This window comes from Struthio camelus, chromosome 16 (assembly GCF_040807025.1).
Source record: "Struthio camelus isolate bStrCam1 chromosome 16, bStrCam1.hap1, whole genome shotgun sequence".
Taxonomy (NCBI): domain Eukaryota; kingdom Metazoa; phylum Chordata; class Aves; order Struthioniformes; family Struthionidae; genus Struthio; species Struthio camelus.
The window spans coordinates 727501-780971 of record NC_090957.1 but is presented as its reverse complement, the minus strand read 5'-3'; the positions used below and the strand labels follow the sequence as shown (position 1 = coordinate 780971).

The window sequence follows — 53471 nt, the reverse complement described above, 5'->3', positions numbered from 1 at the left end:
GCCGCCCCGGGGCTCTCTCGCCATCCCTCGCCTGGTGGCGCCGCAGCCCGCGATCCTGCCGCCCGAAAGGCCGGATAATTTATTTATTTCCTTACTTCTTTATTTATTTATTTGATTTTTTTTCATGGCTGGCTCCCAAGTTCGGCTGCCTCGTCTCGGCCCCCCCCGTCCCGCCGCCCCCCCCCGGCTCGGTCTCTCCCCCCGCTGCTAATTTATGTTAATGTATTCTCCGCGGGCCGGAGTCTCGGCCCTTTTCTGCCCGGCCGCCTCCCGGCCCCACCTCAGATGTTCTGCGGGATCTTCTGCGAGTCCAGGGCAGGATTTTTCCTCCATTAAAAAAAAAAAAAAAGAAAAGAAAAGAAAGAAAGAAAGAAAAGGAAAACAAAAGTTGCCTTGGCCGGGGAAAGTGTTTTTCTTCGGGAAGCGGCGTCGGCAGCTCCGTCCCCCCGGGACCGCGCAGCCAGCGCCTGCTTCCACCGCTCTGACAGTTCCCCGCTTGCTTTTTTTTTTTTTTTTTTTAAATCTTTTTTCTCGCGGGGGGAGGAAGAAAACACAGTCACCTCCCCACGGGCAAGAGGAGAAATCGCCGCCGGGGATTATTCTTGCTCTCGCCGTCCGGAGGCCGAAGCCGACGCGGAGCCTCGTCCGAGCGGCGGCGCCGGCGCGGGAACTGCGCCAGCGGAATTCCCACGCTCCGCGGCGCCCCCCCGGAGAGACCCCGGCCCGCGCCCCCCGCGCCCCCCGCGGCCCCCGCGCCCCCGCCGCCGGCCCAGCATGTTCAGCTGGATGAAGAAGCAGGAGAAGAAGAACCCCGAGGTGATCCGCACCGTCACCGAGGGGCTCAAGGAGCTCTACAAGAAGAAGCTGCTGCCGGTGGAGGAGTTTTACCGCTTCCACGACTTCCACTCGCCGGCCCTGGAGGACGCCGACTTCGACAGCAAGCCCATGGTGCTGGTGGTGGGGCAGTACTCCACGGGGAAGACCACCTTCATCAAGTACCTGCTGGAGCAGGACATCCCCGGCAGCCGCATCGGGCCCGAGCCCACCACCGACTCCTTCGTGGCCGTCATGCACGGCGAGACCGAGGGCATCACGCCGGGCAACGCCCTCATCGTCGACCCCAAGAAGCCTTTCCGCAAGCTCAACCCCTTCGGCAACACCTTCCTCAACCGGTGAGTGCAGCCCCGGGGGGGCCCCGGCGCCCGAGGCCGCCTCCCCGGCCCCCCTCTCCCCTGCAATAGCCCCAAAGCCCCGGCGCTTCGCCCTGCTGCCCCTTCTCCTCCCCGTGCCGCTAACACCCCTCTTTTGCAGCGGGGCAGCATCTGCCAAGCCGACAGCGGATGCTCTCGCTTGCCTTTTTTTTCTATTTTTTTTGTTGTTCCTTCTATTTGTTGACGTTCCCTCTAAAGTGGAGCCTTTCGGCCAGAAACGTTTGGAAACTTCTTTTGGCCGGGGAAACGCTTCGCCTGCTCGCGCCCAGCTCGGGGAATCGCCCACTGGCCCCTTCCCCGCATGGAAAAAACCCCGCCGGGCCTCCCCCCGGCCGGCGCGCGGGGGGGTTCCCGAGCTGCGGGCGCAGCAAAGCAGAAAGCCGCCCTGGCTGCTCCCCCCCAGCCGGGGGGCGGCGGGGGTCCCCGGCTGGCGGAGGCGCGGGGCATCGCTCCCAGCCCGCTGCGCGGCGGAGGGGAAGCCAGCGGCGTCTCCCTGCGGGCCCCGGCATGAGCCAGGCTTCAGGAATGCAGCGGCGCTGCCTGCCAAGGCCCCTGTGCCCCAGTGCCGGCCCTCCCCGGGCCGCCTCGGAAAGAAAGCGTCAGGGCTGCAGATGCGCTGGCAGCCGTGCGAGCAGCTAGGGCAATACCGCACGTAGTCGGGCCTGCGATAGAGCTTGCAGCTAGGGCTGCAACAGGGCGCATAGTGAGGGTTGCAGCAGAGCTGCAGTAGCGCGCACCGGGCTGCAGCAGTGCCTGCAAGTGGGGTCACGATAGCGCTTAGTTTGGGGTTGCAGTGGTGCGCGCAGTTAGGGCTGCAATGCTGCGTGCGATTGGGGTTGCAGTGGTGCGTTTGGTTAGCGGTGCAATCGTGCACGCTGCTAAGGTTGCAACAGGGCGCATAGCCAGGGCTGCAGTGGTGCGTGCAGTTAGGGCTGCAATGCTGCGTGCGATTGGGGTTGCGGTGGTGCACTTGGGTCGCAACGGTGCGCGCAGTTAGGGCTGCAGTGGTGTGCGCAGTTAGGGTTGCAGTAGCGTGCGGCCAGGGTTGCAACGGTGAATGCAATTAGGGTTGCAATAGCGCACGTAGGTGTGCAGGGCTGCACGCAGGGCTGCACGCAGGGCTGCAACGGTGCACATAGGGCTGCAGAGGTGCATGCAGTTAGGGTTGCAGTGGAACACGCAGTTAGGGCTGCAGTGGTGCACGCAGTTAGGGCTGCAACGGTGCACGCAGTTAGGGTTGCAACGGTGCACGCAGGGCTGCAATGGTGCATGCAAGGCTGCAACGGTGCAGTCAGGGCTGCAGGGCTGCACGCAGTTAGGGCTGCAGTGGTGCACGCAAGGCTGCAATGGTGCACGCAAGGCTGCAGTGGTGCAGTCAGGGCTGCAGGGGTGCACGCAGGGCTGCAGGGGTGCACGCAGGGCTGCAGGGGTGCACGCAGTTAGGATTGCAGTGGTGCACGCAGTTAGGGTTGCAACGGTGCACGCAGGGCTGCAATGGTGCATGCAAGGCTGCAACGGTGCATGCAGGGCTGCAGGGTGCACGCAGTTAGGATTGCAGTGGTGCACGCAGTTAGGGCTGCAACGGTGCATGCAGTTAGGGTTGCAAACGGTGCACACAGGGCTGCAATGGTGCACACAAGGCTGCAATGGTGCACGCAGGGCTGCAATGGTGCACGCAGGGCTGCAATGGTGCACTCAGGGCTGCAGGGGTGCACGCAGGGCTGCAGGGGTGCACGCAGTTAGGGTTGCGGTGGTGCACATCATTAGGATCGCTAATTGCTGCCGAGGCTCAGGCCCGCGACCGCCTCGCCGCGCGGGGGGCTGCGCCGGGGCCGTCCGTTCCCAGAGCAGCGGCGCGGCGCTGCTGGCGGCTCTCCCGCCCTGCCGCTGGCACGCAGGGCGTGGAGCCGTGAGTCACGTCGCCGCTGGGCTCCCGAGCAGCCTCTTGCCCGCTCGCTCGGCGCCCGGCGCGCGCCGGGGCTCGGAGCAGGCCGCCGAGCCAGCCCGCCCCTCTTCTGCAGCGGCCGCATCCGGCGCCCCCGAGCAACCGCGGGCATTTGGGAGCCGGCCGCGGCGCGGGGGGACGGCCGAGGCCCCGCTGCAGCGCTGCACCGGGGACCCCCGCGCCGCCCGCCCGCCCGGCCTGGGAAGGGATCCCACGGGGAGTGGTTTTTGCAGTATTTTTAGCGCTGTTTACCTTGGCCCGGCCCCGCTTCCTCCGGAGCCAAGGCGCTTGCACGCCTGAGCCCTCCCCGCCGCTTTCGGGGGGCAGCTGGTGCAATCGCCCCCGGGGGGCACCCTGCACTTGGGGACCGGCCCCTCGTGCCCCCAAACCCGGGCGAGGGACCCAGGCGTCCGGGCTGGTGCAATCGCCCCCGGGGGGCACCCTGCACTTGGGGACCGGCCCCTCGTGCCCCCAAACCCAGGCAAGGGACCCAGGCGTCCGGGCTGGTGCAATCGCCCCCGGGGGGCACCCTGTACTTGGGGACCGGCCCCTCGTGCCCCCAAACCCAGGCAAGGGACCCAGGCGTCCGGGCTGGTGCAAGCGCCCCCAGGGGGCACCCTGCATTTGGGGACCGGCCCCTCGTGCCCCCAAACCCGGGCGAGGGACCCAGGCGTCCGGGCTGGTGCAAGCGCCCCCGGGGGGCACCCTGCACTTGGGGACCGGCCCCTCGTGCCCCCAAACCCGGGCGAGGGACCCAGGCGTCCGGGCTGGTGCAATCGCCCCCGGGGGGCACCCTGCACTTGGGGACCGGCCCCTCGTGCCCCCAAACCCGGGCGAGGGACCCAGGCGTCCGGGCTGGTGCAATCGCCCCTGGGGGGCACCCTGCATTTGGGGACCGGCCCCCTCACCCTCCCCGCCAAGCCCGGGCGAGGGGCCCAGGCGTCCGGGCGCTAACACGGCGTCTCCCGCCCCCAGGTTCATGTGCGCCCACCTGCCCAACCAGGTGCTGGAGAGCATCAGCCTCATCGACACGCCGGGCATCCTCTCCGGGGCCAAGCAGCGCGTCAGCCGGGGTAAGGCCGGGCCGGGCCGCCGAGGCCCCCCGCGCTCGGTGCACCCGCCGAGCAGCGCCGGCTGGGGGGCCAGATGTGCCCCCAGAGCCCGCAGCTTCGCGTACGGCCCAGATGTGCCACCTCCCCCCCACCCATGGGACCCACCCCCAGCTGTGCGTCCCAGATGTGCCCCCATGGAACAGCCCCGATTCCAGCTGTCGGCCCCAGATGTGCCCAGAGGGGCCCCCGGGGCTCCTGCTGTGGGTCCAGATGGGCCCCCAGGCCCCTCTGATCAGCTCTGGGTCCAGACATGTGCCCCCCCAGACCCACATCTCCAGGTGTGGGTCCAGATGTGCCCCACAGCCACCCCCATTACTGTTTGGGGGTCCAGATGTGCCCCCCTCAATTTCCCTTTCTCTGAGGTCTGGCCCAGATGTGCCCCCCAAAGCCCCCCAGTCTCCGAGTGTGGGGCACGGATGTGCCCCAACCCCCCGATCTCTGAGCATGGGCCCAGCTGTGCCCCCCACCCACCCCGTCTCTGGGCACGGCTCCAGATGTGCAGCAGGGCCCCGCCGCACTCTCCAGCTGTGCACGGGCAGCCGCCCGCCCCCGCGCAGCCCCCTCCCAGCCGTCCAGCTGCGGCTCCAGCGGTGCCCCCGATCCCGTCCCAGCCGCCGCTCCGGCCGCGGCGCCGATTCCTTTTTTGGTGCTGCGCAGCGGCCGGCCGAGGGGCACCGGGGAGGCCGCCGCCGCCGCGCACGGGGGCTCGGGGTCAGGGCCGTGCGTGGGGGGTTCGGGGCCGTGCACGGGGTCAGGGCTGTGCAAGGGCTGGATTGGGGCCGTGCACGGGGTCAGGGCTGTGCAAGGGCTGGATCGGGGCTGTGCACGGGGTCAGGGCTCTGCAAGGGCTGGATTGGGGCCGTGCACGGGGTCAGGGCTGTGCAAGGGCTGGATCAGGGCCATGCACGGGTCTGGACTGCGTACGTGCGGGAATTCGGGTCATGCAGAGGGGGAGCAGGGCCGTGCACGGGTCTGGGCCACACGTGGGGGGTTCGGGGTCAGGGCTGTGCAAGGGCTGGATTGGGGTTGCACACGGGTTTGGACCTGGCACGTGCAGGGATTGGGACCGCGTGTGGGCCAGGCCTGGGCACACAGGGGTCTTGGGGTTGGGCACGAGCGTGGACTGTGCACGTGCAAGGATTGGGGTTGTGCAGGGGTCTGGGGTGCGCACACGCCAGGATCAGGGCCGTGCACTGCTCGGGACGGTGCAGGGGGGATCGGGGCAGTGCAGGCAATGTGCCAGGGCCGTGCGTGTTTCGGGACAGTGCACAGGGCATTGGGGCCGTGCACGGTTTGGGATGGTGCAGAGGGGATCAGGGCAGTGCAGGGTGACGTGCCAGGGCTGTGCACAGCTCGGGACGGTGCAGGGGGGATTGGGGCGGTGCAAGGCAGCGTGCCAGGGCTATGCATGGTTTGGGATGGTGCAGGGGGGATCGGGGCAGTGCAGGGCAATGTGCTGGGGCCGTGCACGGTTCGGGACGGTGCACAGGGCATCGGGATGGTGCAAGGTGACGTGCTGGGGCCATGCACAGCTCAGGATGGTGCACGGGGGGATCGGGGCGGTGCAGGGCGACGTGCCGGGGCCGTGCACGGTTCGGACGGTGCAGAGGGATCGGGGTGGTGCAGGGCGATGTGCTGGGGCCGTGCACGATTTGGGGCGGCACAGAGGGATCGGGGTGATGCAGGGCGATGCGCCGGGGCCGTGCACGGTTCGGGACGGTGCAGGGGGATCGGGGTGATGCAGGGCGATGCGCCGGGGCCGTGCACGGTTCGGGACGGTGCAGGGGGATCGGGGTGATGCAGGGCGATGCGCCGGGGCCGTGCACGGTTCAGACGGCACAGAGGGATCGGGGTGGTGCAAGGCAATGCGCCGGGGCCGTGCAAAGCAGCCCCCCGTGCAACGTGCCGGGGGCTTCGCCCCGCGCCGGCCCCTTGCCGCCGCTTCCCCTCCGCTCCCCGCAGGCTACGACTTCGCGGCCGTGCTGCAGTGGTTCGCCGAGCGCGTCGACCTCATCATCCTCCTCTTCGACGCCCACAAGCTGGAGATCTCGGACGAGTTCTCGGAGGCCATCCGAGCCCTCAAGGGCAACGAGGACAAGATCCGGGTGGTCCTGAACAAGGCCGACATGGTGGAGACGCAGCAGCTGATGCGGGTCTACGGGGCGCTGATGTGGTCCCTGGGGAAGGTGTTCAACACCCCCGAGGTGCTGCGCGTCTTCATCGGCTCCTTCTGGGCCGAGCCGCTGCTCGTCTCCGACAACCGGCGGCTCTTCGAGCTGGAGGAGCAGGACTTGTTCCAGGACATCCAGAACCTGCCCCGCAACTCGGCCCTGAGGAAGCTCAACGACCTCGTCAAGCGGGCTCGCCTCGTCCGGGTGAGTGCGCCGCCCGGACGCCGGGGCCCCGCGGACCGGAGCCAGGCCAGGACGCCGGGGTCCTCTCCTGGCTCTGGTTCCCGCAGACCAGAGCTGGGACCAGGACACCTGGGTCCTCTCCTGGCTCTGGTTCCCGCAGACCAGAGCTGGGACCAGGACACCTGGGTCCTCTCCTGGCTCTGGTTCCCGTGGACCAGGACACCTGGGTCCTCTCCTGGCTCTGGTTCCCGCAGACCAGAGCTGGGACCAGGACACCTGGGTCCTCTCCTGGCTCTGGTTCCCATGGACCAGGACACCTGGGTCCTCTCCTGGCTCCGGTTCCCACAGACCAGAGCTGGGACCAGGACGCCTGGGTCCTCTCCTGGCTCCGGTTCCCGCAGACCGGGGCAGGGACCAGGACACCTGGGTCCTCTCCTGGCTCTGGTTCCCATGGACCAGGACACCTGGGTCCTCTCCTGGCTCCGGTTCCCACAGACCAGAGCTGGGACCAGGACGCCTGGGTCCTCTCCTGGCTCTGGTTCCCGTGGACCAGGACACCTGGGTCCTCTCCTGGCTCCGGTTCCCGCGGACCAGAGCTGGGACCAGGACACCTGGGTCCTCTCCTGGCTCTGGTTCCTGTGGACCAGGACACCTGGGTCCTCTCCTGGCTCCGGTTCCCACAGACCGGAGCTGGGACCAGGACACCTGGGTCCTCTCCTGGCTCCGGTTCCCGTGGACCAGGACACCTGGGTCCTCTCCTGGCTCCGGTTCCCGTGGACCAGAGCTGGGACCAGGACACCTGGGTCCTCTCCTGGCTCTGGTTCCCGCAGACCAGAGCTGGGACCAGGACACCTGAGTCCTCTCCTGGCTCTGGTTCCTGCAGACCAGAGCTGGGACCAGGACACCTGGGTCCTCTCCTGGCTCCGGTTCCTGTGGACCAGGACACCTGAGTCCTCTCCTGGCTCCGGTTCCCGTGGACCAGAGCTGGGACCAGGACACCTAGGTCCTCTCCTGGCTCTGGTTCCCGTGGACCAGGACACCTGGGTCCTCTCCTGGCTCCGGTTCCCACAGACCGGAGCTGGGACCAGGACACCTGGGTCCTCTCCTGGCTCTGGTTCCCGTGGACCAGAGCTGGGACCAGGACACCTGGGTCCTCTCCTGGCTCTGGTTCCCACAGACCAGAGCTGGGACCAGGACACCTGGGTCCTCTCCTGGCTCCGGTTCCCGCGGACCAGAGCTGGGACCAGGACACCTGAGTCCTCTCCTGGCTCTGGTTCCCGTGGACCAGGACACCTGGGTCCTCTCCTGGCTCTGGTTCCCGCAGACCAGAGCTGGGACCAGGACACCTGGGTCCTCTCCTGGCTCTGGTTCCCATGGACCGGGGCTGGGACCAGGACGCCTGGGTCCTCTCCTGGCTCTGGTTCCTGCAGACCAGAGCTGGGACCAGGACACCTGGGTTCCTCCCGGCTCTGGAGGACACAGAGGCCCCGCAGTCGGGGGGGCAGGACGCCTGGGTCCCCCCCAGCAGGGGGGTCCTGGCATGGGTCCCCCCACGTCCCCAGCTCCGGCTGCCTCCAACAATAGCCCCGGGGGGGCGGTGGCCCCCGGCCCGGCCGCATCCTGCACCCGGTTTCCTCGTTAGCAGTTTCCGACGAGGCAGAGCCTTCCGCAGCCCTCATTAAGGAGTAATTAACATCCAATCCCCCCTCCTTCCCCCCCCCACGTGGTCCCGCTCTGGGTCCTCCCGCCACCGGGACCCCCCCTCGCCGGGGCGTTGGGTCCAGCCCGAGCCCCTCACCCTGGCGTCGGGCCGCGGCCGGGCGGAAGCCGGGGGTCGGGGGCTGGCGGCGATTTTCCAGCTCCGCTTTCCCTCCCGCTCGGCCTTATCTCTTCCGGCCACCTGCGGCCGCGGCCCTTTGTGCGCCCAGGGCTTCCTCCCGCCCGGAGCGGCCCCGCGGCCCCGCCAGCGGCGCCGGGATTTTCCAGGACGGGGGCCAAGGCGGCTCCCGCACGCAGCCCCGGGCGGGACGGGGACGGGGATGGGAACGGGGTGGGGATGGGACGGGGATGGGAACGGGGTGGGAACAGGGTGGGGATGGGACAGGGACAGGGATGGGGACGGGATGGAGATGGAGATGGGGTGGGGATGGAGATGCAGATGGGGATGGGTAGGAGGGGGAACAGGGACAGGGATGGGGATGGGAACAGAGATGGGAACGTCGTGGGGATCGGGATGGGATGGAGATGGGAGGGGGACAGGGATGGGGATGGGAACGGGATGGGGATGGAGATGGGGATGGGATGGAGATGGGGATGGGGTGGGAATGGAGATGGAGATGCAGATGGGGATGGGTAGGAGGGGGGACAGGGACTGGGATGGGGATGGGAACGGGATGGGGATGGAGATGGGGATGGGGATGGGTAGGAGGGGGAACAGGGACAGGGATGGGGATGGGAACAGAGATGGGAACGGTGTGGGGATCGGAATGGGATGGAGATGGGGATGGAGATGGGAGGGGGACAGGGACAGGGATGGGGATGGGATGGGAACAGAGATGGGAATAGGGATGGAGATGGGATAGGGATGAGGATGGGAATGGGATGGAATGGAAATGGGATAGTGGCGGGGACAGGATGAGATGGGGACGGGGATGGGAGCAGGGATGAGGATGAGAGTAGGGATGGGGATGGAGACAGGGATGGAGATGGGGATGGGGATGGGGATGGAGACGGGGATGGGGATGGGAACGGGAACGGGGATGGAGATGGGGATGGGGACGGGGACACCAACCAGGACCCCCCCGCACTGCAATCCCGCAGGACCCCCCCCCCCCGGCAGTGACCAATCTTTGGGCATCCCAACCCCTCTCCCCTTCCCCCCCCCAAAAAAAAAAACCCTCCAAACCTCCCCCAAACCCCCATCAGCAGGAGCAGGGCGGGGGACCCAGGCGTCCGGGCGGCGCTGGGGCCAGGGCCGGGGGCAGCCCGGACGCCTGGGCCCCGCGGCGACGCCCCGGCCCGCGCCGCAGGTGCACGCTCACATCATCAGCCACCTGAAGAAGGAGATGCCCTCGGTCTTCGGCAAGGACAACAAGAAGAAGCAGCTCATCGCCAAGCTGCCCCTGGTCTTCGCCAAGATCCAGCTGGAGCATCACATCCCGCCCGGAGACTTCCCCGACTGCGCCCGCATGCAGGTGAGCGGCCCCGGGCGGGGGGCTGCCCAGCGCCTCTGCGCACCCCCATAGCCGCCTGCCGCCGGCCTTGGGTTGTGCACCGCGGCGCCCGAGAACCGGCTCTGCGGCACCCGGATAACCGGCTCTGGTCCGCGCGCGGGGGGGGTCCAAGAAGTGGCTTTTTTTGCAATGTTTGTTGCACCCCTGTAACTATCGTTTTTGCACCCGCATAACTGACCTTAACTGGGTTTTTTGCCCCCCCCCGGGGGGGAGGGTCCGATAACTGGCTTTTTGTAGCCTTTATTGCACCCGGATAACCTGCTCTTTTGCACCTGGATAACCAGCTTTAATGCACCTGTTTTGCACCCGGGGGCCTTTTGTAGTCTTTATTGCACCTGGGTAACCGGCTCATTTGCACCCGGCTCACTGGCTTTAGCCTGCTTTTTTTGCCCCGGGGGGGGAGGGGGGTTCCAATAACTGGATTTTTGCAGCCTTTGTTGCACCCAGTTAACCTGCTCTTTTGCCTCTGGCTAACCGAATTTAATGCACTTTTTGGCACTGTGGAATCCACTAACTGGCTTTTTGCAGTCTTTATTGCACCCGGATAACCTGCTCTTTTGCACCCGGGTAACCGGCTTTAATGCACTTTTTTGCCCGGGGCGGGGGGGTCTGATAACCTGCCTTTTGCAGCCTTTAGTGCACCTGGATAACCTGCTCTTTTGCACCTGGGTAACTGTCTCTTTTGCACCCGGATAACCAGCTTTAATGCACTTTTTTGCCCGGGGCGGGGGGGTCTGATAACCTGCCTTTTGCAGCCTTTATTGCACCTGGATAACCTGCTCTTTTGCACCTGGGTAACTGTCTCTTTTGCACCCGGATAACCAGCTTTAATGCACTTTTTTGCCCGGGGCGGGGGGTCCAATAACTGTCCTGTTGCAGCCTTTATTGCACCCGGATAACCTGCTCTTTGGCACCTGGATAACCAGCTTTAATGCACTTTTTTGCCCGGGGCGGGGGGGTCTGATAACCTGCCTTTTGCAGCCTTTATTGCACCCGGATAACCTGCTCTTTGGCACCCGGATCACCGGCTTTAAGGCACTTTTTTGCCCCCCGGGGTGGGGGGGGTCCGGTAACCGGCCTTTGGCAGCCTGGATTGCAGCCTGCTAAGCGGCTGGCGTGGGCCCGCGCGGCGCGCCGGCCGCCCCGATAACCGAGTCCGTCCCCCCCAACCCCCCCGGGGGCGGCGGGTGCAGGAGCTGCTGCTGGCGCAGGACTTCGGGAAGCTGCGGGGGCTGAAGGGCCGGATGCTGGAGGCGCTGGAGGAGCTGCTGGGCCGCGACGTGGCGGCGCTGGTGCCGCTGCTGCGGCGCGAGGAGCTGGCGGGGCCCGAGGCCGGGGTGCAGGGCGGCGCTTTCGAGGGCGCCCGCCGCGGCCCCTTCGTGGAGGGAGCGGGCGAGGAGGAGGAGGAGGAGGAAGCCGGGGCCGGGCCGGACGACGAGTGGGTGGTCACCAAGGACAAGCCCAAGTACGACGAGATCTTCTACACGCTGTCGCCGCTGGACGGCAAGCTGAGCGGCTCCAAGGCGCGCAGCTGGATGGTGAGCACCAAGCTGCCCAACTCGGTGCTGGGCCGCATCTGGCAGCTGAGCGACGTGGACCGCGACGGCATGCTGGACCACGAGGAGTTCGCCCTGGCCAGCCACCTCATCGGCGCCAAGCTGGAGGGCCGCGGGCTGCCCGCCGACCTGCCCCGCCACCTCGTGCCCCCCTCCAAGCGGCGCCCCAAGGGCTCGGCCGAGTGAGGCGGCCCCGCTCTTCCTCCTCCTCCTCCTCCTCCTCGCTGTCTCCCCCCCACCCCCCAGCACCACCCGGAATAAAGGTGGCAGCGGTGGGCGCCCGGCTGGTGGCAGCCGCCCTGCGAATGCACTCGCTGCGCCTGGGCTCTGCGGTGCGCCGGGGGGGGGACGGGGTGGGTTTGGGGGGTGCAGGAGGACGGGGTGGGTTTGGGGGTGCAATGCATGGGGTGGGTTTGGGGGGGTGCAAGGGGACGGGGTGGGTTTGGGGGGGTGCAAGGGGGACGGGGTGGGTTTGGGGGTGCAATGCATGGGGCAGGTTTGGGGGGGTGCAAGGGGACGGGGTGGGTTTGGGGGGTGCAGAGGGATGGGGCAGGTTTGGGGGATGCAGAGGGATGGGGCGGGTTTGGGGGGGTGCAAGGGGACGGGGTGGGTTTGGGGGGTGCAGGGGGACGGGGTGGGTTTGGGGGGTGCAATGCATGGGGTGGGGTTGGGGGGGTGCAAGGGGACGGGGTGGGTTTGGGGGGGTGCAAGGGGGACGGGGTGGGTTTGGGGGTGCAATGCATGGGGTGGGGTTGGGGGGTGCAGGGGGATGGGGTGGGTTTGGGGGTGCAATGCATGGGGTGGGTTTGGGGGGGTGCAAGGGGACGGGGTGGGTTTGGGGGTGCAGGGGGATGGGGCAGGTTTGGGGGATGCAATGCATGGGGCGGGTTTGGGGGGGTGCAAGGGGACGGGGTGGGTTTGGGGGGGTGCAAGGGGGACGGGGTGGGTTTGGGGGTGCAATGCATGGGGTGGGGTTGGGGGGTGCAGGGGGATGGGGTGGGTTTGGGGGGGTGCAAGGGGGATGGGGCAGGTTTGGGGGATGCAATGCATGGGGCGGGTTTGGGGGGGTGCAAGGGGACGGGGTGGGTTTGGGGGGGTGCAAGGGGGATGGGGCAGGTTTGGGGGATGCAATGCATGGGGCGGGTTTGGGGGGGTGCAAGGGGACGGGGTGGGTTTGGGGGGTGCAGGGGGATGGGGCGGGTTTGGGGGGGTGCAATGCATGGGGCGGGTTTGGGGGGTGCGGGGGACGGGGTGGGTTTGGGGGTGCAGGGGGATGGGGCAGGTTTGGGGGATGCAATGCATGGGGCGGGTTTGGGGGGTGCAGGAGGACGGGGTGGGTTTGGGGGTGCAATGCATGGGGTGGGTTTGGGGGGTGCAGGGGGATGAGGCGGGTTTGGGGGGTGCAGGGGGACGGGGTGGGTTTGGGGGTGCAGGGTATGAGGTGGGTTTGGGGGGTGCAATGCATGGGGTGGGGGGCTGCAGGGGGATGAGGCGGGTTTGGAGGGTGCAGGGGGATGGAGTGGGTTTGGGGTGCAGGGGATGGGGCGGGTTTGGGGGGTGCAGGGGGATGGAGTGGGTTTGGGGTGCAGGGGATGGGGCGGGTTTGGGGGGTGCAGGGGGATGGAGTGGGTTTGGGGTGCAGGGGATGGGGCGGGTTTGGGGGGTGCAGGGGGATGGAGTGGGTTTGGGGTGCAGGGGATGGGGCGGGTTTGGGGGGTGCAGGGGGATGGAGTGGGTTTGGGGTGCAGGGGATGGGGCGGGTTTGGGGGGGTGCAGGGGGATGGGGTGGGTTTGGGGGGGTGTAATGCACAGGGCGGGTTTGAGAGGTACAGGGGGACGGGGCTGATTTCAGGAGTGCAATGCACCAGGCAGAGCTGGGGGGTGGGTTTGGGGGTGCAGGAGGATGGGGCAGGTTTGAGGGGTGCGGGGGGACGGGGCGGGTTTGAGGGGGTGCAGGGGGATGGGGTGAGTTGGGTGCAATGCATGGGGCGGGTTTTGGGGGTGCAATGCACGGTGTGGGTTGGGGGGGTGCAGGGGGATGGGGGCAGGTTGGGGGGGGTCAGGGGGACAGTGCGTGGGGGTGGCACACGTGTGCCTGCGTGTGGGGGCGTGTGCATGGGGGGGTGCACACATGTGGGTGGGGGGGTCTGCAAGCATGTGGGGGGGAAGGGGGAGGCATGTTCAGGCGTGTGCGTGTGTGTGTGGGGCCGTGCACAGGCACAGGCGTGTGCATGCGTGTGGGGGGCGTGTTGGGGAGCGTGTGCACACGTGTGTGCACGTGCCAGGCGGGTGGGGGTGTGCGAGCGCGGCTGCACAGCGGAGCTCACAGCTGGAGCCGGGGCGGGCACAGCTGGGCCCAGCCGGGGGTGGCACATCTGGACGGGGCTCGGGCACATCTGGGTTCACACCTGGATGGGGGGGTCCTGGCACATCCGGATCACATCTGGGCGAGGAGTTCGGGGTCACCGGGGCACCTAGAAGAGGAGGCGACGTCGGGGCTGCTGGGGAAGGGGGGCACAGCTGGATGCACATCTGGATACAAGCATATCCGGTACCAAATCGGGAGTGAGGATAAGGGTCGTAGGTGACAAGGGCGCTGCACAGCTGGAGCCACATCTGGAGGGGGTATCGGGGCACACATCTGGATTCATGGGGGGTTATCTCCTCACCTCTGGGGAGCATGACAGAGCCATGTTGCACATCTGGATGTGCAGCAGGAGAGGGACAATTTGGGACATTTGTTTCCACATCTGGATGTGGGAGAACATCTGGGCCACATCTGGGGGGGTCATTGGGGTCCATCGGGAAGGCAGCGCCCCAGGGCCACAGCTGGACCCACAGCTGGGAACGGCCGGGTTCCCCTCCCCTCCCCCCTTCCCGGCCAGATGTTCCCACATCTGGGCGTCGGCCCCGCCCGCCCCGGTCCCCGTGACGTCACCCAGTGACGCTAGCCCGCCGCGCCGCCAATCCGCGCCTGCCTCCCTCCCGCCGCGCCCTCCTCAAGATGGCGCCGCACGGCCGCCGCCGCCGCCTCTCCGTCCCGCCCTCCCCAAGATGGCGGCCGGAAGCGGGCCGGGGGCACTTCCGGCGCGCGGCGAGCCCCACCCCTCCTTTCCCCCTCCTCGGCCGCGCGGCCAAGATGGCGGCGCCCATGGCGGCGGCGCCGTTCCTGGGCCTCGGCCCCGCGTCGCGGCCCCCCGCGGCCGCCCGGCCCCGGGCCCGCGGCCGCCGCCACCGCAAGAAGGGCTGGAAGCGCTGGGCCGGCCCCGAGGCGCGGCTCGGCCGCGAGATCGGCGACTTCCTCGAGGACGTGGCGCTGCAGCAGCGCGCGGCCGGGTGGGGCCGGGCCCGGGGGGGGGGTCTGGGGTCCCGAGGGGGCCGTGGGGAGGCCTGGGGGTGTCTGGGGTATGAGGGGGCTGTGGGGAGGCCGGGGGGGGCCTGGAGCATGGGGGGCTGTGGGAAGGCCTGGGGGGGGCCTGGAGCATGGGGGGCTGTGGGAAGGTCTGGGGGGGGCCTGGGGCATGAGGAGATGTGGGGAGGTCTGGAGGGGGGTCTGGGGCATGAGGGGATGTGGGGAGGTCTGGAAGGGGGTCTGGGGCATGAGGGGATGTGGGAAGGTCTGGGGGGGGGCCTGGGGCATGAGGGGATGTGGGGAGGCCTGGGGGGGGTCTGGGGTATGGGGGGGCTGTGGGGAGGCCGGGGGGGGCCTGGAGCATGGGGGGCTGTGGGAAGGTCTGGGGGGGGTCTGGGGCATGAGGGGATGTGGGGAGGCTTGGGGGGGGTCTGGGGTATGAGTGGGCCATGGGGAGGACTGGGGGGGTCTAGGGTATTGAGGGGACTGTGGGGAGGCCTGGGGGGGGAGTCTGGAGTATGGAGGGGATGTGGGGAGGCCTGGGGGGGCCTGGGGTATGAGAGGGATGGGAACTGACAGGCGAAGGGCCTGTGGGGGCTTCTTAGGCCCTGAGGGGGCCCCGAGGGGGCTGTGGGGAGGCTTGGGGAGGGGTCCTGGGGTATTGGGGGGGCTGTGGGGAGGCCTAGGGGGATCCTGGGGCTTGGAGGAGGTGGGAGCCAGGCCTGGGGGGCGGGTCTGGGGCTTTAAAGGAGCTTTAGAGAGGCTTGAGAGGGGTCCTGGGGTTTGGGGGGGGTCTTGGTCCCTGAGGGGGTTGGGGGGGGGCAGGGGCTCAGGGGGGCCATGGGGAGGTCTGAGGGGGGTCCTGGGACCCTCAAGGCGGTCGCTGGGGCTCAGGGGGGCTGAGAGTGGCTTGGAAAGGGCTTGGGGGGGGATCCATGGTCCTGGGGGGCCTGAGGGGGCTCATAGGGATGAGAGGGGCTTTGAGGGGCATGAGAAGGGCTGGGGGTGGCCTGCAGGGGGCTCCAGGTGGTTTTGAAGGATCCTGGTGCTGTGGGAGGGGGGCTTGGGGGCATGAGAGAGGGGCTGGGGGAGGCCTGAGGGCTTTGGGGGAGCTGGGAGCAGGCTGGAGAGGGGCCTTGGGGGGGTTCTAAGGGAGTCCTGGGGTTTGGGGACCCAGAAGTGGCCTGGAGGGGAACTTGGAGGGGGGCTGGGGGGGGTTGGGGTGTGAAGGAGCTTGGGGGACGTGAGAGGGGCTAGAGGCAGCCTGGAAGGAGATAAGAGGGTCTGGGGGGGCTGCGAGGCACCCCGAGAGGGGCTTGGGGGTGTGAGAGGCTTTGGGGATCCTGAAGGAAGGGTCAGGAGCAGCCTGGGAAGAGATGAGAGGATCCCAGGGGGCTGGGGAGACCTGGGGGGGTCCTGGGGGAGCGAGAGGCCCTGGGGGGGGCCTTGTGGAGCTCCAGGGGTGTGAGGGACCTTGGGGGGGGGAGTCTGAGGGGACCCGGGGGGGGCTCTGGGGTAGCGAAGGGCCTTGAGGGGACATTGGGGGTTGCGAGGGGCTTGGGAGAGGCCTTGGGGGGATCCTGGGGTTTGGGAGGGGTTTCCTAGGGGCAGGGGGGGCTGGGATAGGCCTTTTGGGGGTTCCTGGGGTTTGAGGGGGCTCAAGGGGCTGGTGGGTGGTTAGGGGGTAGATGGGGGGGCTGGGGAGGGGGTGCTGGGTGTTTGGAGGAGCTGTTTGGGCTGGGGGGGAAGAGGAGCTGCGGGGTGACGCGGCCCTCGCAGGGTGAGCGGTGCGGGGCTGAGGGGCCCGGCTGCCCCCCCGGGAGGTGACTCGGGCTCCTCCTCTTCCTCGCCTCAGGGGGCTCATCGCGGAGAAGCCGGACGAGAGCCTCTTCTTCGTGGACACGGGCAACGCGGAGAAAGGTGAGCGCCGGGGGCCAGCCGGGGTCCCCCCGGGTGCGGGGGGCTCGGCGCAGGCGGGAGCCTCTCCCCCTCTCGCCGCCCGGCCGCCGGTTCCCCCTCGGCGTCACGGTTCCCCCTCGGCACCGCAGATCGGAAGCTGAACAAAGGGAAGGAGAAGCCGCTGCACATCGACCTCATCCTGCAGCCCGACTCCAAGGTGCCGGCGCCCAAAGAGTGAGTTTCCCGGCCGGAGGGAGCCAGGACTCGTGTTCAGGGTCCGCTTCCCGCTCCGGGCTCTTCGTGCCGGCCGCAGCGGTGCCGGGGGGGGGACTCTGGGGTGACCCCCTGCTCTTGCACAGCATCCTGGCGCACCAGATTCCCAACGGGAAGAAGCAAAAGCGGAAGCAGCAGCTGTGGGAGAGGCTGGCGGAGAAGGGGGTGCTGCCCCGCAAGGAGCGCCTCCTGCGGGCCCGGCTGCGCAGGGGGCCCCCGGCCAAGGGGGGGAGCAAGGCCCCGGAGCCGGGGCGCGTCGATCCGGCCAGGAGCTTCTACGACATCTGGGCTGAGAACAGTAAGGAGAAGCGGGGACGGGGCTGCGGGGAGGGCGGTGTTGTGGGTGGAGCGGCCGTATCGGGATTTCCCGGCAGGTGTCAGCACTGGCCCTAACGGTTTTGGGGACGCTTCACCCTATTCAGCTGCAAACGAGCTCAGATTTGCTCCCGGTTCAAGCTGGCAGCACGCGCGCCGGAGTTCTCCCTGAATCCTGGGGGATGGAAGAGACTCGCAGGCGCGGCGCGGCCAGGACGCCTGGTTCTCTCCCCGTTTCTCGCCTCTGCGCTGCCTCCTCCCCGGCCGCGGAGCCAGGAGCGTGGGCGGATGGTCACGTTCCAGCGGCCGGCTGAGCCGGGCTGGGCCGGGCGCAGGGCGCCGCGGAGCCGGGATTAACCTTGAGCCGTGCCCTGGTTGCGCTCGGCGCCGCGTGGAGGGGGCGAAGCACGTGTGAAACCGGGGCCGCCGCCCGCCATGGCGGGGGGAGCCGGAAAGGGACGGAGCCCCAAGAAACGCACGGAGTGAAACACAGCCCGGCTCCGGAGCCCGAGGGGTGCTCCCGACGGGAAGGGACTGTTTTGGGGCAGATCGGGGTCGACGTCTCCCGCTTCCTGCCCCAGCCGGTCCGTCGCTGGCCCCGTCCCGCCGCCAGGCGAGAGCAGCGCCGCTCTGCCCCTCGTGAGCCTTCGCGGTGGGGGCTGACGGCCGTCTCCCCGCAGACCCACTGGACCGGGCGCTGGCGGGGCAGGACAGCTGGTTCCTGGAGCAGACCAAGAAGCAGAGGGTCAAGGTGAGCCCTGGGCCGGGGCGGGGGAGAGCGAAGAGGGGGCTTTCGGCCGGGCTGCGACCTCTCACGCCGTCTGCCTTCCCCCCGCAGCGCCCCGCCAGGCTGCAGAAGAAACCCTCGGAGGCGCCCGCCGTGGAAGTCATCGCTGCCGGGGGCTCCTACAACCCCACCTTCGAGGACCACCAGGTTGGGGGGCGGCTCGGCCGCTCGCAGGGGCCCGGCCCGCCGCCGCGGCCGCCCCGCTCCGTAGCCGTGCCCCACCGCCGGCCTCGGGGGTGACTTGTGCCGCCGGCTCCCCGCAGGCGCTGCTGCTCCAGGCCCACGAGGTCGAGCTGAAGAAGCAGAAGGCCGAGGAGAAGGTGGAGAGGCAGCTGAGCTTCCCTCCGGCCGCCGAGGCGCCCACGGCGGTGAGACCCCAGCCCGAGGCGCGCGGGGAAGGGCTGCCGCTAGCTCCCCTGCGGCCAGCGCGGTGTGTGGCAGGGTGCGTCCCACGACCCCGGAGCTCCCTCCCCTCGGAGCCGGCAGCGTCCCTCTGCTCCAGGCGCGATCGCCCGCTCTCAGCCCCTCGTTCGGGGTCCCACCTACCCGCTGGGACAGGGCACGTCCGGGCCTCTAATCAGGCTCCACGCCGGAGCCGCTGATCGCTTTAAGGGGATGCAGCAGCCTCCGAGGCTCTGCGATAATCCCACTTGGCTCTGGCTTCTCCGGGAAACCCCCTTCCCTGCCAACACCTCGGTGGGGCCGCGGAGCTGCCGGCCGGCAGGGCAGGACAGGGGGCAGCGCCCCGGCTCCTTCCTGCCCGAGGAATCGAGGCCTCGGCCCACGGCAAGCTCGAATCCCCCCCAGCTCCTAGCTTGGTGGCAGAGGGGGGACGGCGGAGGCAGACGCGGGAGGTGGCAGCGTCCTGGCCTCCTGCCCGGAGCCGGGTGCTGACGGTGCCCCGTCCGCAGGAGACGCTGTTCCAGGAGGAGTGCGAGGGGCTGCTGGAGGAGTCGGACGAGGAAGGCGGGGGGCCGTCGCCGGAGGAGCCTGGGGAGCCCCTGAAAACAGGCCCTGCCGCCCCCCAGAAGGAGAAGAAGACGGAGCAGCAGCGCCGGAGGGAGAAGGAAGCCCGAGCCCTGGTGCGCTGGGGGCAGCGTTTGGGGGTGTCGAGCCGCGTTCGGGGCTCCCTCTCTGCCCCCCACCCGTCCCTCATCTCGAACCGCCGCCGAGAAGCAGGGGGTTAACGCGCCGCGGCGCGTCGGGCCCCCGGCCAGCGTCGGCAGCCGGAGCCATCTGCGCGCGCCGGCCCGGCCACCTGCCGCCGGGGGTCGTCCCCGCCGCGGGGACGCCGGGAGCGGGTGACGGCCGGCGGACGGGGACGCGCCGCGCGTGGTCGGGCCGGCCTCTCACCGCGGTCTCCCCGCAGGCGGCCCAGCGGCGCCGGGAGAAGGCGGCGCGGTGTCGGCGCCAGGAGCTCTTCCGGCTCCGCTCCATCCGGCTGCAGGTGAAGCGCTGGGAAGCGGAGCTCGTCCGGCGGCGCCAGGCGCGCCTGGCCAAGCGCCGGGCGCTGGACGCGCAGCCGCGGCGCCTGGGGCGCCTCAAGTGAGTGGGGAGAGCGGCGGCGGGTCTGAGGGGAGGGCGGCCGCGGGGCTGCTGCCCCATCTCCCCCCGCCCCGTCCCCTGCCGTCCCCGCAGGTACGAAGCCCCCAGCCTGGAGGTGCAGCTGAGCGACGAGCTGGCCGAGTCCCTGCGCACGCTGAAGGTGGGTCTGTCCGTCCGTCCGTCCGCCGGCTGCCCGGCCTTGGGGGAGCCGCCGCCGGGGGGGGGCGGCCTGGCCGCTGGTGCCCCGTGATGAGCCCCATCCTTGCGCTACGAGGATTCGCAGCCCGGCGGGCTGGGAATGTGAAGGTCTCCCGGGGCTCCCGGGGCCTTGCTGCGTGGGCGAGGGCCTGGGAGCTGAGGGCGCCGAGCGGCGGCTGCTTTGTCCTGTCCCCCCTCCTCCTCCTCCTCCTCCTCCTCCTCCTCCTCGGGAAGGAGTGCGGGAGCCCCCCCCGTCCTGGGGGGGGGCGCTTCCCAGCGCTGTTCTCGCCGGTCGGCCGCCCCCCGGCGTCCCGTCTCCGACCGGCTCTGCTCCCGCCGCAGCCCGAGGGCAGCGTCCTGCACGACCGCTTCAAAAGCCTGCAGCGGAGGAACCTGATCGAGCCGCGGCAGAGAGCCAAGTGAGCGGGGGCCGCGCGCGCGCAGGGGGGGCCCGGCCTCGGCACGGCGTCGGGCTGCGGGCGGGGGGGGGGTCTCCCACCACTGCGGGCTCGGCATCCAGCCCGGAGGCGGGGAGGAAACGCGGGCGGATCGTGATCCCCCTCTCTCCTCGCCAGGTTCAAGAGGAAATACCGGCTGAAATACGTGGAGAAGAGAGCTTTCCGGGAAGTGACGTGAGTGAGGCTGGGACGGGCCGGCCCCGGCGGCCCCCGCCGACCCCCCGCTCGCTCTCTGTGTTGCAGGTTGTAGCCACGGACCCCGCCGGCTCGGCCGCTTGCCGGGCCGCGTGCCTTTCGCCTAATAAAACCTTTGTTCCCAGCGCGCTCTCCCCGCTGCGCCGAAGCCGGCGTCACGGCTCCGCGCTGCCCGCCGGGCGCCCACGGGTTTGTCTCCGGCCCCGAGCGGCGACAGCGCCACGCGCCGCCGTTTATTCCCCGTTTCCCCTCCTCGCCGGCCCCGGGGCGGGGGGACGCACGGAGCCGGGCTGGCGCGCCGGAGCTCTCGGAGGCGGCGGCGCTGCGGCGGATGAGCCCGGCGCCTCTCCCCGGGGAGGCTGCCCGGCAGATGGTGCGCGGCTCGACCCCTTTCCCCGCTCGAGAGCAGATTAGAGGCCGCAAATCCTCAGCGGGAGGGAGCCGCTGCGGGGCGGCCTCCCCGGCCCCGCTCTGCCCCGCGCCGGGGGGGCATCGGCCAGCGCCGCCCCCGCCCTCAAGCTCGCCGTTCGATCCCAGCGTTTATTCACATCTCGAGGTCTTGGGTGCGGAGAGGGGAGCTTTTTCCTCCCCCCCCCTTTTCCAAATAAATAACCCCAGCGCTTCCTCGCCACCAGCGCCCCGTGCCGTTGCCCCCCAGGTTCCCCCCCTCCATCTCCCCGCTTGCACCATAAACGTGGAAAAAGTCCGATAAGCGCCACGGTGGGCTCCGGCCCCCGTCCGCCCTGGCCGCCGCCGCGGTGGGCTCCGGCCCCTGGCCGCCGCCGCCGCCGGGGGCTCAGACGTAGGCGGACTCGCTGGACTGCGTCCGGCCGAGGGCGGGCGCCGGCGCCAGCGAGGACAGGTCCTTCTTGCGCACCTCGCCCAGCGACTTGCGCCGCGCCTGCACGCCCCGGATGGCCGTCTTCACCTTGCGCCAGCCCAGGTGGTTGAGCTCGGCCAGGTTGAGGAGGACGCAGATGCCGCTGACGGCGAACATGAACACCAGGAAGACGGTCTTCTCGGTGGGCCGCGAGACGTAGCACTCCACCTCCTTGACGCAGGGGTAGCGGTCGCACTCGAAGATGGCCGGCACGTTGAAGCCGTAGAGGAAGTACTGGCCCGCCAGGAAGCCGATCTCCAGGGCGTTGCGGAAGACCACCTGGATGACGTAGAAGCGGGAGATGCCCTCCTGCCGCTTGGCCTTGGCGCTGCGCGCCGGGCGCAGCGGCGTGCTGGGGATCTCCTTCACCTCCAGGCAGTCGGGCTCCTCCTTGGCGGCGCCCTCGGGGTTTTGCACCAGGATCCCGTTGAGCGTCTTGGCCTTCTTGGCCTCGCGGGGGCCGTCCTTCTCCAGCAGCGGGTAGAGGAAGGAGTAGCGGCGGTCCCGCTGCTTGGCCGACTGGTGCACGGAGTAGGTGATGAAGCAGAGGCTGGGGGTGCACACCAGGATGATCTGGAAGACCCAGTAGCGGATGTGGGAGATGGGGAAGGCCTTGTCGTAGCAGGCCTGGTTGCAGCCGGGCTGCAGCGTGTTGCACATGAACATGGTCTGCTCGTCCTCGTACACCGTCTCCCCCACGATGGCCACGATGAGGATGCGGAAGATCACCACCACCGTCAGCAGGATCCTGCCGGACACGGGGAGGAGATGCACGGCCCCGGCCCGCGCGCCTGCCTCCCACCTCGCCCCCACCCCGTCTGCGGCGGCGGGGGGCTTCCCGGCGCGCGCGGCTGCCGGCGGCACCGTCCCCGTGCCGCGGCGCGGGAACCCCTGAGCCCTTGATTAGATCCTCCTAAGCGGATTCTCCGGGGCAGGAGGCGCCGCGTGGCCGGGAAAAGGGGGAGGAAGGAGCATGGGGCGCTGCGGACGCCCTGGGCCCCCCGCGGCGGCTGCGTCCGGACCCCTTGGCCCCGCTCTGGCCGGGGGGACGTGGGAAAGGACCCCCCCCCCCGCAACAGGGCCGGCAGGATGCGGGAACCGGCCACACGGGACCGGATGGGAGGAGACGGGGGCCGATCCTGGCCGGGGGGCTGGGGGCGCCGGGGGGCTGGGGTAGCAGACACGTGGGGTCCGTGGGGCCGTGAGCACTGTGGGGCCGGGGCAGTAGGGTCGGTGGGGGCCATGGGGCTGCAGGCAACTCCTCCCTGTCCTCCCCCCACACACACCAGGGGAGCAGCAGGTCCTGGATCCAGGTGTACGGGGAGCCCAGGCGTCCGGGGGGGCCCCGGCGTCCGGGGGGAGCCAGGTGTCTGGGGGACCCAGGCGTCCAGGGGAGTCCCAGCGTCCAGAGGGACCCAGGCGTCCGGGGGAGCCCCGGCATCCAGAGGGACCCAGGCATCCGGGGGGACCCAGGCGTCCGGGGGAGCCCCGGCATCCAGAGGGACCCAGGCGTCCGGGGGGACCCAGGCGTCCGGGGGAGCCCCGGCATCCGGAGGGACCCAGGCGTCCGGGGGGACCCAGGCGTCCGGGGGAGCCCCGGCATCCGGAGGGACCCAGGCGTCCGGGGGGACCCAGGCGTCCGGGGGAGCCCCGGCATCCGGGAGGACCCAGGCGTCCGGGGGAACCCAGGCGTCTGGGGGGACCCAGGCGTCCGGGGGAGCCCCGGCATCCGGGAGGACCCAGGCATCCGGAGGGACCCAGGCGTCCGGGGGGACCCAGGCGTCCGGGGGGACCCAGGCGTCCGGGGGGCCCCGGCGGCGCGCTCACCTGCCGATCATGGTGGAGTGCTGCTGCACCGCCGCCTCCAGCAGCCGCTCCAGGATGGTCCATTCGCCCATGGCGCCGGCAGCGGGACCCCCCCGCCCCGCCGGGCCCCCGCGCTCAGCGCCGCGGCCCCATCGCCGCCGCCGCCGCCGCCCGGTAGCGGCAGCGGCAGCGGGAGCGCGCGCGCGCCGGCAGCGGGAGCGCGCGGGGCCGCCCGGGAGCGCGCGGCGGGCGAGGAGCACCGGGCACGGGCGGCAGCGGGCGCGGGGGGGGCGCGGGAGCGGGGGCGACCGGCGGTACCGGACACGGGCTGCTCCGGTGCGGTGCACGGGCTGCCCCGGTGCGGCGGGCGGCTCACGGGCCGCCCCGGTGCGGTGCACGGGCTGCTCCGGTGCGGCGGGCGGCTCACGGGCTGCCCCGGTGCGGTGCACGGGCTGCCCCGGTGCGGCGGGCGGCTCACGGGCCGCTCCGGTGCGGTGCACGGGCTGCTCCGGTGCGGCGGGCGGCTCACGGGCCGCTCCGGTGCGGTGCACGGGCTGCTCCGGTGCGGCGGGCGGCTCACGGGCTGCCCCGGTGCGGTGCACGGGCTGCCCCGGTGCGGCGGGCGGCTCACGGGCCGCTCCGGTGCGGTGCACGGGCTGCCCCGGTGCAATACGCAGCACATGGTGTGCTCTGTGCAATGCACGGGCTGCCCCGGTGCAGCAGGCAGCCCACGGGCCGCTCCGGCACGCTAGCCCCTTCCCACGTGTGCGCCCGGTGGGCGCATGCACTTGGGGCTGCAGCGTTTGCCGACGTCCACGTGCTCTGGCGCAGCGCTCGCCGCAGCCGTGCCGATCCGCGCCGGTGAAGCGCCGTAGGCAGCATGCGACGCCCGGCGCCATCAGCCCTGCAAAATCCCCCCCTCGGCCCCGCTGGAGGCCCGGAGCAAAGGGCCGGGAAGTGCCTGGGGGGGGGGGGGGGGCTGCAGTTTTACCAGCAGGCTCCTGCCTTTGCACCCAGGTTCAGGGCGAGCATTCGGGGTTTGCACCCAGGTTCGGGTCGAGCATTGGGGATTTGCACCCAGGTTCGGGGTGAGCATTCAGGGTTTGCACCCAGATTCGGGTCGAGCATTGGGGATTTGCACCCAGGTTCGGGGTGAGCATTCGGGGTTTGCACCCAGATTCGGGTCGAGCATTGGGGATTTGCACCCAGGTTCGGGGTGAGCATTCGGGGTTTGCACCCAGATTCGGGTCGAGCATTGGGGATTTGCACCCAGGTTTGGGGTGAGCGTTTGGGCTTTGCACCCCGCTCCGCGCAGTCGCTTGCCACCGGCTGCGTGCCCCTGCGTGGCCCAGGGCCCCGAGCGCGCGGCACGCCGGATGGACCAGCGCCAGCTGCAAACAGCTGGAAAACCCCTGGGAAGGGCTGGGGGGGCTTTGCCCAGGGCCCGGAGGCGGCCGTGCCGGGAAGGGCCGGATCCGGAGGGTGCTGAGCACCGGCTGGGCGTTTTGGGGCCAAGCAGCGGCTTTGAACCCAGGAGAAGGCCCCAAACGCGGCTCGTGGGGGCGCGAAAGCACCACGCGCAGCGGGGAAGCAGGCCTGAGGCGGCGGGAGCAGCGACGCCGGCTCAGCAGGGACGAGGAGCCGGAGCGGCTGGCTCTCTGTGCACGTTCACGCCAACGGCGAGAGCGTGCAAAGCGCTTTTTTGGCCCAAAACCTCCAAAGCTGAGCTCTCTGCCGGAAGCAAGCCTAAAAGGGCGGGGATGGTTGGTTTTTGGGGGGTATGGGGTGTTTTTGTTACAAACAGCGGGAAGAGGCTCTTTACCGCGTTTGTACGCGTCCTAAAGCGGGCGCGGGGGCTCGAACCGGCGGCGCCCGGGGGACGCGCCGGCCGCGGGGCTCGAACCGGCGGCCTCGCCGCTCCTCCGCCCCCGACCTTGAGCAGGGCCGCGCTCGCCCCGCCCCCCCCGCCGGAGGCAGCGTTCTGATTGGCGGCGGCGGCGCGGCCCCTGCGCTCCGATTGGCTGCGGCGGCGCTGCGGACGCTCCGCCGCGGTGCGGGTTGGGGGGGGAAGGGGGGGCAGCGCCGCCGCCGCCGCCGCCGCCGCCGCCGCCGCCGCCGCCGCCGCCGCCGCCGCCGCCATCATGGCGCTGCGCGTCGCCGTGCTGTACTGGTGAGGCGGGGGGGGCCGGGGGGGGCTCGGGGGGGTCCGGGGGGGCCCGGGCGCTGACCGAGCCGCTCTGTGTCTCTCCGCAGCGGGGCCTGAGGTTACGCGCCCAAGGTGAGCCGGCTCTTCCTGCGGTGCCCCCCCCCCAAAAGCCTCGGCCTCCCCCTCAATAGCCCCGGTCCCCCCCCCTCGGCGCCCCCCCATCGATCCCCGGCGCCCCCCCACCCTCATCAGCCTCGGTGCCTCCCCCGGTGCCCCCCCAATAGCCCCAGTGCCCCCCATCGGTCCTGGTGGCCCCCCCTCATAGCCCCACTGTCCCCCCAAAAGCCTCGGTGCCCCCCCAATAGCCCCAGTGCCCCCCCCATAGCCCCAGTATCCCCCCGAAAGCCTCGGTGCCCCCCCGGTGCCCCCCCAATAGCCCCAGTGCCCCCTCATCGGTCCTGGTGGCCCCCCCTCATAGCCCCACTGTCCCCCCGAAAGCCTCAGTGCCCCCCCGGTGCCCCCCCAATAGCCCCAGTGCCCCCCCATCGGTCCTGGTGGCCCCCCCTCATAGCCCCAGTGCCCCCCCAATAGCCCCAGTGCCCCCTCATCGGTCCTGGTGGCCCCCCCTCATAGCCCCACTGTCCCCCCGAAAGCCTCGGTGCCCCCCCGGTGCCCCCCCAATAGCCCCAGTGCCCCCCATCGGTCCTGGTGGCCCCCCCTCATAGCCCCACTGTCCCCCCAAAAGCCTCGGTGCCCCCCAATAGCCCCAGTGTCCCCCCCATAGCCCCAGTATCCCCCCGAAAGCCTCGGTGCCCCCCCGGTGCCCCCCCAATAGCCCCAGTGCCCCCCCATCGGTCCTGGTGGCCCCCCCTCATAGCCCCACTGTCCCCCCGAAAGCCTCGGTGCCCCCCCGGTGCCCCCCCAATAGCCCCAGTGCCCCCCATCGGTCCTGGTGGCCCCCCCTCATAGCCCCACTGTCCCCCCAAAAGCCTCGGTGCCCCCCAATAGCCCCAGTGTCCCCCCCATAGCCTCAGTGCCCCCCCCCGGTGCCCCCCCAATGGCCCATGTCCCCCTAAAAGCCCCAGTGCCTCTCCCGGCATCCTCCCCCATCAGCCCCGTTCCCCCCCCCAATAGCCCTAGTGTCCCCCCCCCCCAAAGGCTCAGTGCCTCTCCCAGTGTCCCCCCCCCAGTAGCCCCAGTGTCCCCTTGGTATCTCCCCCCAGTTGCCCCAGTGTCCCCCCAAAAGCCTCAGTGGCCCCCCAGCGTCCCCCCTATCAGTCCCAGTGTCCCCCCAAAAGCCCCGGTGCCCCCCTGGTGTCTCCCCCCCCCAAAAGCCCCGGTGCCCCCCCCAGGTAGCCCCGGTGCCCCCCCCTCCGGCGTCCCTACCCCCCAATCGCCCCGGTGCCCCCCCGGTGTCCCCCCCCAATCGCCCCAGTGCCCCCCCTGGCGTCCCTGCCCCCCCAATAGCCCGGTGCCCCCCTGGCATTCCTGCCCCCCCAATCGCCCCGGTGCCCCCCTGGTGTCCCCCCCCCCAATCGCCCCGGTGCCCCCTCTGGCGTCCCTGCCCCCCCAATAGCTCCGGTGCCCCCCTGGCATTCCTGCCCCCCCAATCGCCCCGGTGCCCCCCCTGGTGTCCCCCCCCAATCGCCCCGGTGCCCCCCCTGGCATTCCTGCCCCCCCAATCGCCATGGTGCCCCCCTGGTGTCCCCCCCCAATCGCTCCGGTGCCCCCCCCGGCATTCCTGCCCCCCCAATAGCTCCGGTGCCCCCCCGGCGTCCCCCCCCAATCGCCCCGGTGCCCCCCCTTGGCCTCGGCTCCCCCCCCAGCGCCCGGCAGAGCCCGAGAGGCGGCGGGGGGGGGGGGGGGGGGCTGACGGGGGGGTGTCGTCTCTCCCCCTCCCAGTACCAGCAGCTCCGGCAGGAACTGGAGCGGCGCTTCCCGGGCCAGCTGGAGATGGTGCGTACGGAGCGGGAGCCCCCTCCCCTCGTCCCGTCCCGTGTCCCCCCCCCCCCGGGGGGGGCCGGGGCTCCCCCTTCGTCCCGCTTGTCCGGGCGGAGGGAAGCGGCGGTCGAACCTCGCCGGCGCCCCTCGCTCTCGCCGCGTCTGCCCCCCGCCCGGGTGGCTCGAGGGGGCGCTGCCCGAAACTCGCGCGGTTCCCCCCCCCCCCCCCGCCGAAATCGGTGGCGGAGAGGAAAGGGAGAGCTCGGCGTTCCCCAGGTGACTTCTCCCTCCCTCCCTCCCCGCTCAGACCGGCCAAGGGACGCGCGAGGCGACGGGCTGCTTCGAGGTGACGGTCGGGGGCCGGCTGGTGCACTCCAAGAAGGTGAGCGCTCCCCTCGCCGCCGGCCCCCTCCTCGGCTTCGGGAAGGGGCTGGCGGCGCCGCGTTTCCGCTGTCGGCAGCGTCGCCTGCAGCGCGGCGGTGCCCCGGGTGACGGGCGACCTTCCGGCTCGCTTTAGCCGCGGCGCTGACTTCTGGCCTGGCAGCTCTTCCTGCGGGGACAACCGCTTCCCTGCTTGTCCTGCCCCGAGATCCGGCCGCCCTGAGGCGCCAGGAGCGGAGCGGGCTTTAGGGGCCCGGAGTCTCTCCGAGAGAGCGCGCTTCCGGGGCTCCCCGGGGTGCACACGCAGAAACTGCTCTTGCTCCTTTTCCGAACGTTCCTGGTTCCCTGGCCTGCGAGCCGGGGGCAGGAGGGGAGGCCGGGAAGCGCCCTCTGACTTGCTCCCCTCCGCCAGAACGGAGACGGGTTTGTCGACACCGATGCCAAGCTGCAGAAGATCGTGGCAGCCATCAAAGCGTCCTTGGCCTAGGAGCCGGAAGATGCCTTGAGGGACCGAGGCGCTGCAGAGGTGAGGCGGCCGCGGGCCGCGTCGCGCCGAGCTGGCTGAAGAGAGGGCCGAAGCGCGCGGCGGGGCCGGGCCGCCGCCGGCCCGGCTCTCCGCCGGCCGCTCCGAGGCTGCAGCCTTTGACGTGAAAGGCGTCGGGCCTCGGCGCGCCGGAAGCGTAAGGCCGCTCTGACTTCCCGCTCTGCTCTCCTCCCCGCAGCTTAACGAGCAGGCGCCTCGCTCAGGTCGGCCGAGCGCTCCATGACGGGAACGGCTGAAACGTCTCGGGACACGGGGCCGTCCCCAGAAGCCCTGGCGCGGCACGCCGCCCCGAGCGGGGCAGGCGGCGGTTGAGCTTTGCCCTCCGGCATGCTTTTCTCGTTGCTGCTGGGCCCTCCGGTTTGCGGGCGCCCTGCCTTGTCGCGCTGATCCCCCCCCTTCCCGCGGAAGGCGTGCTGATCCGCCCCGACGAAAGCTTTCCTTGAGGCCTGCCGGGTTAAAAGCTGGGAAAGGGGCTGAAAATGGAGAAAAAACGGCTTTGGCGGGCAACGCTCCTGGCTCTGCTTTGAGGCGGAGATGGGCAGCGCCGAGCGCGAAGGGGCGGCCGGCAGCCACTCGCAGCGGGCTCAGGCGAAGGAAGCGGCACCGGAAAGGAGAGCCGCCTCGGCGCGACGCACGCTTCTCGGGACTTTGGGCAAATAAACAGCCGCTTGATCCTTTTCCTCCTCTGCCTGTCAACAGCCTGACGCAAAACTTCTGTCTCGCCGGTTCAGTCGTCCTCAAGGAGTCTTTGTCGCTAATGAAGTTTCACAAATAAAATTGTGAAAACTTTCAAGTGGTTTTGTGGTGGTTGCTTTTGTTTTTCCTGAGAAGTAGCTGTGCGCGCGCGCGAAGGTTTTGCCGTGAACTCTCCATTCCTCGAGTTTTGAGGCAGCGTTGCTTCCTAAGAGTGACTCTGCTCTCTGCAGCCGTTGGGGTGACAAAAACGGTTTCTACCGACGGTTGGGACAAAAACCCTCGGCATGTTCCAACCCTGAAAACGTTTCTAAACCTAAAAAATACTAGTAAATCTGCAACCAGCGCCTGACTGCTGCCTTTGGGCCCCTTTAGGAAGGGAAGCGACAGCCAGCGGATCCCTCCGCGCGCGCTGACCCAGCGGCTGGTCTCCTTAGGAAGCGCTCGCGCCTATTTCTCGCTCCTCCTCGAGTCCCCGGGTTGCGTTGTCTCGTCCCCTCCGCAGCTGCCGGTAATAAATCCTGGTGTAGCCTGTGGAACGGGGTCCGGGCCGGCCGCAGCAAACGCTTCTGCTGGACCTGCTTCCTGTCAGCCTGGCAGGTAGGAAGCGGCGCGGAGCGGGGCGAGATTTCGCCGAGACCTTGAACTCCTTGCAGCTCCGTTCTCCTGCCGAGCTGCGGACCGCAAGGGAAGAGCCACCCGGATCCCGCGGGGAATTCGGGTCGCGCTCGCAGCGCCGCCGACGAGCGAGCCGTAACGGCGACCCAGCTTTACGCGCTCGGGGGGGGGCAGGCAAGGCGCAAGGAGCCTGCTGCTAAAATAGGTACCAACGCCCCTAAGGTGCTGGGGAGGGGTCAAACGCCCACCCCGTAAGGCAGGCGCTCGGTCCCCCAGTAAACGCTGAATTAAGCCTCAGTGCGGCGGGGGAAGCTGAGCAACTCGGGCCGACTGATGACCGATTACTGTGAAACGTTCCCCAGTAAGTAACCGCTAAAAGAGGGACTCCGCCGTCGGCCGCAGCTCGGCCAGTTAGGGGCGCGCGTCGCCTCCAGGGAGGCTGGTTTGAAGCCGGGAGGCTTCGGCGGTCCCGTCCCGTCCCGGCTGCGGCGTCCCTGTTAAGTCTCGCCCAGCAAAACAAGTTGGCCGCCGTGGGCCGAAGCTCCTGCCCGACCGCGGTTGGCGACGGCGAGCTGAACGTCGCTGGCCTCCGTTCGGAGCAGGGCGAAAGCGGCACGCGTGCTGCAAAAGAAAGAAAAGTCAAGTGTTACCTGCGGGGGGGGTGGCGGATGGGACGGGGAAGCCGGGGCTGGTGGTCCCGGAGCGACCGCTGTCCCTGCAGGGAAAACCCCCGGAGCGGGGAGCAGACGTCAACGCCAGGCCGTCACCCAAGGCGAGGGGGTTTGACTCGCGAGCCGGCCGCGTCCTGGCGGTGCTCAACCAACCCCCCCGATGCCTCCGGCAAGGACCAAACCCAACGATCGCGAGGTCTTGGGGCAGCGGGTGGATCTGGGGAGAGCGTGAGGTTTCGGGGCGGCAGGGAGGTGGGTGGGTTTGGGGCTGATCTCCAGGTTTCGGGGCGGCAGGGAGGTGGGTGGGTTTGGGGCTGATCTCCAGGTTTCGGGGTGGCAGGGAGGTGGGTGGGTTTGGGGCTGATCTCCAGGTTTCGGGGTGGCAGGGAGGTGGGTGGGTTTGGGGCTGATCTCCAGGTTTCGGGGCGGCAGGGAGGTGGGTGGCTTTGGGGCTGATCTCCAGGCTTCGGGGCGGCAGGGAGGTGGGTGGCTTTGGGGCTGATCTCCAGGTTTCGGGGCGGCAGGGAGGTGGGTGAGTTTGGGGCTGATCTGGAGGTCTTTGGGGTGGCAGGGAGGTGGGTAGACTTGGGGACAACCTCCAGGTTTTGGGGCGGCAGGGAGGTGAGTAGACTTGGGGACAATCTCCAGGTTTTGGGGCAGCAGGGAGGCAAGTAGACTTGGGGACAATCTGGAGGTTTGGAGGTGGCAGGGAGGTGAGTAGACTTGGGGACAATCTCCAGGTTTCGGGGCAGCAGGGAGGTGGGTGGATTTGGGGACAATCTCCAGGTTTCGGGGCGGCAGGGAGGTGGGTGGATTTGGGGCCGATCAGGAGGTTTTAGGGAGGTGGGTGGACTTGGGGCCAATCTGGAGGTTTGGAGGTGGCAGGGAGGCAGGTGGATTTGGGGCTGATCTTGAGGTTTTAGGGAGGTGGGTGAATTTGGGGACGATCTAGAGGTTCTGCGCCGGCAGGGAGGCAAGTAGATTTGGGGACAGTCTCCAGGTTTTGGGGCAGCAGGGAGGTAAGTAGATTTGGGGACAGTCTCCAGGTTTTGGGGCAGCAGGGAGGTGGGTGGATTTGGGGCTGATCTTGAGGTTTTAGGGAGGTGGGTGGATTGGGGCTGATCTGGAGGTTTTGGGACGGCAGGGAGGCCAGCAGATTTGGGGCCGACCTCCAGGTTTCAGGGTGGCAGGGAGGAAGGCGGATTTGGGGCCGACCTCCAGGTCTCGGGGCAGCAGGGAGGAAGGCGGATTTGGGGCCGACCTCCAGGTCTCGGGGCGGCAGGGAGGAAGGCAGATTTGGGGCCAACCTCCAGGTTTCGGGGCAGCAGGGAGGAAGGCGGATTTGGGGCCGACCTCCAGGTCTCGGGGCGGCAGGGAGGAAGGCGGATTTGGGGCCGACCTCCAGGTCTCGGGGCAGCAGGGAGGAAGGCAGATTTGGGGCCAACCTCCAGGTCTCGGGGCAGCAGGGAGGAAGGCAGATTTGGGGCCAACCTCCAGGTCTCGGGGCGGCAGGGAGGAAGGCAGATTTGGGGCCAACCTCCAGGTTTCGGGGCGGCAGGGAGGAAGGCGGATTTGGGGCCGACCTCCAGGTCTCGGGGCAGCAGGGAGGAAGGCAGATTTGGGGCCAACCTCCAGGTCTCGGGGCGGCAGGGAGGAAGGCAGATTTGGGGCCGACCTCCAGGTCTCGGGGCGGCAGGGAGGAAGGCGGATTTGGGGCCAACCTCCAGGTCTCGGGGCGGCAGGGAGGAAGGCGGATTTGGGGCCAACCTCCAGGTTTCGGGGCGGCAGGGAGGAAGGCGGATTTGGGGCCGACCTCCAGGTCTCGGGGCGGCAGGGAGGAAGGCGGATTTGGGGCCGATCCGGAGGTTTCGGGGCGGCAGGGAGGAAGGCGGATTTGGGGCCGATCTGGAGGTTTTGGGAGCTGCTCGGGAGCCTGCCCCGCTCGCCAGCTCCCCCACCCCCCTCCACCCCGGGCGAGCGCCGCGCTGCCAGGGCACAAGATGGCGCCTGCCACCGCCTCACCTCAGCTGACCCCGCCCTCCCCGCCCCGCCCCGCCGCCCCGTTGCATCATGGGTAAAGAGCCCGGCCGGGGAGCCCGCCATTTTCTGCTGGGGCTGGCGGGAAAGGCGGGAAGGGAGCGGCAGCAGCGCGAGCGCCGGCGCCGCCGCACTCCCAACGGCTTCAACGGTCGCCGCAGCGCGGGCCGCCAGCTCCACACGCAGGTAACGGCGGCGCCCGCGGTGCCCCGCCGCCTGCCGCCCCCGGTCCCCCCGGGGAGGGAGGCGACGGGGAAGGGGGGGGGCGGCTGGGCGCCGAGGTCGTCTGAGGAGACGCTTCGCTCAAGTCCCGCCTTCCGTGTGTCGCCCGCTGCTGGTTGGCTGGGAGGCGCGGGAGCGCGGCGGCGGCGCTGATTGGCTGGGAGGCCCCGCGGCGGCCCGGCGGCCGATAGGTCGCGAGGCACGTCAATCGCGGCCGAGACTTGGCGGCTCGTCCCCGCTCCGCTCGGCTTACAAACCGATTGGCGGAGCGCCGCCGGCCAATCAGCGCGGGGAGCCCGGCGGGGCTGCGGGCGGTCACCTGACCGCGGGCAGCCAATCGAGCCTTTCCGCGGCGCGAAGGCTTCTGGGGCTTGTAGTCTCGAGCCCCTCCTTTGCGAGGAGGCACCCTGAGGGGGCAGGCGGGACGCCTGGGCCCCTTCCCCTCATGGCCCGGTCTGGAGGGAGGCAGCAGCCCCGAGGTGCCCTGCTGCCCGCCCAGGGGGTCGCCCTCCTTCCCTTCCGCCCTGCCGCCTTTTTCCCCCCTCAACTCCTCGTATTTTGAACCGAACGTCGCGTCTCCTCTGCCTCAGCAGCCTCCAGCCGCTCTGACGACCGCCCAGGATGGCCCGTACCAAGCAGACCGCCCGTAAATCCACCGGCGGGAAAGCGCCCCGCAAGCAGCTGGCCACCAAAGCCGCCAGGAAAAGCGCCCCGTCCACGGGGGGGGTGAAGAAGCCGCATCGCTACAGGTACGCGGAGGCCGGGCGCCGGCCCGAGACCTGACGCGATGGGCCGACCGTCGCCGCGAAGCAGTGCCGCGCGTGTGTCGTGGCGGGCAGGAGGAAGGTTCATCCCTGGGGCTAGCGTTGAGGGGTTTAAAGTCGCCCAGGGCACGGCTAGCGCTGCCGCTGGTCGCTTTTTGCCCGAGGTCGCGTCCCTCCTCCGGGCCTGGGCTGCCCCGCTTCCCCTTTCTTCGCCTTCAACGTCTAGGCTGTGAGCTCGCCGCAGCAGGCGCCGTCTCTCGCCGCGCGTTATTTCACGCGGCGCCGCCGTAGAGGCGCCCCCCCGCCCCGTAGCTGCACATAAGATTTGTGTCGTTACCTCTGAGAACAGCATTATAAAACATTATCCTGCTGGCTTATTGTTAAAACAGAAGAGTGAGGATCACCTGCATGTATACAAAGAGGCTTGCGGCCAAGCCTACGACCACGTTTGACACATCTCCTGCTCGGAGGCAGGAATTTCGGCGCTGCTTCAGTCCTTGTCTGGGAAGGAAAAAGTACCGCGAGGCCACTTAAAAAGGAAAAAGCTCACAGTTACCAGTAGGTTAATATTGGGGACTGTCAATGTTGTTGGTCCCCTTTTGAGTACTGCGTTTTTTCATTTATTTTTTTAAATTTTTAACCAGATCTGGTCTGTGCCGTTACTGTTAATGTCACAGACTGTAGCCTGGAGGGCTTCTACACACGCACGCTCTTGAAGGCAGAACGCTTCAGCCCCTTTTTGTAGAAGGGAGGACGGGCTGGAAGGGGATAAGTCCCTGGACTTGATGTAGAGAGGCTGTAATTTCAAACATGCAATGGACGGGGAGGGGGGAAGAAGCAACCTTCTAGTTTAACAGCTGAAATGTCTTCCAGGCCTGGCACTGTGGCCCTCCGGGAGATCCGACGGTACCAGAAATCCACGGAGCTGTTGATCCGCAAGCTTCCATTCCAGCGCCTGGTCCGTGAAATTGCTCAGGATTTTAAAACGGATCTGCGGTTCCAGAGCGCTGCCATCGGAGCCCTGCAGGTGAGTGAATTCACCCCTTCCCTGTGCCAGGCAAGCTTGACGCCTAGAAAGCGGTGAAATATCTTCCCGAGTGTCATCCTGACCCGGTTCCGAGTAATAAAACAGCGCAAAGACGACAGGCCTGCGCCTGAGGCAGCACGTGGAAAACGCTCTCGTTCCCGTAGCCTCTGCCTCTGAGCTGCCCTGCCCTGTGTGCCTGCGTGCAGCCTTTCTCACTCGAGAGGCCTCGCTGCAGCTCGCGCTGCCAAAAAAGGCAGGTTTGCCCCAACTTACTAGTGTGTCCGACACTCAAACAACAAGTTTCTTTCTGTTGACCGCGCTGCAGGCCCGATAACTCCCCCATCGTTCACTGAGGGTTGTTTACTAGAAGCGATAACCCCTTAAGTCATCCCCGTATGAATCATCCGCTGGAACCTTTGGTTCCTTCACTAGTTAAAATGGGATTAACTGACACTTAGGGAGCATGTGACGGAGAGACAGAGCTAATTAGGAACGCAGCACTGACGGCCTCCTGTTCGGGCGCCCGGATTATCGCGCCGGCTGCCGAGCGCTTGCAGTCTGGCAACCCCCGACCCGCGGCGCAGCGCAGGAGCCCTTTTGGTGCGTGGAAAAGGCTGTGGCCGAGCGTTCGGTCTCTGCGAATTGACCTCTGATTATTGCTGTGGTTTTCATCCGGCAGGAAGCCAGCGAGGCTTATCTCGTGGGTCTCTTCGAAGACACCAATTTGTGTGCAATTCACGCCAAAAGAGTCACCATCATGCCAAAAGACATCCAGCTGGCGCGCCGTATCCGCGGCGAACGGGCTTAACTTGCTTCGGCAGCCGCCACCCGCTCGTGCAGTGTGTTAGGATAGACTCTAAGGGTTTGTTTGTTTTCTCCTCCTCCTGTTTGTAGTGGCTAGGACAATAGGACATGTTATACACCTATCTTAGTAGCGCTAAGCAATCAGGAGAGTCGAATCTGTTTGTTCATGACGTACAAGCAAAAAAAAAACAACACACAAAAAAAAACCACAAAAAAAACTTTGAGGAATTTACAAGACTTTTGGATTTTTTTTGTTTTTGTAAACTTTTTTTTCAGAATTGCAAAAAATATATAAAACAAAAAGGGGGAAACATTTTTGAAATATCTGGTTTTGTACACAAAACTTAAGTAGATTTAGGCGTACAAAGGAGCTTTTGGTCTTCAGTTTGTAAAAATATATCTGCAGAGATCACTCTACACTATTTTTCATGATTTGATTGTTTTTGTTTCCTTTTTCTTTGTATTCTGAGAATGGGTGTGATCTTTAAACCTTGTTTTCCTATCTGCATTTGTCTCGTGAAACGTGAGTTAGATCTTTGTAACTTTCAGGTTTCTTCACCCTGCCGTGGTAACAAAATAAGTAAAATAAAATCAGTAAATGTTAACCGTAACCTTCTAGTTTCCGTGGTAGTTAACTTTATGCTAGCCTATGTGTGTTTTGCACTTTATTATAAATCAATCGCGGTTCCGCTGGGCTTCCCTGCCCCAAAACTTGAGGTTTCGAGGGCCCTTTCAGCCTGTCGTTCGGGAATCGGTTTTGAACGAAGCGGCCGAGCGGCTCGGTTTGTCCGCGGAGAGCCGCGGTGGAGGGGAAGCAATCAAGCCCTCCTCGTTAAGCTCCCTGCGCTGATTCCGCCGCTCTCTGCGAGCGGGCGGCTTCCGCGGAGTAACCGGTATTTATTCCACGGGTGCTTCCCTTCGGAAACACCTGCTGCGGAGACGCACTAACGCTTCCGCTGGCCTTTCTCCAGGCTTCCTCTGGCTTTCAAACTCCCTCCCAACTGAATGTTTTGTTAATTTTCTTTTCTTTTTCTTTTTTTTTCCCCCCCTCCCCCTTCCTGGGGTGGAGGGGGGAGCTGGGTTTGGTTTGCAGCAGCGCCCTTGTCTCTGCTCTTGACACACGTTTGCATTAAGTTTAGAGGGGAGCAGCTTGTCTCCTGCAGTAAGCACGAAGGAAAACATTTACATGGATGAGTAACGTTATTTTCCCTGACCTACTTCTTGCAGAGATGTCTCTACGTGCGGGGGGAATTGCCGAAGCTGGCTCTGTAAGGGCACGCTTAAAGGGAAGAAAAGGCCTTTCGCTCCCACAAAAATGCTCTCCAGGTCGCTCCTTGGCGTATCTACCTCCTCTCAGCTCGAGGAGGAAAGCAAAACCCCTCTCCGCTGGCAGGAGTACCAGCGGAGATAGGCTGTATGCGAAAGCCCGGTAAGCAGAGCGCTATCGAGATGACGCAGCCCGCTCGGGCGTCGTTATCGAGCAGCGCCTTCCTCCGGGAGCCCCTTCCCGCGGGGAGCGCCAGCCGATAAACAAAGCCGCCCTTATCTGCGGATCGGGCGCTTTACGGATGCCGGCGACGATGGGTGTGCCGCGCTCCGCTCCCTCCGGGGAGGAGAGCGGGGCCGGCTAACCCCATCCCAAGCTCCCCCCCTTCCCTTTTTTCCCCCGCTCGGAGCGCCGCCCAGCCCCGCCGTTCACCCCGCGGAGGGCGAGACGCTGCCGCGGGCGCTTCCGCCACCTCCTTGCTGGCGGATCGGCGACTCTGCGAGCTCCCTGGGGCCAGACCCGGCGGCGGCGGCGTTAAAACTCTTCCCATCAGCGTTTTCCCCGCAAACTGATGGCGTCTCTTCCGGGGAGAGCAAGCACCCAGCCCTTGCCCGCGGGGCTGCGGGCAGATTACCCCCGGGGCGCTGACGTGATTGCTCCTGACAAGTTTGCATTAAATTTAGAGCCGGGGTGGCCGAGCGAAAGCCCTCCGTTAGCCACCTTAAGCAGGATTACGGGGCTGGCGTGTCCGGGCTGCTTTATTTTCCCTTGGGCAGGGTGGGCAGATGGGCATCTGAGGACGTGCCGTCCCTCCGCTCTCGCATGACAGCGGGCCGCCGGGGCTGGGGCAGGGTCGGAGCAGCGACGCTCGCGCCGGTCTCCTGGCGAAAACGTGGGAAGACTCGTGCAACCGGGGTTCCCGAGGGACAATTCCCCGCTCGTAGCAGAGTTACCGCAGGAAGGATTCGCCGCCGAGGTCGGCTCCGTCCCGCGGCCGGCTGGGCCGTGCGCGCGCACGGCTTCTGCCCCAGCCGCGTGTGTTTAAGCGCAGCGAAGAGGAACAGCGTTAAACGCTGGTCGCTAATTGCGTCTTTCCCGGGAGAGGGGAGCCGCGAGTGCCGGCGCTGATCCCGGCGCCCATATGGCGCCCGGCGCCCCGCGGGGCTGATGCTCTTAGGGGATCAGGGCGGGTGGCGGAGTCGGGGACGCAGCCGGAGCGCTCCGGGCCGGCACGGGGGGCCACCGGCCCCAAACGCCCCCCTTCGCCCCCGTTTTGGCGCTGGGAGCCCCGCTCCGGCCCCGGGGCGACGAGCTCGGCTTTCCGCCGCTGGCTCTGGGCGTTTGGGCCGCGGCTGCGGCCCGGCCGCTCGCCCCGGGGCAGGATTTGAATTAAAGTCTTAAAGCTCCGGAAATAGCGGAGCCCACGGCGGGTTAAAGGCGAAATGGGCTGGTTTTCCCCGTTCCGTCCCCGCCTGGCGCCTGCCGCGTCACGTCCGTCGGCCGATTTTCCAGGCCCAGGGCGCTAAATCGCGCTAAACCAGGCCGGGGTGTCCCTGGCAGGGCGGGCTGCGGGCTGCGGGCTGCGGGCTGCGGGATATGGGATGTGGGATGTGGGAGGCAGGATGCGAGAGGGGGACGCGGGACATCGGCACCCGGGATGCTGGAGATGTGATGCTGGGTGAACGATGCAGGACGCGGGAGCTGGGATGTGGGATGCAGGGTGCTGGATGCGGTGCCCAGGATGCAGGGTGCTGGATGCGGTGCCCGGGATGCAGGGTGCTGGATGCAGGATGCGGGATGTGGGATGCAGGGTGGGATGCTGGATGCGGGATGCAGGGTGCTGGATGTGGTGCCCGGGATGCAGGGTGCTGGATGCGGTGCCCAGGATGCAGGGTGCTGGATGCAGCACCCGGGATGCTGGATGCAGGGTGCTGGATGCGGGATGGTGGGTGCTGGATGCAGGATGCGGGATGGAGGGTGCGGGATGGAGGGTGCTGGATGCGGGATGGAGGGTGCTGGATGCAGGGTGCTGGATGCTGGATGCGGGATGAAGGGTGCTGGATGCAGGGTGCTGGATGCTGGATGCAGGGTGCTGGATGCAGGGTGCTGGATGCTGGATGCAGGGTGCTGGATGCAGGATGCAGGATGTGGGATGGAGGGTGCTGGATGCAGGGTGCAGGATGCGGGATGGAGGGTGCTGGATGCTGGATGTGGGATGCAGGGTGCTGGATGGAGGGTGCTGGATGCGGGATGCAGGGTGCTGGATGCGGGATGGAGGATGCTGGATGCAGGGTGCTGGATGCGGGATGGAGGGTGCTGGATGCAGGGTGCTGGATGTGGGATGCAGGGTGCTGGATGGAGGGTGCTGGATGCGGGATGCAGGGTGCAGGGTGCGGGATGCAGGGTGCTGGAGACGGGTGCCGCACGCACCGCGGCGGCGCAGGGCGGGCTGCCCGCCCCGAGCGCGGCCCGGCTGCAGCTGGGCTGCCCCGGCCCGGCGGGGATTAGGGTTAATCAGCGCCAAATCCCCGCGTCTAAAAAACAAACTAATCAGGCAGATTTCCCCGCGCGGCCCCAGCTGCTCCGCGGGCCGGGCGGCCCCGGGCTGAGCGCGCCTGCGCCCCGGATGGGCCCAGGGCGCGGGGACGGGCACCCGCGGGGGCCCGGCTGGGGCACGACACCTCCGGCCTCCTCCCCTCCACCCCTCCACCCTCCATCCCTCCACCCCTCCATCCTCCACCCCTTCATCCTCCACCCCTTCATCCTCCACCCCTCCATCCTCCGTCCTCCATCCTCCGTCCTCCTCCCCTCCATCCCTCCATCCCTCCATCCCTCCATCCTCTGTCCTCCATCCCTCCATCCCTCCATCCTCCACCCCTTCATCCTCCACCCCTCCGTCCTCCCCTCCATCCTCCATCCTCCGTCTCTCCCCATCACATGCATCCCCATGCAAGCATCCTCCATCCGTGAATCCTGTCTTCCTTTCCTTCCCATCCCTCCATCCCTGCATCCTCCATCCCTGCGTCCTCCATCCCTGCATCCTCCATCCCTGCATCCTCCATCCCTGCATCCTCCATCCCTGCGTCCTCCATCCCTGCATCCTCCATCCCTGCATCCTCCATCCCTGCGTCCTCCATCCCTGCATCCTCCATCCCTCCATCCTCCATCCCTGCATCCTCCATCCCTGCGTCCTCCATCCCTGCATCCTCCATCCCTGCATCCCTCTGTCCTCCATCCCTGCATCCTCCATCCCTGCGTCCTCCATCCCTGCATCCTCCATCCCTGCATCCTCCATCCCTGTGTCCTCCATCCCTGCATCCTCCATCCCTGTGTCCTCCATCCCTGCATCCTCCATCCCTGCGTCCTCCATCCCTGCATCCTCCATCCCTGTGTCCTCCATCCCTGCATCCTCCATCCCTGCGTCCTCCATCCCTGCATCCTCCATCCCTGCATCCTCCATCCCCCATCCCTGCATCCTCCATCCCTGCATCCTCCATCCCTGTGTCCTCCATCCCTGCATCCTCCATCCCTGCGTCCTCCATCCCTGCATCCCCCATCCCTGCATCCTCCATCCCTGCATCCTCCATCCCTGTGTCCTCCATCCCTGCATCCTCCATCCTCCATCCCCCATCCCTCCCCATCCCTCCATCCCTGCATCCCTCCATCCTCCATCCCTGCATCCTCCATCCCTGCATCCTCCATCCCCCATCCCTGCATCCTCCATCCCTGCATCCTCCATCCTCCATCCTCCATCCCTGCATCCTCCATCCCTGCATCCTCCATCCTCCATCCCCCATCCCTCCCCATCCCTCCATCCCTGCGTCCCCCATCCCGCCCCATCCCCCATCCCTCCATCCCTCCATCCTCCATCCTCCATCCCCCATCCCTCCCCGTCCCTCCATCCCTGCATCCTCCATCCCTCCATCCTCCATCCCTGCATCCTCCATCCTCCATCCCTCCATCCCTGCATCCTCCATCCTCCATCCCCCATCCCGCCCCATCCCTCCATCCCTGCATCCTCCATCCCTGCGTCCTCCATCCCTGCATCCTCCATCCCTGCGTCCTCCATCCCTCCATCCCTCCATCCCTGCATCCTCCATCCTCCATCCCCCATCCCGCCCCATCCCTCCATCCCTGCATCCTCCATCCCTGCGTCCTCCATCCCTGCATCCCCCATCCCTGCGTCCTCCATCCCTCCATCCTCCATCCCTGCATCCTCCATCCTCCATCCCCCATCCCGCCCCATCCCTCCATCCCTGCATCCTCCATCCCTGCGTCCTCCATCCCGCCCCATCCCTCCATCCCTGCGTCCTCCATCCCTGCGTCCTCCTCCTCCTCCTCGCCTCCTCGCTCGCACCCGCTCCCCGGGGCGCTGCCCTGGCCCCCGTTATTGCTGTTATTATACCAGCCCCGTTTTTGCCGTTTATTGTAACAAACACCCCCGTTACTGCTATTAATTATAACACCGCTGTTACTGCTGTTAATTACGGCACCCCCGTTACTGCTGTTAATTAGGGCACCCCGTTAGGGCCGTTCCTGCGGGCGCTCTGCCCGGGGCGCCCGACCCCCCGCTGGCGGCGCCCGCGGCCCGGACGCCTGGGCCCCTCTCCTGCCCCAACCCCCCCCCGGCCGGCTCGTCCCCGGGGATGGCACTAATTGGCGGCGGCGGGGGATTAGGGCGCTGCCCCCCCCCCGGATTAGCGCCGCCGCTGACATCAGGGTCCGGCCGCCCTTAAAGCTGCCGGCCGCCCCGCTGCCGCCTCCCCGCCGCCCGCGCCAGGTAGGGGACGGGGACGGGGACGGGACGGGGACGGGACAGGGATGGGGATGGGGATGGGGACGAGATGGGGATGGGGACGGGGATGGGGACAGGGATGGGGACGAGATGGGGATGGGGACGGGGATGGGGATGGGGATGGGGATGGGGATGGGGACGGGATGGGGATGGGGATGGGGACGGGGATGGGGACGGGGATGGGAATGGGGATGGGGATGGGGATGGGGATGGGGATGGGGACGGGATGGGGATGGGGATGGGGATGGGATGGGGATGGGGATGGGATGGGGATGGGGATGGGGACGGGGATGGGGATGGGGATGGGATGGGGATGGGGATGGGGACGGGGATGGGGATGGGGATGGGGATGGGGATGGGGATGGGGATGGGGATGGGGATGGGGACGGGATGGGATGGGGATGGGGACGGGATGGGGATGGGGATGGGATGGGGATGGGGATGGGGACGGGGATGGGGATGGGGATGGGGATGGGGATGGGGATGGGGATGGGGATGGGGATGGGGACGGGATGGGATGGGGATGGGGACGGGATGGGGATGGGGATGGGATGGGGATGGGGATGGGGACGGGGATGGGGATGGGGATGGGGATGGGGATGGGGATGGGGATGGGGACGGGATGGGATGGGGATGGGGACGGGATGGGGATGGGGATGGGATGGGGATGGGGATGGGGACGGGGATGGGGATGGGGATGGGGATGGGGATGGGGACGGGATGGGGACGGGGATGGGGATGGGATGGGGATGGGATGGGGATGGGGACGGGATGGGATGGGGATGGGGACGAGATGGGGATGGGGACGGGGATGGGGATGGGGACAAGATGGGGATGGGGACGGGGATGGGGATGGGGATGGGGATGGGGATGGGGATGGGGACGGGGATGGGGACGGGGATGGGGATGGGGACAAGATGGGGATGGGGACGGGGATGGGGATGGGGATGGGGACGGGGATGGGGATGGGGACAAGATGGGGATGGGGACGGGGATGGGGATGGGGATGGGGATGGGGATGGGGACGGGGATGGGGACAGGGATGGGGACGAGATGGGGATGGGGACGGGGATGGGGATGGGGATGGGGATGGGGATGGGGACGGGATGGGGATGGGGATGGGGACGGGGATGGGGACGGGGATGGGAATGGGGATGGGGATGGGGATGGGGATGGGGATGGGGACGGGATGGGGATGGGGATGGGGATGGGATGGGGATGGGGATGGGATGGGGATGGGGATGGGGACGGGGATGGGGATGGGGATGGGATGGGGATGGGGATGGGGACGGGGATGGGGATGGGGACGGGGATGGGGATGGGGATGGGGATGGGGATGGGGATGGGGACGGGATGGGATGGGGATGGGGACGGGATGGGGATGGGGATGGGATGGGGATGGGGATGGGGACGGGGATGGGGATGGGGATGGGGATGGGGATGGGGATGGGGATGGGGATGGGGACGGGATGGGATGGGGATGGGGACGGGATGGGGATGGGGATGGGATGGGGATGGGGATGGGGACGGGGATGGGGATGGGGATGGGGATGGGGATGGGGATGGGGATGGGGACGGGATGGGATGGGGATGGGGACGGGATGGGGATGGGGATGGGATGGGGATGGGGATGGGGACGGGGATGGGGATGGGGATGGGGATGGGGATGGGGACGGGATGGGGACGGGGATGGGGATGGGATGGGGATGGGATGGGGATGGGGACGGGATGGGATGGGGATGGGGACGAGATGGGGATGGGGACGGGGATGGGGATGGGGACAAGATGGGGATGGGGACGGGGATGGGGATGGGGATGGGGATGGGGATGGGGATGGGGACGGGGATGGGGACGGGGATGGGGATGGGGACAAGATGGGGATGGGGACGGGGATGGGGATGGGGATGGGGACGGGGATGGGGATGGGGACAAGATGGGGATGGGGACGGGGATGGGGATGGGGATGGGGATGGGGATGGGGATGGGGATGGGGACGGGGATGGGGACGGGGATGGGATGGGGATGGGACTGGGAATGGGGACGGGGACGGGGATGGGGATGGGGACAAGAGGGGATGGGGACGGGGACGGGGATGGGGATGGGGATGGGACGGGGATGGGGACAGGAGAGGGACGGGACAAGAGGGGACAGGACAGGGATGGGAATGGGATGGGGACGGGGATGGGGACAAGAGGGGATGGGATAGGACAGTGACCAGGACGGGACAGGGATGGGGACCAGGAAGGGGACAGGGACAGGGACAAGATGGGGACAGGGATGGGATAGGACAGGGACCAGCACAGGACAGGGACAGGGACGGGGTGGGATGGGAGCGGACGGGGATGGGGACAGGATGGGGCCAGGGACCGCGATAGGACAGGACAGGGGACAGAGACGGGGACAGGGACGGGACAGGGACCAGGACGGGGATGGGGACAGGGACGGGACAGTGGGACGGGACAGCGGGGCACCCCGTGCTGGGGAGGGGGACGTGGCTCCAGGCACCGCCACCGCCTCCGTGTCCCCTGGGCTCGGGGACAGGGACCTGGGGCAACGTCCTGCAGCTTGGGGACAGGCCACCGGCTCTGTCCCCTGGGCTCGGGGATGGGGATCTGGGGTGGCACCGGCCCCGGGGTCCCGGCACCACCGACCGCGCCGGTGCAGGGGCGGCAGAGGGGACGCGGGTGTGCGCACACGCGTGTGCACGGGTGTGCATGGACACGCACACGGGTGTGCGCCGAGGCATCGCCCCGCGCACGGCTCGGGCAGGGCCATGCACCCAGCCGTGCCCCCGGCCGTGCACACGAGTGTGCATGCACCACCGCCTGCACACACGCACCACCACGGTGCACACGAGTGTGCACGCACCGCCAGCTGCACACATGCTGTGCACACACTGCCGCCTGCACCCACGCATCCTGCTGCGCACACACGCGTGCAAGCATCGCCACGCACACGGACCCACGACGCACGCATGGACCTTGCCACACCACGCGTGGCCCACGCCGCACATGCATCCCCCGGGCATGCATGCACCATGCCACGCATGCACGGACCACGTCACGCCAGGCACGGACCACACCATGCATGCACAGACCCAGCAACGCATGCACAGACCGCGGCATGCATGCACAGACCCTGCAACGCATGCACAGACCACGCCACACATGCACAGACCCTGCAACGCATGCACAGAGCGCATCATGCATGCGCAGACCATGCAACGCATGCACAGACCACGCCACACATGCACAGACCGCTCCACACATGCACAGACCCTGCAACGCATGCACAGACCGCGCCACATATGCACAGACCGCGCCACACATGCACGGATCATGCCACGCATGCACGAATCATGCCATGCCATGCACGGATCATGCAACGCATGCACAGACCCTGCCACACATGCATGGATCATGCCATGCCATGCACAGACCCTGCCACGCATGCACGGATCATGCCACGCATGCACAGACCGCGCCACACATGCATGGATCATGCCACGCATGCACGGATCACGCCACGCATGCACGGATCACGCCACGCCATGCACGGATCATGCCCCGCGCAGCCCCCGGGCCGGGGAGCGGCTGGCTGAGCCCCCGTCTCTGCCCGCAGCCGGCCGCCGGCGGAGCCGCCTGGAGCATGATGTCCTACATGAAGCAGCCCCACTACGCCGTCAACGGGCTGGCGCTCGCCGGGCCCGGCATGGACCTGCTGCACTCGGCCGTGGGCTACCCCGGTGAGCGGCGCGGGGCGGCGGGGGCGGCGGGGCGAAGGCGGGTGCCTTGCAGGAGCAGCCCCCCCCTGCACCCCCCGACACATTGCACCTCCCGGGGCGGTGCAGGAGCAGCCCCCCCCCCTGCACCCCCCGACACATTGCACCTCCCGGGGCGGTGCAGGAGCAGCCCCCCCCCCCTGCACCCCCGACACATTGCACCTCCCGGGGCGGTGCAGGAGCAGCCCCCCCCCCCTGCACCCCCCGACACATTGCACCTCCCGGGGCGGCGCAGGAGCAGCCCCCCCCCTGGACCCCCCGACACATTGCACCTCCCGGGGCGGTGCAGGAGCAGCCCCCCCCCTGCACCCCCCGACACATTGCACCTCCCGGGGCTGTGCAGGAGCAGCCCCCCCCCTGCACCCCCCGACACATTGCACCTCCCGGGGCGGCGCAGGAGCAGCCCCCCCCCCCCTGCACCCCCCGACACATTGCACCTCCCGGGGCTGTGCAGGAGCAGCCCCCCCCCCTGCACCCCCCGACACATTGCACCTCCCGGGGTGGCGCAGGAGCAGCCCCCCCCCCTGCACCCCCCGACACATTGCACCTCCCGGGGCGGCGCAGGAGCAGCCCCCCCCCTGCACCCCGACACATTGCACCTCCCGGGGCGGTGCAGGAGCAGCCCCCCCCCCCCTGCACCCCCCGACACATTGCACCTCCCGGGGCGGTGCAGGAGCAACCCCCCCCCTGCACCCCCCGACACATTGCACCTCCCGGGGCGGCGCAGGAGCAGCCCCCCCCTGCACCCCCCGACACATTGCACCTCCCGGGGCAGCGCAGGAGCAGCCCCCCCCCCTGCACCCCCCGACACATTGCACCTCCCGGGGCGGCGCAGGAGCAGCCCCCCCCCGGACCCCCCGACACATTGCACCTCCCGGGGCGGTGCAGGAGCAGCCCCCCCCCTGCACCCCCCGACACATTGCACCTCCCGGGGCGGCGCAGGAGCAGCCCCCCCCGCACCCTGCACCCCCCAACACATTGCACCTCCCGGGGCGGCGCAGGAGCAGCCCCCCCCCCCTGCACCCCCCGACACATTGCACCTCCCGGGGCGGTGCAGGAGCAGCCCCCCCCCCTGCACCCCCCGACACATTGCACCTCCTGGTGCATTGCAAGGAGCAGCCCCCCCCGCACCCTGCGCTCGCCCCGGCGGGCTCCGCGGGCGGCGTGCCCGGCTGCGGCCGTGCGGTGCCCTGAGCCTGCCGCCCGCCGCAGCCACGCCGCGGAAGCAGCGCCGCGAGCGCACCACCTTCACCCGGGCCCAGCTCGACATCCTCGAGGCCCTCTTCGCCAAGACCCGCTACCCCGACATCTTCATGCGCGAGGAGGTGGCCCTGAAGATCAACCTGCCCGAGTCCCGCGTGCAGGTGAGCGGGGCGCCGGGTGGGGGCTGCGGCGGGGTGCTGCACGGCTCCGGGCGCCCAGTGCACACGGCGGGGTGCTGCACGGCTCCGGGCGCCCACCTGCGCACGGCGGGGTGCTGCACGGCTCCGGGCACCCACCTGTGCACGGCGGGGTGCTGCACGGCTCCGGGCGCCCACCTGCACACGGCGGGGTGCTGCACGGCTCCGGGCACCCAGTGCACACGGCGGGGTGCTGCACAGCTCCGGGCGCCCACCTGCGCACGGCGGGGTGCTGCACGGCTCCGGGCACCCACCTGCACACGGCGGGGTGCTGCACGGCTCCGGGCACCCACCTGCGCACGGCGGGGTGCTGCACGGCTCCGGGCACCCACCTGCGCACGGCGGGGTGCTGCACGGCTCCGGGCACCCAGTGCACACGGCGGGGTGCTGCACGGCTCCGGGCACCCACCTGCACACGGCGGGGTGCTGCACGGCTCCGGGCACCCACCTGCGCACGGCGGGGTGCTGCACGGCTCCGGGCACCCACCTGCGCACGGCGGGGTGCTGCACGGCTCCGGGCACCCACCTGCGCACGACGGGGTGCTGCACGGCTCCGGGCACCCAGTGCACACGGCGGGGTGCTGCACGGCTCCGGGCACCCACCTGCACACAGCGGGGTGCTGCACGGCTCCGGGCACCCACCTGCGCACGACGGGGTGCTGCACGGCTCCGGGCACCCACCTGCGCACGGCGGGGTGCTGCACGGCTCCGGGCACCCACCTGCACACGGCGGGGTGCTGCACGGCTCTGGGCACCCAGTGCACACGGCGGGGTGCTGCACGGCTCCGGGCACCCACCTGCGCACAGCGGGGTGCTGCACGGCTCCGGGCACCCACCTGCGCACGGCGGGGTGCTGCACGGCTCCGGGCACCGACCTGCGCACGGCGGGGTGCTGCACGGCTCCGGGCACCCACCTGCACACAGCGGGGTGCTGCACGGCCCCGGGCACCCACCTGTGCACGGCGGGGTGCTGCACGGCTCCGGGCGCCCAGTGCACACGGCGGGGTGCTGCACGGCTCCGGGCACCCACCTGCACACGGCGGGGTGCTGCACGGCTCCGGGCACCCACCTGCACACGGCGGGGTGCTGCACGGCTCCGGGCACCCACCTGCACACAGCGGGGTGCTGCACGGCTCCGGGCGCCCAGTGCACACGGCGGGGTGCTGCACGGCCCCGGGCACCCACCTGCACACGGCGGGGTGCTGCACGGCTCCGGGCGCCCAGTGCACACGGCGGGGTGCTGCACGGCTCCGGGTGCCCAGTGCACACGGCGGGGTGCTGCACGGCCCCGGGCACCCACCTGCACACGGCGGGGTGCTGCATGGCTCCGGGCGCCCAGTGCACACGGCGGGGTGCTGCACGGCTCCGGGCGCCCAGTGCACACGGCGGGGTGCTGCACGGCCCCGGGCACCCACCTGCACACGGCGGGGTGCTGCATGGCTCCGGGCGCCCAGTGCACACGGCGGGGTGCTGCACGGCTCCGTGTGCAGGCGGAGGGCTGGTGCACCGCTCCGGGCACCCAGGGAGGGGCTGGACACAGCCCAGCGCAGCCGTGTGCACGGGGAGGGACGTGCACGGCTCCCTGCATGGTTTGGGCATGGCTCCATGCCCCGAGGTGGGGGGGGCCGGGGCTGGGCGCAGCTTGGGCACCCGTGTGCACGTGTGCGGGTTGGACACAGACCCCGTGCAGCCGTGCGCCCAGCGGGATACGGTCCTGTGCATCCGTGTGCATAGGTTGGACGTGGCCCCGTGTGCATGACTCCTGGGACGGCTCCGGGCCTGGGCCCCCGGGCTGGGCCCGTGCACGCCTGCGGGACGCAGCTCTGGGCACTTACCCGTGCGTGCTGGCAGGGCTCTGTGTGTGTGTGTGTGTGCATGCATCCTGGTGCACGCGCATGCATGGACATGCCAGAGGGTGCGCCTCAGTGCACGCATGTGCCTGCACACGCCAAAGGCTCCGTGGTGCGTGTGCATGCCGGGGGGTGCAGCTTGGTGCAAGCACCCGCATCTCCCTGCTGGAGGCTGCAGCTTGCTGCATGCGTGTGCGTGCCGAGGGGCTGCACGCCGGGGCGTGCACGTGCATGGGGGGTGTTGTGGCTTGCTGCATGCGTGTGCGTGCCGAGGGGCTGCACGCCGGGGCGTGCCCGTGCATGGGGGGTGTTGTGGCTTGCTGCATGCGTGTGCGTGCCGAGGGGCTGCACGCCGGGGCGTGCACGTGCATGGGGGGGTGTTGTGGCTTGCTGCATGTGTGTGCGTGCCGAGGGGCTGCACGCCGGGGCGTGCACATGCATGGGGGGTGTTGTGGCTTGCTGCATGCGTGTGCGTGCCGAGGGGCTGCACGCCGGGGCGTGCATGTGCATGGGGGGTGTTGTGGCTTGCTGCATGCGTGTGCGTGCCGAGGGGCTGCACGCCGGGGCGTGCATGTGCATGGGGGGTGTTGTGGCTTGCTGCATGCGTGTGCGTGCCGAGGGGCTGCACGCCGGTGTGTGCCCGTGCATGGGGGGTGTTGTGGCTTGCTGCATGCGTGTGCGTGCCGAGGGGCTGCACGCCGGGGCGTGCACGTGCATGGGGGGTGTTGTGGCTTGCTGCATGCGTGTGCGTGCCGAGGGGCTGCACGCCGGGGCGTGCACGTGCATGGGGGGTGTTGTGGCTTGCTGCATGCGTGTGCGTGCCGAGGGGCTGCACGCCGGGGCGTGCACGTGCATGGGGGGTGTTGTGGCTTGCTGCATGCGTGTGCGTGCCGAGGGGCTGCACGCCGGGGCGTGCCCGTGCATGGGGGGTGTTGTGGCTTGCTGCATGCGTGTGCGTGCCGAGGGGCTGCACGCCGGGGCGTGCCCGTGCATGGGGGGTGTTGTGGCTTGCTGCATGCGTGTGCGTGCCGAGGGGCTGCACGCCGGGGCGTGCACATGCATGGGGGGTGTTGTGGCTTGCTGCATGCGTGTGCGTGCCGAGGGGCTGCACGCCGGGGCGTGCACGTGCATGGGGGGTGTTGTGGCTTGCTGCATGCGTGTGCGTGCCGAGGGGCTGCACGCCGGGGCGTGCACGTGCATGGGGGGTGTTGTGGCTTGCTGCATGCGTGTGCGTGCCGAGGGGCTGCACGCCGGGGCGTGCCCGTGCATGGGGGGTGTTGTGGCTTGCTGCATGCGTGTGCGTGCCGAGGGGCTGCACGCCGGGGCGTGCCCGTGCATGGGGGGTGTTGTGGCTTGCTGCATGCGTGTGCGTGCCGAGGGGCTGCACGCCGGGGCGTGCACATGCATGGGGGGTGTTGTGGCTTGCTGCATGCGTGTGCGTGCCGAGGGGCTGCACGCCGGGGCGTGCCCGTGCATGGGGGGTGTTGTGGCTTGCTGCATGCGTGTGCGTGCCGAGGGGCTGCACGCCGGGGCGTGCACGTGCATGGGGGGTGTTGTGGCTTGCTGCATGCGTGTGCGTGCCGAGGGGCTGCACGCCGGGGCGTGCACATGCATGGGGGGTGTTGTGGCTTGCTGCATGCGTGTGCGTGCCGAGGGGCTGCACGCCGGGGCGTGCACGTGCATGGGGGGTGTTGTGGCTTGCTGCATGCGTGTGCGTGCCGAGGGGCTGCACGCCGGGGCGTGCACGTGCATGGGGGGTGTTGTGGCTTGCTGCATGCGTGTGCGTGCCGAGGGGCTGCACGCCGGTGTGTGCCCGTGCATGGGGGGTGTTGTGGCTTGCTGCATGCGTGTGCGTGCCGAGGGGCTGCACGCCGGGGCGTGCACGTGCATGGGGGGTGTTGTGGCTTGCTGCATGCGTGTGCGTGCCGAGGGGCTGCACGCCGGGGTGTGCCCGTGCATGGGGGGTGTTGTGGCTTGCTGCATGCGTGTGCGTGCCGAGGGGCTGCACGCCGGGGCGTGCACGTGCATGGGGGGTGTTGTGGCTTGCTGCATGCGTGTGCGTGCCGAGGGGCTGCACGCCGGGGCGTGCACGTGCATGGGGGGTGTTGTGGCTTGCTGCATGCGTGTGCGTGCCGAGGGGCTGCACGCCGGGGCGTGCCCGTGCATGGGGGGTGTTGTGGCTTGCTGCATGCGTGTGCGTGCCGAGGGGCTGCACGCCGGGGCGTGCCCGTGCATGGGGGGTGTTGTGGCTTGCTGCATGCGTGTGCGTGCCGAGGGGCTGCACGCCGGGGCGTGCACATGCATGGGGGGTGTTGTGGCTTGCTGCATGCGTGTGCGTGCCGAGGGGCTGCACGCCGGGGCGTGCACGTGCATGGGGGGTGTTGTGGCTTGCTGCATGCGTGTGCGTGCCGAGGGGCTGCACGCCGGGGCGTGCACGTGCATGGGGGGTGTTGTGGCTTGCTGCATGCGTGTGCGTGCCGAGGGGCTGCACGCCGGGGCGTGCACATGCATGGGGGGTGTTGTGGCTTGCTGCATGCGTGTGCGTGCCGAGGGGCTGCACGCCGGGGCGTGCCCGTGCATGGGGGGTGTTGTGGCTTGCTGCATGCGTGTGCGTGCCGAGGGGCTGCACGCCGGGGCGTGCACGTGCATGGGGGGTGTTGTGGCTTGCTGCATGCGTGTGCGTGCCGAGGGGCTGCACGCCGGGGCGTGCACGTGCATGGGGGGTGTTGTGGCTTGCTGCATGCGTGTGCGTGCCGAGGGGCTGCACGCCGGTCGTGCCCGTGCACGCGCACCGGGGGCTGCAGCTCGCTGCCGGTGCGTGCCCGGGAGCGCAGCCGGGCGCACACGCGTGCAGCCCGGAGGCGGCGCCTCGGTGCGAGCCCCTTCCCCGCCGCAGGTCTGGTTCAAGAACCGCCGCGCCAAGTGCCGCCAGCAGCAGCAGCAGAGCAGCGGCCAGGCCAAGGCTCGTCCCGCCAAGAAGAAGAGCTCGCCGGCCCGCGAGGCCGCCCCGGAGCCCGGCGCGGCGGCTGCAGCGGCGGCGGCGGGGGGTCCCTACAGCCCGGCGCCCCCCGGCCCCGCCGGCACCCCCGGCGCCACCGTCTCCATCTGGAGCCCGGCGGCGGCGGCGTCGCCCCTGGGCGACCCGCTGGCCTCGGCGGCCGGGGGGCTGCCGCGCGCCGCCCCCTTCGCCGCCTCCTACAGCCAGGCGCCCGCCTACGGCCCCGGCTACCCCGGCGCCGGCTCCTACTTCGGGGGCCTGGACTGCGGCTCCTACCTGTCGCCGGTGGCGCCGGCGCTGGGGGCGGCCGGGGCGGCGCTGAGCCCCCTGGGCGGCCCGGCCGTGGGCGCCCACCTGGGGCCGGCGGCGGGCTACGGGGCCGGCGGCCTGGGCTTCGGCCCCGTCGACTGCCTCGACTACAAGGAGCCGGCGGGCGCCTGGAAGCTGGGCTTGGGCGCCGCCGCCGCCGCCGACTGCTTGGACTACAAGGAGCAGAGCTCCTGGAAGTTCCAGGTGTTGTGAGCTGCACCGCCGCCGCCACCGCCGCACCGCCGCTGCACCGCCACCGCCGCACCGCCACCACCGCACCAGCACCGCCGCACCGCCGCTGCACCGCCGCCGCCGCCGCCGACTGCTTGGACTACAAGGAGCAGAGCTCCTGGAAGTTCCAGGTGTTGTGAGCTGCACCGCCGCCGCGCCGCACCACCGCCGCTGCACCACCGCTGCACCGCCACCGCCGCACCGCCGCCGCACCGCCACCGCCACCGCCGCACCACCGCTGCACCGCCGCACCAGCACCGCCACCGCCACCGCCACACCAGCACCACCGCACCGCCGCTGCACCGCCGCCGCCACCGCCACCGCACCGCCACCGCCACCGCCGCACCGCCACCGCCACACCGCCGCTGCACCGCCGCATCGCTGCTGCACCTCTGCACCAGCACCGCTGCACCGCCGCACCACCACTGCCGCACCAGCACCGCCGCACCGCCACCGCCGCACCAGCACCGCCACACCACCACCGCCACACCGGCACTGCACCGCTGCACCACCACCACTGCACCACCGCCGCACCGTGGCACCACCACCGCCGCACCGCCGCTCACCAGCACCGCTGCATCGCCACTGCACCTCTGCACCAGCACCGCCGCACCGCCGCTGCACCAGCACCACTGCACTGCCGCTGCACCTCTGCACCAGCACCGCTGCACCGCCGCACCACCACCACCGCACCGCCGCTGCACCAGCACCGCTGCACCACCGCTGCACCTCTGCACCAGCACCGCCGCACCGCCGCTGCACCGCCACAGCACCACCGCCGCACCACCGCTCACCAGCACCGCCGCACCGCCGCTGCACCTCTGCACCAGCACCGCTGCACCACCGCTGTTTGCACCGCTGCCGCTTGCACCACGGCACCTGTGCACCACCGGGCACGGCACGACGTGGCACGGTGTCGCAGCAGGACGCAGCCTCGCAGCATGGTGCGTCCTTGCGACGTGGGGCAGCGCTGCAGCCTGGCGCATCCTCGCAGCACAGTGCATCGCCGCGGCGTGGCACGGCGGCGTGGCACGGCGCATCCCTGCAGCACGGTGCATCGCCGCGGCGTGGCACGGCCTTGCAACGCGGCACACCTTTGCAGCACGGGGCAGCCTCACGGCACGGGGCAGCGCTGCAGCACGGCGCCTCCGCAGGGCATGGTGCAGCCTTGCAACGCGGCACAGCGTTGCAGCACGGCGCATCCTCGCAGCACGGCGCATCCTCGCAGCACGCTGCATCTCCACGGCACAGCCCCGCCTCGCGCAGCCCTGCACCATGGCACCGCTGCAGCACGGCACACCCTTGCGCTGGGCGTCTTTGCATCACGGTGCATCCTTGCACGGCGCGTGCTCGCGGCACGGCGCAGCTGCACCCGCCTGCGGCACCCTGCGGCCCTGCCGGGCTGCGGACGGGGCATCTCTGGGGCACGGGCAGCGCTGCCGGCTGCAGCCGGGCTGGAGCGCGGAGGCGGCACCCCGGCGGCCGGGGCGTCCTCACGTGCTGCATCCTGCTGGCTCGTGAGCTGGCGCGTGCCCCGCCGCGCGGTGCCTCCTCGCGGGCCGCAGCCCTGCGGGACGCTGCATCCTTGCACGCTGCGTCATCACGGCCCGGTGCGGCCTCGCTGGCCCCTGCCAGGGCGCCTCCCCGTGGCGCGGCGCAGCCCTGCACGGCGCAGCCCCACGGCGTGCCGCATCCCCACACAGCGCAGCCCCGCGGCGCGGTGCACCTTTGCACGATGCACCCCTGCTGCACGGTGCAGCCTTGCATGGTGAACCCCGGGACGCGGTGCAGCCTTGCACGATGCATCCCCACGGCGCAGTGCATCTTTGCGCGAGGCATCCGTGCAGCGTGGTGCACCCTTGCATGGTGATCT

The 53471-nt window shown here is 69.1% G+C and overlaps 6 protein-coding genes across 10 annotated transcripts; 5 read left to right on the top strand and 1 right to left on the bottom strand.

The window, feature by feature from the left end:
* The first annotated feature begins 285 nt into the window (after nucleotides 1-285).
* EHD2 (EH domain containing 2) lies at nucleotides 286-11715 on the top strand. The gene is made up of 5 exons (XM_068910219.1): nucleotides 286-1172; nucleotides 4132-4229; nucleotides 6231-6643; nucleotides 9652-9816; nucleotides 11049-11715. The coding sequence occupies exons 1-5, from the start codon at nucleotides 775-777 to the stop codon at nucleotides 11595-11597; spliced, it is 1623 nt and encodes a 540-aa protein (XP_068766320.1). The 5' UTR covers nucleotides 286-774; the 3' UTR covers nucleotides 11598-11715.
* A 2809-nt stretch (nucleotides 11716-14524) lies between these two features.
* On the top strand, nucleotides 14525-20558 carry NOP53 (NOP53 ribosome biogenesis factor). Its single transcript, XM_068910073.1, has 13 exons — nucleotides 14525-14747; nucleotides 16619-16683; nucleotides 16812-16896; nucleotides 17022-17233; nucleotides 17931-18001; nucleotides 18089-18184; nucleotides 18301-18405; nucleotides 18949-19119; nucleotides 19407-19582; nucleotides 19676-19742; nucleotides 20123-20199; nucleotides 20356-20412; nucleotides 20482-20558. The coding sequence occupies exons 1-13, from the start codon at nucleotides 14551-14553 to the stop codon at nucleotides 20486-20488; spliced, it is 1386 nt and encodes a 461-aa protein (XP_068766174.1). The 5' UTR covers nucleotides 14525-14550; the 3' UTR covers nucleotides 20489-20558.
* Nucleotides 20559-20961: 403 nt separating this feature from the next.
* LOC138061214 (gap junction delta-2 protein-like) lies at nucleotides 20962-23322 on the bottom strand. Of its 4 annotated transcripts, none has more exons than XM_068910078.1 (3): nucleotides 23141-23322; nucleotides 21683-22061; nucleotides 20962-21592 (listed from the first exon to the last, which is right to left on the bottom strand). In XM_068910078.1, the coding sequence occupies exons 1-3, from the start codon at nucleotides 23209-23211 to the stop codon at nucleotides 21230-21232; spliced, it is 813 nt and encodes a 270-aa protein (XP_068766179.1). In that variant the 5' UTR covers nucleotides 23212-23322; the 3' UTR covers nucleotides 20962-21229. The 4 variants fall into 4 exon arrangements, with proteins under 4 accessions (XP_068766179.1, XP_068766177.1, XP_068766175.1 ...); XM_068910075.1 differs by lacking the exon at nucleotides 23141-23322 and adding an exon at nucleotides 22600-22852 and having other exon boundaries at nucleotides 21176-21592; XM_068910076.1 differs by having other exon boundaries at nucleotides 20963-22061; nucleotides 23141-23301.
* Nucleotides 23323-25126: 1804 nt separating this feature from the next.
* Nucleotides 25127-28924, top strand: SELENOW (selenoprotein W). The gene is made up of 6 exons (XM_068909822.1): nucleotides 25127-25289; nucleotides 25373-25397; nucleotides 27168-27221; nucleotides 27514-27588; nucleotides 28000-28113; nucleotides 28310-28924. The coding sequence occupies exons 1-5, from the start codon at nucleotides 25261-25263 to the stop codon at nucleotides 28072-28074; spliced, it is 258 nt and encodes an 85-aa protein (XP_068765923.1). The 5' UTR covers nucleotides 25127-25260; the 3' UTR covers nucleotides 28075-28113; nucleotides 28310-28924.
* Nucleotides 28925-29416: 492 nt separating this feature from the next.
* On the top strand, nucleotides 29417-35578 carry LOC104153749 (histone H3.3A). 2 transcript variants are annotated; one of them, XM_068909820.1, is made up of 7 exons: nucleotides 29417-29803; nucleotides 30164-30309; nucleotides 31083-31132; nucleotides 32063-32336; nucleotides 32963-33121; nucleotides 34010-34163; nucleotides 34843-35578. In XM_068909820.1, the coding sequence occupies exons 5-7, from the start codon at nucleotides 32994-32996 to the stop codon at nucleotides 34969-34971; spliced, it is 411 nt and encodes a 136-aa protein (XP_068765921.1). In that variant the 5' UTR covers nucleotides 29417-29803; nucleotides 30164-30309; nucleotides 31083-31132; nucleotides 32063-32336; nucleotides 32963-32993; the 3' UTR covers nucleotides 34972-35578. The 2 variants fall into 2 exon arrangements, with proteins under 2 accessions (XP_068765921.1, XP_068765922.1); XM_068909821.1 differs by lacking the exons at nucleotides 29417-29803; nucleotides 30164-30309; nucleotides 31083-31132 and having other exon boundaries at nucleotides 32966-33121.
* A 4917-nt stretch (nucleotides 35579-40495) lies between these two features.
* CRX (cone-rod homeobox) lies at nucleotides 40496-51580 on the top strand. Its single transcript, XM_068910317.1, has 4 exons — nucleotides 40496-41014; nucleotides 44651-44774; nucleotides 46023-46174; nucleotides 50957-51580. Exons 2-4 carry the CDS (start codon nucleotides 44678-44680, stop codon nucleotides 51578-51580), a joined length of 873 nt encoding a protein of 290 aa, XP_068766418.1. The 5' UTR covers nucleotides 40496-41014; nucleotides 44651-44677.
* Nucleotides 51581-53471: the final 1891 nt, after the last annotated feature.

Bases quoted from the DNA above. Each gene is read 5' to 3' on its own strand.
- EHD2 (XM_068910219.1), top strand. From the start codon at position 775: ATGTTCAGCTGGATGAAGAAGCAGGAGAAGAAGAACCCCGAGGTGATC. The intron at 1,173-4,131 runs GTGAGTGCAGCC...TCCCGCCCCCAG, and splicing joins GGCAACACCTTCCTCAACCG to GTTCATGTGCGCCCACCTGC. The intron at 9,817-11,048 runs GTGAGCGGCCCC...CGGCGGGTGCAG, and splicing joins CCGACTGCGCCCGCATGCAG to GAGCTGCTGCTGGCGCAGGA.
- NOP53 (XM_068910073.1), top strand. From the start codon at position 14,551: ATGGCGGCGCCCATGGCGGCGGCGCCGTTCCTGGGCCTCGGCCCCGCG. The intron at 18,002-18,088 runs GTGAGCCCTGGG...TTCCCCCCGCAG, and splicing joins CCAAGAAGCAGAGGGTCAAG to CGCCCCGCCAGGCTGCAGAA. The intron at 18,406-18,948 runs GTGAGACCCCAG...CCCCGTCCGCAG, and splicing joins CCGCCGAGGCGCCCACGGCG to GAGACGCTGTTCCAGGAGGA.
- LOC138061214 (XM_068910074.1), bottom strand. From the start codon at position 22,808: ATGCCGGGGCTCCCCCGGACGCCTGGGTCCCCCCGGATGCCTGGGTCC. The intron at 22,062-22,599 runs GTGTGTGTGGGG...CGTGTCCGGCAG, and splicing joins CAGGACCTGCTGCTCCCCTG to GATCCTGCTGACGGTGGTGG.
- LOC104153749 (XM_068909820.1), top strand. From the start codon at position 32,994: ATGGCCCGTACCAAGCAGACCGCCCGTAAATCCACCGGCGGGAAAGCG. The intron at 33,122-34,009 runs GTACGCGGAGGC...AATGTCTTCCAG, and splicing joins AAGAAGCCGCATCGCTACAG to GCCTGGCACTGTGGCCCTCC. The intron at 34,164-34,842 runs GTGAGTGAATTC...TTCATCCGGCAG, and splicing joins CTGCCATCGGAGCCCTGCAG to GAAGCCAGCGAGGCTTATCT.
- CRX (XM_068910317.1), top strand. From the start codon at position 44,678: ATGATGTCCTACATGAAGCAGCCCCACTACGCCGTCAACGGGCTGGCG. The intron at 44,775-46,022 runs GTGAGCGGCGCG...CGCCCGCCGCAG, and splicing joins CTCGGCCGTGGGCTACCCCG to CCACGCCGCGGAAGCAGCGC. The intron at 46,175-50,956 runs GTGAGCGGGGCG...TCCCCGCCGCAG, and splicing joins TGCCCGAGTCCCGCGTGCAG to GTCTGGTTCAAGAACCGCCG.